Here is a 72,089-nt window from a genome sequence, read left to right as displayed (position 1 = left end):
TTCTTCTATTCACTGTTATCATTGTTACTTATAGCGCCATTACGTACTTGAATTACTTCTTTGGATTCTTGCTTCTTCACGAGGACACTTCCTTTACTTCCATTTGGTAGCTCATGAAGGTTGTAGATTTCTTGGATACTCTAATATATTGAGAAAGTATTATACGAGTACTTAAGTTTTAATTACGTGTACTCAAATTTTAGTAGACTAATATTTTAGTGAATTAAAATGTTCCAAGTGAGAATAAAACCAATTATAACTGTGATTATCGATCGGGGAAAGCTCCTCTAATCGAGTGTATATTTGTTAATTGATTTTTTATTGAAATTTTTTGTTAATATACGCACCATTCTGTATATACGGGTAATCATAGTCATGTATGCGGAACAGTTTGTCAACACGTGTGTATGTGTGTGAGGTGGGTGGGGGCTGGAAATAACATGGTGGTCACAACAACTGGCGGCCATTGATAAGACAACTTGTAAATTGGAAAATAAGTGAAGCTTTAAATGAAAAGTTTTCACCAATAGCCTACTAATTAAGGTCACAAACCCAAATAATAAAAAAAAAAGCAAGCCCACCTCTAACTGGCCAATCGGATTCAGTCCTCCCATCACGGTTAGTAATTCTGTCCTGTGGATGATTCGTGGGAGGACTTTTACATCGAAAACTGAACATATCAAATCGATTCAAGCAATTTTTCATTCTTGGTTTTTATTCCCCCACTTTTACTAACCGCAGCGCTGTTTTATAAAACACGGACAAAATGTAAATTTATCATTTCTGTTTTAAAATAATTCAACGTTTCTGATTGGTAATTTGATATTTTTCCTACTTTTTGGCTTTTTTTTTTTACTTCCTTTTGGGCTTCATTTCCCATTAATATTTATAGTTGTTAATTAGCACCAAAAATCTGGAGGAATTCTTAGCAATTCTTTACTCAGGCATCTCCTGATGGTTGCCTACACAGTTCTTATCTCTCCAAACCACTCTATCCTGGCAATCACTGTCCCGCAGTCCCCAGCCGGTCATAACCTTCTGGATGCACTGCTGCCAATCCCACCTCTGGTTCTATTAAAGGGTGGTAGCCACCTCAAACATCTCTCGGGCCATCTCCATCTCCGTTAAAGCTCTTTGATATATCCGGACTATCACGTCGTTGTCCACTTCAATGAGCCTTCAAATTTGTTTCTGACTTCCACCCGTTGTGCTCTGGAGCATCGCGTACGACCTTCTGCAGAAGTCCATTCTAGATAGCTCTAACCTTTTTCTTTTGTTTTTTCCTGAGAGTCCAGGTCTTGCTCCCATGCAGCAATATTAGAATGAAAAAAAAAGAAGAAATTAAATCGGAAATAGGTCTCATACTATTTATAGATCTACTATTACATCTTTAAAAAATACAATAGAAACAATAATATCTCAAGCTCCATTAAGTACAACCTCTTTGCGTGTGGCCACAGTTCGTGGTCCATTTAATCAGCTATTCTTGTGTAGATTAAAGAGGTGTCAAGCGATCATATAATATGACTAGTACGTAATTAATATTATTATTTTTTTTTTTTTTGCATAATACATGCTTCTTGTATTAATAAACTTTTAGTATCTACTTATTAAATAGGCCGTGTTGAAAAATAAATACAAACCGACATTTAAAGAGTTGGAACGTGTTAAAAAAAACATTTAAATAATTAAAAAATTTAACAATCTTTTGAAGGTAAAGCAATTGTCCATGAAACTGACGTAATTTATTCATTCTCTTCAATGTATTTGATTAGCCAAGTTTCTCTTTTCCTATAATTCTCTCAAATATTGTGAGCCACCTACGATTTCTCTTCTCCTAAAACAGTCCAGGAACATGTTAACCAGATCTATTAATAGGTTTTTCCATGTTAAACATAGAAAAGTGTGGTCACTGTCTTTTTATTAATTTTTTTTTTTTAAATAATTTAAAGCTTTTATTATTTTTTGAAAGAAAAATTTACTTAAAGTGAGCTTTCTAAAATTTATGGTACCATATTTAGCACATTAAAGCGCGTTAAATGTGTTGCTAAGATTTCTAAGATTTGAAGGAAATCCCGTAACCGGAAGTAAGTTCATTTACTGACAGGATTTTTCACTTTTAAGGGATTTTCCTTTTTTTAAAATTTTTTTTTGAAAATCTCTCCCATCATTTTTGCTAAACTTCTTGTGCAGCTATAGATGTAGATCTATAATTTTATTTGAAAAACAGGGCGTTTTGAGCTGGGAGAATTTAATTGTTTTAAAATTTGGGATTTAGGAGAAGTCGTGAGAGTACATGTATTGTAGTTATTGCCTATTTTTTCCAGGTAGGGCTGAACGTCCAACTACCGAATTAGGTGTCGTGGTTGGAGGCGACTAGCAAACATACTGTAAATTTCTCATGTTAAGCATTAAATAAAATCTAAAGCCTAGACCAGTGGTTCTTAACCTTTTCATAGACGCGGAACACAATAATATGTACATATTTTTCTCGCGGAACACTAACATTAAATAATTTGAAATTCGGTATTTAGCAAGAACTTAAAATTAAATTCAAATTAAAAAAAGGAACAATTTTTTGTTTTCGTATCTTTCCTAAGTTTCTAAATTTCAATACATTTAAAATTGAAATTTCGCGGAACACTTGGACCATATTCGCGGAACACCGGTTAAAAACCACTGCTTTATATCTTCTACATTTATAGATCTGTGCACAAAATAACTATAGTTTATAATTGAGAAAAACAAAGTGTACAAGAGAACAAAATTTCATACGAATACGTAGTTCACGGTGGGAGATATAGAACGGCCATAATTTTACAGAATTTCATGACTCAAAAAATTTTCAACCCTTTATATCTTCTACATTTATAGATCTGTGCACAAAATAACTATAGTTTATAATTGAGAAAAACAAAGTGTACAAGAGAACAAAATTTCATACGAATACGTAGTTCACGGTGGGAGATATAGAACGGCCATAATTTTACAGAATTTCATGACTCAAAAAATTTTCAACCCTTTATATCTTCTACATTTATAGATCTGTGCACAAAATAACTATAGTTTATATATGAGAAAAACAAATGTACAAGAGAACAAAATTTCATACGAATACGTGCTTCACATTGGGAGATATAGAACGGCCACAATTTTACAGAATTTCATGACCCAAAAAATTTTCAACCCTTTATATCTTCTACCTTTTTAGATCTGTGCACAAAATAACTATAGTTTATAATTGAGAAAAACAAAGTGTACAAGAGAAAAAAATTTCATACGAATACGTAGTTCACGGTGGGAGATATAGAACGGCCATAATTTTACAGAATTTCATGACTCAAAAAATTTTCAACCCTTTATATCTTCTACATTTATAGATCTGTGCACAAAATAACTATAGTTTATAATTGGGAAAAACCAAGCGTATAAGAGAATAAAATTCCATACCAATACGTGGTTCACAGTGGGAGATATAGAACGGCCATAATTTTACAGAATTTCATGACCCAAAAAATTTTCAACCCTTTATATCTGGGGTTCTTAACCTTTTCATAGGCGCGGAACACAATTATATGTATATATTTTTCTCGCGGAACACTAACATTAAATAATTTGAAATTCGGTATTTAGCAAGAACTTAAAATTAAATTCAAATTAAAAAAAAAGGAACAATTTTTTGTTTTCGTATCTTTCCTAAGCTTCTAAATTTCAATACATTTAAACACCGGAACACCGGTTAAGAACCACTGGCCTAGACCAAGGGGAATCGAACCCACTAAACCAACAATACATCTTAGCTTTGCGGGTCTAGTCTATAACCCCTAACATACTTTACTGTAAATTTCTCATATTAACCATTAAATAAAATCCAAGGCCTAGACCGGAGGGATCGAACCCACTAAACCAACAATACATCTTAGCTTTGCGGGTCTAGTCTATAACCCCTAACATACTTTACTGTAAATTTCTCATATTAACCATTAAATAAAATCCAAGGCCTAGACCGGAGGGATCGAACCCACTAAACCAACAATACATCTTAGCTTTGCGGGTCTAGTCTATAACCCCTAACATACTTTACTGTAAATTTCTCATATTAACCATTAAATAAAATCCAAGGCCTAGACCAGGGGAATCGAACCCACTAAACCAACAATACATCTTAGCTTTGCGGGTCTAGTCTATAACCCCTAACATACTTTACTGTAAATTTCTCATATTAACCATTAAATAAAATCCAAGGCCTAGACCGGAGGGATCGAACCCACTAAACCAACAATACATCTTAGCTTTGCGGGTCTAGTCTATAACCCCTAACATACTTTACTGTAAATTTCTCATATTAACCATTAAATAAAATCCAAGGCCTAGACCGGAGGGATCGAACCCACTAAACCAACAATACATCTTAGCTTTGCGGGTCTAGTCTATAACCCCTAACATACTTTACTGTAAATTTCTCATATTAACCATTAAATAAAATCTGAGGCCTAGACCGGGGGCATCGAACCCACTAAACCAGCAATACATCTTAGCATTGCGGGTCTATAATCCCCTTAGAATAATAAATACATCTACAATTGGTGGGCCCTATTTGTTTGGCCTGTATTTTAGATATTTATATACAAAAAAATAAGAAGTATTTACAAAAATAAGAATTAAAATTAAGGAAATAAATGCATTTCGGAGGAAGCTGGGTAGTATAAAGATAATTGAACAGAAGGGATTTAAAGATGGAAAGGGTAGGAGCATGACGGAGAGATGAAGGCAAGGAGTTCCAGAGAGAGGTAGCGCGAATTAAGAAAGAATTGCCAAAGGATGAAGTACGGTGTGAGGGAATATAGAGATCAGAGGAACGAGATCTAGTACTGCGAGAATGGATCGAGAATTTGAACTTGAAGAGTTGGAAAATATAAGATGGTCTTTGAGAGTGGATAACTTGGAAAAATACTGACGGCGGTAGACACAGGAAAAGCCACTTCAACTCATCGTAGTAGTGGCGAAATGCGAGCATCTCTGGGGAATGCTGAAAATAAATCGTATGTGGCGCTTGAGCTTACAGCTAATCGCTCGTCTACCGTGGCGCCTAGTAAGAGTACATGTTTACATCCGTTTTTTTTTTTTTTTAATTTAAAAATTTACATATTTTCTCGCTGTATATTCTTTAAGAATTTCCTGTTCCCTGTACGTTAGCATAACCATGTTCCTTTGGGAATAACCAAACAATAAGTGGTAAAACAAAAACAAAAAAACGGATTTACCTGTTTGTAAATAATTAACAAGAAATTATAATTTAAGTGCTAGTTATCGTACAATTACTGTTTAAAGATTTCCATCGGACAGGATCCCGGAGGCTGAGAAATTTATTCTGTAGAAAAACAGCCATTCTGTTTTTAGTGGAGGATGATGGTTGTGTACTCACACAGACAAAACAACAGACAAACGTTTACTTGTATTGTGAGTGGTGGTAGCGAGTTGTACGGAGGAGCGGACTCCTCTGTTCGCCCACCCCCGGAGGCGGTTGGAGAGAATCAATAAGGTTGATTAAGTGTTTGTATTGAGCGCTCATGCGCTGTTCTCTCTCACCCTCTTGCGTTGCCGGGGGTGGTTGGTTAGAAAGCATCTCTTCTCTCACAATCTCTCCTTCTGTGGCCGCCTCCCGGCTTCTGTTTGGCGGCGCTTCACCCATCTCCACTCCCTATCCTCTCTCACCCAACGAAACTCCCTCATCATTCCCACCATCTCTCTCAAGTTGTTGGTGGTGGGAGGGCCATTGGTTGTGAGAGACGTTGGTTATTTTCAGAATTGAAGTGGCAATGGTGGGGTGGCTGGTCTGATTTGGTGGAAAGGCGTTTGGTTAGAGGTGCCGCCTCTATGGAGACGGTATTCTTACTGTTCTCTGGAAATGTGCATCTAACCATGGTAGTAAATGTGTTTAAGGTGCATTCCGCTTTTATTCTTCGCTCTGCCTCCAGAGGCAGTAAATGATTTGCCACGGTTTTCTGCGTATTTGTTTTCTTTAAAAATTCATTTGACATCTCCAAGCTGAATTCTTTCTTTCCTCAATTTTATTGTACAACTGATTTATTACGTGCTTCTTTTGTTGTTCCCAAAATTGTTGAACCCTAAATTTTGCGACTGATCTTCAGTTCTTAGTGAAATTTTTCCACTTTAATTCAAAAGTCATTTAATAATTCTGATATGAATCATTTAATAAACTTTTCTCTCCTGCAATAGTAGACTTCCTGTAAAGTAAAGTAATCGCCTACTTTTTTCAGGCGGGGCTTAACGTCCAACTATCAATTTGGTGTCGTGGACGGAGGCGACTAGCATACGTACTTTACTATTTCTCATTTAACCATTAAATAAAATCCAAGGCCTAAAGACCGGGAATCGAGCCCAGTACCACAATGCATATTAGCTTTGCAGGTCTCGCCTCTAAACCCGCTCGGCTACCGTGGCGCCTTAGACTTCCTGTATTAACCGGAAGTGTCTATTTTTGAGTTCCCCGGAATATAAAAAAAAAAAGAGACTCGCAGAGTATTTAGAGAATTCTTCGCTGAAAGCCATTTCAGAGTAAATTTATAGTTTTAATTTTTAAAATTCTTCCAAGCTCTTCAAGGCATTACTCACTCTTCCATCTATCCTGTCCTTGCTGGTGTGCCACAGGGAAGTGTCTTAGCTTCTCTACTTTACACAATCTACACTGCCGACTTACCTTCTAACCTTAATACCTCTATTTACACCTTCGCTGACGACACTGCCATTCTCTCCACACACTCTGACCCTATCCTCGCAGTACGCTCACTACAGTCCCACCTTCACTCAACAGGAACCTTGGTTAGAAAACTGGCGAATAAAAATTAACCCAACTAAGTCTAAATAAATAGTCTTCTTACATCATACACCTATCCCACCAGCCGACCAAGTGCGGTATCTTGGAATGTACCTAGACAAGAGACTTACCTGGAACCCCCATACGAGACTTAAACGTACCTAACTAAACAAACGATACAAACTTCTAGACCAGACTACTCGACAAACGCTCAAAACTCTCACTACAGAACAAACGACGACTCTATACACCTCTTCTCACCGCCAATATGGACTTACGGACTCGAACTTTACGGAACAGCTAAAAAAATCAAACATCAATAGACTGTAAACTCTCCAATCTAAAAAAAAAAACTCCGCCGCATAGTAGACGCTCCATTCTAAGAGGGTCGTTTGAAAAGTCCGTGCAAAAATAAAAACTACTTAATTTTTTGGGGTAAACTTTTTTTATTTTTCAACATAGCCTCCTTTTAGGCTTATACACTTCATCCAACGCTGCTCTAGTTTGTTGATCCCTTCCGAATAATAGGATTTGTCCAAGTCTGAAAAATAGCCATTCGTTTCTGCAATCACTTCCTCGTTTGACTAAAATCTTTTTCCCGCCAGCCATTTCTTCATATTGGGGAACCGAGTAGTCCGAGGGAGCCAAGTCTGGAGAATAGGGGGATGTGAAACGAGTTGGAACCCTATTTCCATTAATTTTGCGACCACAACTGCTGAGGTGTGAGCTGGTGCGTTGTTGAGATGGAAAAGGACTTTTTTGTGGGCCAATCGTGGGCGTTTTTCTTGCAGCTCGGTTTTCAAACGGTCCAATAACGATGAATAATATGCACCTGTAATAGTTTTACCCTTTTCCAGCGAATCCCAAAAGACAGTCGCCATAATCTTTCCGGCCGAAGGAACGGTTTTCGCCTTTTTTGGCGCAGATTCCCCCTTGGTAACCCATTGTTTAGATTGTTCTTTGGTCTCAGGAGTGTAGTGATGTATCCATGTTTCATCCACAGTGACGAAACGACGCTTAAAGTCCTGCGGATTTTTCTGGAACAGCTGCAAACCGTCCTTGCAACACTTCACACGATTTCGTTTTTGGTCAAGCGTGAGCAATCGCGGCACCCATCTTGCGGATAGCTTTGTCATATCCAAATGTTGATGCAAAATATTATGTACCCGTTCATTCGAGATGCCCAAAGCACTAGCAATCTCACGCACCTTCACTCTTCTGTCATCCATCACCATATCATGGATTTTATCAATGATTTCTGGAGTAGTAACCTGAACAGGGCGTCCAGAACGTTCAGCATCACTTGTGCCCATATGGCCACTCCGAAAATTTTGAAACCACTAATAAACTGTTCTAATCGAAGGTGCATAGTCACCATAATGTTTATCAAGCTTCTCTTTAGTCTCCTGAGGCGTTTTGCCTTTCATAAAGTAGTGTTTAATCAACACACGAAATTCTTTTTCGCCCATTTTTTTTTGAAAATCACTCGACTTCCTCGATTCAAACGAATGCCAAACACAAAGAAATAGACCGATCTGGCTGAAACTTGGTGTGTGTTCTTCCAAGAGATGCTACTAACTAAACATAACCTCGATACGCGCCAGTGGTGCTATCTCTCTGACTTTGCACGGACTTTTCTAACGACCCTCGTATATGTTAGCAACCACACACAATACATACAGCTCTCCAAATTCCATTCATCTCCGAGAACTTGACACAATTCGATATAAAAATTTTCACCAAAAACTCTCACTTCATCACAACCCTTTAGCTGCAAACTTATCTTCAACTACGGCTACCCTCCAAGACTCCTCGAAGACGGCTGAGGCGCCGTAGGCCCGGTGACCGTCGTGACTGGATGACCGTCATTCACGTCTGACACATGTGTAAATTTCATTAAAAGGATAAATAAATAAAAAAAATTAAAATACAGGAAGATTGTAGTCACAGGAAATTCTAGTCACTCTGTTCACATGATAATTTTTCATTGAAAAAATTTTTCTAAAAATTTAATTAACTTTCCTATTTTATTTTATATTTATTTTTATCAATGAACATATCAGCTGATGATGGTAGCAATGAGGGGGGGGCTCAGTAATTGTGGAAATAATTATAGGTACTCGTACAATATATCTTTTCTGCTAAAAATTTTAATTGCAGACGGGTTGCAACTGTTTTTTAAAAATTTTGTTGGACAACAAATTAAAGAGTTGGCAATTAGGTGCTCATTAAATTTAGGTAACCAATTATCGTCTCCAAATGATAATACATACTCACAAACTGATAAATAAAAAAATAATTAACTGGCCCAAAAAAAACAGTAATAATACACTGAGACAGTATACAGGTGGGTGTTGGTGTACTTATTATTTTAATGACTGTCTGCCACTTGAATTTAATGACTAAATTGAAATCAATTAATAAATAATTTAGTTTTTTAAGATATTTTTTTCGTTTCCCTCTTGAGTTTTTTTAATTTTAATTTTTTTGTTTGTTTAAAATTTTAAATTTTCAAAATTGTGTAATAACCGGAAATGATGACACCCATTTCTGGCCTGTCTAATTAATATCGACTTTAGGCGTCATATTAATAGTTACCTAAGGCGACGCTGGGGCCGCGTGAACATTTGAACTTTGCTAACCAAAGTTAGGCATTATCTAACGCCTTAAGGGGAGCCTAATAATGGCTGTTATCACTTGGATGGCGGCCGCTGTTCACGAAGTCAAGCCATTGTAGGACAAGAACAAGTACTGTAAATGCCGTTTTTGCCCAATTTCAGCAACAGTATCTCTATTCAAATCTATGTTGTTGCAAAAAAAACACACACAGTTATAAAGGAGGATTTGCCCTATATTTTAAAGAAAATTTGGGAATTTTATCTTTTATAGAAAAAGAGAAAAAAATTGTCAAAGTTGTGGTGTTTTTGAACGTTACGCTTTTTCTGGTGCAGCTCTTGACGTGCACCAACCGGATAGTTTTAATATGTACGCTGGTGCTAAGCAAACTTACTTATTGTTTGTGTTCTGTACAGTTGTTTGGTAGTAGAAGGAGCTGTTTTCGAAAACACAAAAAGATAAAAGAAAAGCTGAAAATTCTCTTTAACAAAGTAGATGCTTCCGTTTGCTGATTTTAGCCTGATTTCATCAATAGTAGAACGGAAACTCGTATCTCAAATGTGAAGTTTTCACGTTTGGTTTCTTCGTCTCTCGTGACTACAAAATGACTGTGACTAACAAACTCCTCTATTGCAAAGGTGGCCATTCAGGCCGATGTTGCTCACTATCCACGACGTACGAGTACTAGAATTGACTCACTCCACGAGACTGACTGCGTCCATTATTCCCTCGGTACACTCCTTTATCCAAAATCGTCTGCTCAAACTCCTTTCCATCCTAGACTGCCATCCTAATCCACTATGCTGCGACATAGCCTCCTACAGATCCTTCTACAACATACAGACACAGAAGACTAAAACATATCCTACTCTAACTCTCTACACTAGCTGCAGGTTTTTCCTCTCCTTTTTTCCCTGCATTCCAATCCTCCTCACCTAACTTTTCTCTTACTTCACTTAGTTAAGAAGGTTGAAATGTATTATATATTATACACTTCTATATTTACTTTATGTATATAATAAATAAAAATTTATTCTATTTCTATTTCTACTCTACTCTGTTTTCTTCGTTTTTTGCAGTCTTTTTCGCAGATCAATTCATACAAAACGCTTCTATTGTCTTAAGGGATCTTATAACGGATATGTACAATGAAAATTCAATTTGGAAAACTTTGAAGATCGTAATACTTAATCCCCAGTATAGAGGAAATTATTTTCCAAATTTTTCGCAACAAAGTTCTATTAATAGTTTTCATATCGTTTGAAAAAATGACTAGTGGAATAAAAGTTCACACCTTGAGAATATATAATATCGTAATAGGATTAACTAGGCACATGCGCGCGCTTATTATAGTATAGTCACTATGATAGTTGAGTGTTAACATTAAATAATATAATGAGAAACCACTCATACTTTATATAATCTCATTCATGCTTCAATCATATCCTTATAAATACACAGAACTACAGGATACACATACATACTCGTACAAACGAACACGATAAGCTGTATACTAATACGCATCTTTACACATATAATAACCTTTAACAGTAAGCTGCTCTGTTTCGTAATCAGCGACCTTCTTCCGCTTCTATTTCAGTTTTTAAAGATCCGACAACTATGACAAGAACTGACCAAACCCACCGGATATTAACTTTTACACTTTTAAACGGTTTTAATTACTAAACATAATTATCAAAGTTTTATCATCTCGCTTATCTTCTTTATCAAGAAAAAAAAAAAAAAGAGATAAAATTAGATGTAATTAAAAAAAGACTTATAATACGAAGTTTTCTTCTTTTTATTTTATTTTCTCTTATATAAAGGGGATATTACGATCGTTTCCGATTTTGGAAAAAATTTCCGGAAGTTTTCACGTCTCCTTAATCCCTCTCTCATTCGAATTAAGCTTTTACAAATTTTTCATTAAAGAATTAGCCAAAAATATTTAGTTTGAAATCAGTGAACTTAATTCCTGTGGTCCTTCCTCTTTCAGCAATTCAACTGAAACCGGAAGTCCATTATATTCAATGTTACGTTGGATTATTTAAATAGCTGTATTTTTTTTTTAAAACAAAATATGGTTTAAGGCGCGTCAACATCTTGAGGTTATTGGCGCCCGGAGCTTTTTTCAGAGTACTGTCAAGCCTCCAGACAGCGTTCTCTCGTTACGGACAATACTGTCCCATCACCGGCCAATGGAGTTATAAGAAGCTCCTAGAAAGGGCTATTCAACTGTAACCGGAAGTCCATTAAATTCAATGTTACGTTGGATTATTTAGATAGCTGTATTTAAAAAAAAAAATGATTTAAGGCGCGTCAACATCTTGAGGTTATTGGCGCCCCGAAGCTTTTATCAGTGCACTGTCAGGCCTCCGGACAGTGTTCTCTCGTTACGGACAATACTGTCCCATCACCGGCCAATGGAGTTGTAAGAAGCTCCTAGAAAGGGCTATTTAACTGTAACCGGAAGTCCATTATATTCAATGTTACGTTGGATTATTTAGATAGCTGTATTTTAAAAAAAAAATGATTTAAGGCGCGTCAACACCTTAGGTTATTGGCGCCCCGAAGCTTTTATCAGTGCACTGTCAGGCCTCCGGACAGTGTTCTCTCGTTACGGACAATACTGTCCCATCACCGGCCAATGGAGTTGTAAGAAGCTCCTAGAAAGGGCTATTCAACTGTAACCGGAAGTCCATTAAATTCAATGTTACGTTGGATTATTTACCATTGTTCGAAACCGTGCTGGAAGTCTTTTTCTGTGAGCTTCCCTGCATGACGCGTGCCGCTTTTTCTTTCACAGCTTTACAACGGACTGAAATCGTGTTCTTTTTAATGCAGATTTGACTTTGGGAAACAGATCAAAAGTCACACGGGGCCGCCAGGTCAGGCTAATAAGGCGGATGGCCTAAAGAACTGGGATGTTGTACTTGGCTAGTAACGTCTTGACCAGACAATGCAGTGTGAGCCGGCGCATTGTCTTGATGGTGAACCCCGTGACTTGTTCTTCCATAAATCGGGGTCGTTTTTTCCTTACTCTTTCATAGAGTTGAGCAAGCACTTCACGGTAGTAATGTTGAGTAATTATAATCGATATTTCCATCCGTTTTGGATGTGGAAGTGGGCGACCCGGGCGGTCATCATCTCCGACGTCTTCTCGGCCATCTTGGAAACGCTTGTACCACTCAAAAACTTGCGCACGTGATACAACATTAGATAGCTGTATTTTTTAAAAATATGATTTAAGGCGCGTCAACATCTTGAGGTTATTGGCGCCCCGAAGCTTTTATCAGTGCACTGCCAGGCCTCCGGACAGTGTTCTCTCGTTACGGACATCACTATCCGTCACCGGAGCTGTAAGAAGTTCCTAGGAAGAGAAAAATCTAAAGGGCCAGTTACTGTATTCGAACCCTGGGGTCCTTCGCGTGGGTATCCAATACGCTAACCTATAGCAATATATTAAAAATATACAAGAACTGTAAATAGGGAAATTTAGAATTACTACGCGGTTAAATTAAAGAAATAAAGTCACCATTTTTTGAACTTCTCATTTCCTTCCTTACGCTGCAATTAAAGATAAATAAAATAAAATAATATTTTTACTAATTAGAATACAATAATATATAAATGAAACAATAATTGGTTGCTCATTTAAAAAAAAGAAAAAATTGTCACAATATATAAATTAATTATGTATTATATTAATTATGTATTCCAAAACAACATTTGATCTCAATTTCCTTTTGATGACCTTGTTTGTATTTAAATTAATTATAATTTCAAATTAAATAATTCTACTTAGAACTATTCTTTTGTATCCTATTTTATTATTAATATATATATGTGGTTTTTAAATTATTATTATTATTATTATTTTTCAATTTAAGGCGCGTCAACAGCTGGGGGGTCGTTGGCGCCTGGAATGTTTTTTCCAGTATGGTGTGGCTATTAAATAACGAGACTATTACTGTAAAACATTTCATTTTAAATTTATACGAGGGTCGTTTGAAAAGTCCGTGCAAAAATAAAAACTACTTAATTTTTTGGGGTAAACCTTTTTTATTTTTCAACATAGTCTCCTTTTAGGCTTATACACTTCGTCCAACGCTGCTCTAGTTTGTTGATCCCTTCCGAATAATAGGATTTGTCCAAGCTCTGAAAAATAGCCATTCGTTTCTGCAATCACCTCCTCGATTGAATGAAATCTTTTTCCCGCCAGCCATTTCTTCATATTGGGGAACAAATAGTAGTCCGAGGGAGACAAGTCTGGAGAATAGGGGGGGATGTGAAACGAGTTGGAACCCTATTTCCATTAATTTTGCGACCACAACTGCTGAGGTGTGAGCTGGTGCGTTGTCGTGATGGAAAAGGACTTTTTTGTGGGCCAATCGTGGGCGTTTTTCTTGCAGCTCGGTTCTCAAACGGTCCAATAACGATGAATAATATGCACCTGTAATAGTTTTACCCTTTTCCAGATAGTCGATGAGGATTATTCCTAGCGAATCCCAAAAGACAGTCGCCATAATCTTTCCGGGGTATTGCAGTACCTCCGGGGAACGGCCCACTTTTATAGGCACCACGGTAGCCGAGTGGTTAGAGGCGAGACCTGCAAAGCTAATACGTATTGTGGTACTGAGTTCGATTCACCGGTCTTAGGCCTTGGATTTTATTTAGTGGTTAATATGAGAAATTTTCAGTAAAGTATGTTTGCTAGTTGCCTCCATCCAGGACACCACCTAATTGGTAGTTGGACGTTAAGCCCCTCCTGAAAATAATAGGCGTTTACTTTACTGTAATAATGTGAGTGTTTATGGTATCAGCGGGTTGTTTGTGTTGTCAATCTGGAATATCCGCCAAGATGATAAGATCCCTGAATAAATGGCTAGTCCAACTATAGGAATCTTTAAACGGAAGTAAATTTAATAAATTTTTAAAGGCGACAACTAATTCGGTATAAGAAAAAACTTCTTACATAAATTAAAAAGGGAAGAGATTGGCTTAGAGGTTATGAACTCGATTCCTACTTGGAGACCCCAGGTTTCGAATCCCAGCTTAGCTTCTCTCTTGCTAGCAGCTTCATTCGGTGATCGACAGTGTTGCCTTTAACGAGACAGTGTATTGAAAATAGCTCCAGACGTGTGTGACCTTAGATGTGCTCGCTCCTTAAAATTATACTATGAATATTATAACAATTTAAAAGCAAAAAACCAAAGTATTAGATAAAATAACTATTAACTAGTATTAGTGAGAAGACCTCCAAGTCGATATCATATGTACACTCTAATTGAGCAATAACTAACTAATACTGAGTACATACATGTTCCCTTATTAAAAGGTTCTTATTTTATATTAGAAACACATGCGGTGGCTCAGTGTTTAAGTGACAAGCCTCTCCCAGTGGATCACAAAGCCTCTCACTCATTCCCATCCTCTCTCCGACTTCCCACTTTTATTTCCAAGTGAATGTTGTCGTCTTTGGATTTATTATCTAATGCAGGCAGTGCACCAGAAAATTATTTCATTTTATATTTATCGTGAGATTATTACAACGTAGGAGATCCTTAAATAAATACAATCAAGACCCCGCTCCGGGACTTCAATCTCTTCATTGTCTCCACTGAACTGAAGTTTTAATTGTAAAAGTTGTCTTTATTTGTTTACATTATATTAAAGACCAAAAAAAATGCTTTGACGGAAGTAAAGTCACAAAAAAAACAACTTACATTGTTTTATTAAGAAATATAGGTTCTTCGCACGACCTTCTTATTTAATTTCTTAACCTTCATTTTAATGTCTCTCCAAAAACCGGATGTATAAATTTCAAAACCATTAATATAATATAAATATACATTACATATAGTTCCAATACAGGTGGCTGTGTAATGCTAAATAATCTAAAAAACAACTTTTTTATTTTATTTTAATAAATTAATTTATACTAAAACAGGTGTTACGTTCGGATCATTCAAAAGTTCTGGAATTAAGCAATAACTTTGTTTAACAAGTGAATTAAAGGGAACGAACGAGGATAGTGTATTTCCGGTTCTTATAAAATTTGTAATTAATTAATCGTTCACAAAACATGTCGGTGGCCAATGGTATTCTCTCTTTTTATCTCTAAATTGTGACAAATTTGTTGTTGTTGTTGATGATTTTTCATCCTGAAATACATGTTTACGTGGTTTCCGGAGTCTAAAACTTTGATTGCACATGCTTGGATTTACAATTTTTTTTGGGGGGGAATATTTATTTTGGATAATTCGATCTAAGAGCATTTTTAGACTACGGAAATTCATATGGATCATTTGTCGTGTACATTTTTTGATCAGTCGATAAAATAAGTTCATGTAGCTTAAATCGAGTGGGGTGGTTTCATGTGTAGAAGCGTTTGTCGATGTAGAGTCCCAGATTTGTGGCCCATAAACTGGTAGTGATTATGGCAGCGAAAAAAAATCTACTTTCAGATCGGAGTACGTTTATGGTCCAATGTCAAGAGCCGCGGCACCCATCTTGCGGATAATTTTTTCATTCCCAATTCTTCGGTTAAAATTGTGATACATCCCTGTTCAGATGACATCCCTACAGCTTCAGCAATCTCTCGCACTTTCAGTCGACGATCCTCCATGACCTTTTTATGCACTTTAGGCGATAAATTCTGGGGTCGTAGCACTTTTTGGCCGTCCACTACGCGGATCATCATCTTAAGCTCTCCCGACTAAATTTAAACTCGCTGGTCCACTTGGCAACAGTTGAATATGAAGGAGCAGAGTCCCCACTCAGAGTGTGTTCTGAAAGTCGGCATGAATTTCCTTTGCTTTCACATACCTTTCTTTACAAAGTGCTTAATCACTGCTCGAATCTCAGTTTTTTTTTCCATTGTCACAAATCACTACGCGGGAACAACAATAAAGAGTCGTCACTATCACTCTCCTGCAGCAAGAGCACTGACGCGCCACGTGTTCACTCACAAAGGATGTGCGATTATTGCGCGGGAACCTCGTTGCTCTATCACAGACATCTAGCGGTGATTCCGAGAACTTTTCAAACCACCCTCCTACGAATAGTTAGGTCTGTCAGTCAAATAGTCTGGAGTATTAGTTAGATGCCACTAAATATTTCATTGCAATTTTTTTTTTGGAGTCGACAGATATAATCTTGTCTGAATTTCACACTGCGATTTTTGTAAATTCAAATCAGTTTTATTAGATCCCGTAATTTGGTTATTTAAACCAGTTTTGAGGTGTGTCTTACAAATAGGCAATAAAGCATTTTGACTTCCTATCGTGATCAATTCTTGTGGTTTTCAATGGTAAACTTACATCCTGATGTACACTCCGAAGTTGTGTACCTTGTCATTGCAGCAAAGTACAGTCCAGTTAAGATAAAATAAGAAAACTAAATGTGAAAAGTTTACTAAAAACAATGTCATTCAATTAAAAAAGCGAAAACAATTATTCAAGAATGTAAAACATAAAATTGAACTGCAATTTGTATTCAATCAATAGTAGAGAATGAAGAATAAAATTTATGAATTTCAAATTGGTCTTATCGTGAGAATATAGTGTGACATTCGAACCTTTTTGTTTTAGTTATTGTTTTAATTTAATTATTAATTGTTTTTAAATACAGTGTACCATAAAATTTCATAACCTTATCATAAAAATATCCGCTTAGAAATGTTTTTTTAAAACGTTTTTTATAAAGAGAACATTTTGGAACGTCATTCGACCAATTTAGAGCGATATTGATCATGGTTCTTGATGTATTCATCCAGTTTTCGAACTTTAGAAAATGATTTAGGTGCTCTTTTTAGTTTACAGAAAACCCTACAGAGAAGTTGTATTTGGTCTTCAAGGTTTAACTAGTGATTTGTGATTCTTACTTTAAATTCTTTGATTTTTTTTTTTGTTTAATCCTTACGTTCGACTCTAATTATTTTTTCCAACTTATCTTCTGACTATATTGCCTAGAAGATGTGGCTGACAAATGAAATCCATTGCGACTAAAAATATCTATTGCAGTTTCCCTAAATGTTAATGTGTGTTAATAAATGCAGATCATATGTGAAGAGTATAGGGCAGGGATGGTGAACCTTTTTGAGACGTGGGTCAAATTTTGTTCATTTTTTTTTTTCCAGTACTAGCTCTTGGATCACTAATGCCCATTTGCACAAGAGTTAAGTTTAGAAAATTTTAAACTGAATATTTTCAAAACTAAACATCTTTAAAATTCAGTTGGCTTAACGGGGTAAAACGGGGACGAAACAAGTGGCTATGGAAGTCACTTTTTACAAACATAACCTGAACAAAACCTGAACAAAAGTGTGTGTTTTATCTGAAGAAAAATCTAAATATGGTTATTTGCTTTGGGTTGTCGACTTTTTGTTAACAAACAAAATATGAGTAAATTATACATTTTATTTGATATTTTGTAAACACTTTTGCTTTATTTCAAATACTACAAAAAGCATTTGTCGTCATTTACGTTTTAGAACTGTAATGATCAAACTAAAGGATGTAGATAGCATTTAAATTGCTCTGTATTGAAAAAATACAGATAGAATATAAATTATCCACACAATTAGAAAATCTAAATCAACCCGCGTAAACAAACAAACGGTTGCCTAGCAATTGTGGGTCAGTGAAAAAGCGGGTCATAGGTTCACCATCACTGGTATAGGGCGTAAGAGTGAGTTACTGTGAGTAAGTGGGACGAACTGGAGTTTAACTGGAGGGGGGTTCGCTAAACCCAAATAGTTGCGAAATTCCTGTTCTAGTTGCGATCTAGGCACAATCTGTGACTGTTGGAGGACGGGGGGGACTTCATTTTAGAAGTTAACTTGGGATATCCAGATAGACCTTTACATGGTGTCAATGATATCAACGTATAAACAATTCTTCTCAATTTTTTTTTGAGAAAAATTAGTGAAAGATCACTAATTCTTGGACCATAAGAGACTGCGTAAGAAACCAATCTCACAATTTATATTTACAAGTCATCATCTAAATTGTATTTCCTGTTTTCCTGTCATGCTCACCATGGCCACGCATTTGTAAAGATAAAACCCCTTTTTTCCCCCCCGGTTTAAGAAACCTCCAAAACCTGTTTTTCCGGATGAATAGAATACTTCCTCTAGAGAGATAACACTATCGGAAAATTAGGAATAAATAGTAATTACATCCGTTATTTAGAACTTTTAAGAGTTTTCTACTCACTTCCGTTTCAAACTATCACCTTTATCTTTTAAAAATTCAGTAATTAATATTTTTTGTAATTTTTTTTTTAAACTAATTTAAATTAAATGTTAAAAAAATAATTAAAAGTTATAATTACAGTATAATCTATTTGAGATAATTTGACAGTTTGAAAATTAACAAATAATTATTGTATAATTAACCAAACGTTGGTCATTGACCAAAAGTATGAAAATAATAAATTTGTTTTTCAATAATTGCAAAATAAAGTTAATTGATTGTGATAAAAGTTAAGTATTATTGATTAATGATTAAGTGAAAAAAAAGCAATAATAAAGTAGCAAATTGTTTATATTTAATATTATTCAAGTACGCAATCAAATTATAATTGATAAAAAAACAAACCAAAAAAATCGAATAATATTTGATAATAATTTTATTACGATCTTCCACCTATGGGTATTTTTAATTGCTCTTATCGATAAGGAAATTTCGATTTATTTTTTTTTTGAATACACTTGTTGATACTTTGGAAAAATCAGTTCGTATATTTGCCTAGGCATTTAATATTTGACAAGAGAATTAGGCTATTCTCAATTCCCTAAATTCGTAGTCCTGATACAAGTAGATATGGTGATGGTCAGAGGTGACAGACAGAAATCACAAATTAGTGACTCTCCAAAAATGAATATTTCATTACTGACCTCCATGGCCATCGTCGATTCAGATGTAAGAATAGGATTGTTTAAGAGAATTAAGTTATGAGAGCTGTGATGGATCAAATGGATTTAGGATGACGAGTGTGAAGAGAATATGAAACTCATTGGGTTTAAATGAAACGATGAATGAAATTGTTAAGATCATTATAGATCTTCATGAAGCATTAGTTATTCGGTGAAAAAAATTTTGTAGACTAAAAATGTTCGGAGGCGGTAGATAGTGGAATGTTTTTTTGCCGACTCTCCCCCCTACCCCAGACTTCGTCCGCACTTTCAGTCGTGACGTTGTACTCGTATATCTCCATATTTTGTTGGCCACTGTTAGTTTTGATCATCTATTGAAGTAATCGCGCTAGTAAGTGAAATAAGTTTCTTTGGGGATTACTGCCCTTTGAGTACCTTAAGTGAGAAAGAGAAAGTTTAATTACGTGAACTATATACAAGGTGATAAGAAAGTTATGTCGTCACAGATTTATTCTACAAACTAAGTCGCCATTTTTAATCGAGCGGTTGTAGGCTAGACCCGCAAAACTGAAATGTATTGTTGGTTTAGTCGGTTCGATTCCCGGTGTAGGCCTTGGATTTTATTTAATGGTTAATATGAGAAATTTATAGTAAAGTATGTTAGGCTAGACCAGCAAAGCTAAGATGTATTGTTGGTTTAGTGGGTTCAATTCCCCCGGTCTAGGCCTCAGATTTTATTTAATGCTTAATATGAGAAATTTATAGTAATGTATGTTAGGCGGTTATAGACTAGACCCGCAAAGCTAAGGTGTATTGTTGGTTAGTGGGTTCGATTCCCGGTCTAGGTCTTGGATTTTATTTAATGGTTAATATGAGAAATTTATAGTAAAGTATGTTAGGCTAGACCAGCAAAGCTAAGATGTATTGTTGGTTTAGTGGGTTCAATTCCCCCGGTCTAGGCCTCAGATTTTATTTAATGCTTAATATGAGAAATTTATAGTAATGTATGTTAGGCGGTTATAGGCTAGACCCGCAATGCTAAGATGTATTGTTGGTTTAGTGGGTTCGATGCCCCCGGTCTAGGCCTCAGATTTTATTTAATGCTTAATATGAGAAATTTATAGTAAAATAAGTTAGGCGGTTATATGCTAGACCCGCAAAGCTAAGATGTATTGTTGGTTTAGTGGGTTCGATGCTCCCCGTCAAGTCACCTCTGTACGCGACACTTATTTTAGTAGTTGGACGTAAAGTCTACCTAAAAAATTACCCATTACTTTATTTTTTAATTCTACAAAATATAATAATTTATTATTTTCCAGAACCAATAATAAATTATTAAAAGAAAAGATGAGTAAATTTATTTTTACTCAGTTTTAGCAAATAGTAATAGATAAATTATTTAAAAAATGTAATAAATAAATGAAATAGGTTTTAATAAATTACCATATTCTAATCACACGATACAAGGAGTAGCACGTTACATTTTCTAATATAGTCATCTCACTGACCGACCGACGGAACATTCTCTCTCTCTCTGTCTCTCTCCTATTCTCTTCTCCTAGTCTTCATCTTTTGTCTCTTTTTCTTTCTACAAAAACTTGTAGATATATCTTTTAGTTAGTGGGTATAAAATGCAAATTTGCATTCTAACAACATCCACATGCATAATTTATCCTAATGGTTATGTTATTACTATTTTACTATGTAAGTGTATGTGCACGGCAATATGCAACCAGTTAGATGCCCCTTATTGTTAGTATAATGCATTGAAAATGTCAACATTGTAATTATTTTATATTTTATCCATACACTTATATAGTTTTTATTAAAAAAAACAAAAAAAATACTGCGGTTATGTTTTGTAATATTTATTAACTTAAAAACGTTGGATACTTACTTTTGAAACTTATACGAAGACTCACCAGTGAGAGTTGTTGATAATATTAATGTATGCAAATATGCTGAGCTGCAATCTGTAGAAAAAGAAAATAGTTATATCCACTATGAGGAGACTGACATCCTGGCCGAGAAAGCGAGCTTGATCTCTCCTTTCTTAGGCAACAGGCTTCACCAACAGAAGTATTGACTAGCTAAGCTCTGGGGTTGTCCTTTTTATTTACTGAGACAGTCGCAGAACTGTAAGAGCAATTATAATCGGAAGCAAACTGAGATCCACCTCGTTCTGAGTCTTCCCACTGGAGCACAGCCAAACTCGGGGGGGGGGTACCTAAAGAAACTGAGCCTAAGATATGAGCATAACCACTAAGAAACTACGCAATCGTTCATCGGAGATTTGAATGCTTGGGTGATGCAGGAGGAAAGGAAACCTTCATAGAATCTTCTCTGATATGACGGGGACTTCTTAGATATAAACATACTTACAACGGTACTTACCTCATTTTTCCTGCTACCCCCAAAACTCAGATGACATAACAAGTTCTATATTTTGATGTTTTTCTTGTAGAAACGGATTTCAATGCCCATTTTTACACAAATAACTCTCAAAATTTCAAAGGAAATGGTGCTGAAAGTGGATGTTAACTTCTTGAACCAACTTCTTCTGTCCCATCTGTTTTGCTATACATACTTATACAACAGATCGTCACGCTCTCTTGAAGGCATTTTTATTAACTGTCTTAAAAAGAACTCGTCCACTGTTTAGCTAATATAAATGGGCTTCTAGTTTTACAACTTTATTGTAATAGTTGGCAGATAGAATCTATTATAACTAATAGTAACCAAACAGTATAATATACTCACTTCAAAACACTATTGTTGTACCAAGTCTATTAAACTGTAAAAAAGACCACATACTGGGCATTTGTACCTTATGTAAGATTCACAATAAATCGTCTATCTATCTTTACAATTCTTTTACAATTGTAAGCGTTGAAATTTATGGGAGAAACATTTTTCAATACTTATTGTGATTTTTTGATATATTACCAAAATACTGTTTTTCATTTTTGTCTACATTTCTGTATTGAAAGTGGTAGAAGAATAGGATAATAATTTAAAAAAGAAATCTTTACTATTTCTGAAAAATTGATCTATTTTTTTGATTTATTAGTTCTTGCCAACGTTTGTCTCTAAGTTTCATGCAAATAAATACATAAATAATAATTACAGGGCACCCACACACACATAGATCGAGAACTTTTATTTATCAGATTATTTATATCTTGTATTTACAACTGTAACAATTGTAACAAGTGAATGTGGTGTATGATATTGATAACACAATGTCAGGAGTATTTGAGTGGAGAAGACACCTAGAGAAGTCAATCCATTATCGTGAACACTTAATTATACATTGTCCAGGTAGGACTGTTGTATAAGGGTTTATCCTCAAAAACTGCATGGAAAAAGCGTAACGTTGGAAAACACCCAACTTTAACAATTTTTTTCTCTTTTTCTATAGAAGATAAAATTCCCAAATTTTCTTTAAAATATCGGGCAAATCCTCCTTTTTAACAGTAATTTTTTTTTTTTTTTGCAACAATATAGATGCAATAGATTTCCGGGAAAAAAGTTGCCGAAAATGAGCAATAACGGCATTTTCAGGAATTCTTTATTGTTGTTCTTCTTCTTGTTGCTATCTTTTTTGTAAGCAACGTAGCGCCTAAACGCGTAAACCGATTTTCATGAATGAGGTGCCATTCGATTCGGAATTTCATGTAGATGTGCCCTTTGGGGGGGGGGCTTGACGCTGTACATTGAATGGGAAAGGAGTTAGCCCCATATATGTGAGGCCTCCTCCAAAATTATGTGACTATTATACACTGCTCTAACGATCGCTTGGCCATCTTTTCTAAAGGAACTCCTTGGAGGATTAGCTGGTATTATGGTAGAAGATAGGTGTTCGATTTGAGGGTTAAGATGTGCTGCTGTAGAGGAATAAAATTTCACTTTATTTGGGATTTTGAGTCCATTGATACGTAAAATAGAGCCTTAAGAACGTTTCTGAGATATTTTGTGAACGTAATGCCTGGATGCTCAGAGAATTGAAACGTTTAGTCGATTCACCCATACTTCTAGGCCGTATGACCCAAATAGATCGCAGTAATTAGCTTGAGTTATGATAGTTTGTCAAGTTTTTGTAGTTTTATAGTGCTGGTTAGTTTCTTGTCTATTCCAGACTAGTATGAATATTCCATGTCAACCGTTTGTACCCTGGGTTCAGTCCAAGTTAACGGTGAAATATTAAGGATTCAAATTGGCGAGGAATTGGTCCAAATAAAAAAACAACAACTCGTCTTTTTTTGCCAACGTTTCTGTCAAATATATTGCCTTCTTCAGGGCCTGGATATTACAAATAAAACAATACAATTATTTGGATATTTGTTATATCTAGGCCTTGAAGAAGACAATATATTTGCCAGAAACTTTGGCAAAAATGCGAGTAGTAGTATTTTGTTTGGACTAATTCCATGCCAATTTGAATGCTTAATATTTATAATAATTTTAGGGTCACTAAAACCAATATAAATTCATATTAGCGGAGAAATTCTGTCTGAATAATTGTAGTTTAAGCAAACTATAAGCTATAAGGCATTCTGAGGACGCTACAAGTTCAGCCTAAATTGTATTTTCTTTGGTGTAATGTATAGTTTAATTATCCAGATAAAGTTATGGATTCAAATTTGGGATTTAAAGAAAAGTTATAATCTCAAGGACAGTAGTTAGAGGAAGTCTTATGAGTGGTCACCTAACATTTTTACCCAGACAAATTCACGTTGCATATATGTTATACAATATACTCGTAAAGTTTCCTTTTTATACTTTGGTGACAGGATGTTATTAATAGACTGCCAAACTGATTCATAACTTCTAAGGTCACATGAATGGACATTATATACTACTGCCTCTCTACTTGGGGGTTGAGAGGAGGAATTGTTACCATGACGACCTATGGTTAACCATTAATGGGAATTTAGTTAAGCCAAGAGAAAATGTTTTTTCCTCTCTCTCTCTTTCTCTCAAAGAAGAACTGTTGTCCTGTTACGAGTGTTGAATAGTAAAAGTTAGAAAAAAAAAAGTTAATAGGCGGGGGTGGAAACCAGGTATGCAAGTCTGTATGTGTGCGTGTGTATGTGCGAGTGGTTAGTGGAGTGCAGGTAAATTTAGATGGCATGGGTGTCGTAGCGTGTAAATGGTCGATGACATGAGCCTGCCACGCTCTCGTATGAAATATCATGTCGTGCTTAAGAACTAAGCAAAAACATTTCTAGATTTACCTCTATAAGAATACGATTCTTTAATCTTTTTCGTATTATTTAAAATTATTTTGTAGCCATTTTTTTTTTATATTTTCTACTTAAATTAACGCCTAGCTCAGTGTTTGCAAAGTATTTGCTTTAAACGTACGCGCACATATCCGGGAATTTTACAATGGGACTCCCACAAAAAAAATGGCAGTTCAACGTCATTCTTATAAGACGTAAGAACAGCTTATTGTGATCACAGCTGACTAAATCAGCCAAACCGGAAGCCTGCCACTTCACTAAATCGATTATTAAGTTTTACTTCCTCTTAGCTGTACTAAGCAAGAGGAAATATTGTATCATGCTACAATAAACCGGAAATATCCATTACGGGGGGGCCCCCCGCTTTAATGTTCATTTGAAATTCTGATTTCCCCCAAAAAAAAGGGTTTCTTTTTTCAAAATTATACTATAAAGATACTTTGAGGGGGTTTTTCCTTTTTTTAAATGTGGGTGTGTTTCCCTTTTTCCCTGTGATTATCCAATAGCAACATTTTGGATTTTGACAGTCCAGCCATTCGTCCAATAATATTTAAGAAAAGCGATTCTTTTTAAGAAATTTGTTTGGGTTTAGAGGAACCACAAGCAAAACCCCTCGGGTCTTTTTTTACTTACGCCTACACACAGCACACGCTACCAATGACTACACTGACACTAGAAAGAGTGGCAATAGATTGTGCTAGTTATGGGCTTTGTAGCCACTCCCTAAACAGCTGTATTATACTTTTCTATTTTGCTTATACATTAAAGGACAGTAGAATTCTCTTTCAATTTTTAAATTTATTAACTTATTTAAAAATTTATAATAGTTTTAGAATAGATATTCTATTAATATTTAAGTTATTGCAGCCAAGGCTTTTCATTGACCGCAATAATTTCAAAATGAATTTGCATTCTATATTATTGAATGAAGTATTAAATTATTTGGGTCGATCATAAAATATATTCTGTTTGGTGGGTTCCTTGGCTTCCTGGCTTGCTGTGGTAGCTCACAGAGTTGTGCCACATAATTTTTGGTCATCTAATCCTGAGCCTGTTCTAGCTCGTCCAGATTCTCTTTATCTAAGTGCTAAGGGTAATTTAAGTGCTTAAATAAAAAGTATTGACTCATTCTTTCGTTTTACATGACATAAAAACAAATTATGTGGAAAAATTTGTGAATAATCTTCCTCAACTACTTAGCTCTTTTAGATTAAGATCTCTTATGAAGATTCGGTAAAGATGTGAACCCACAAAATTTTGGCCTTAAAAATGATCTAACCAGTAGCCTTTCTTTTGATCAATAGACCTTTTTTTTTAACTTTTTTGGTTACTCCCCAATTCCTAATTTGGGGGTGCCACTTTTTGGAATAACTGGAGCGGAAAGAGCTAGCCAAGACTCCAAGACTAATTCCTTAGAAGCAATTTATACTCTTCTACTTCGCCATTACTAGTGGCTTCCTTTGTTATTATGTCTGTAACGACCCATGGCTTAAACGACCCATGGCTTAAACTGTTGGACGTTTCAACGCCCAGCCTTAGGAACTGGTTCTTGTCATATATTCTCAATGACATGAGGACGTTTTTTTTTTTTTTCTTCCTCAGCTTAGAGTAACCACTATTCACCGGACGCTGAGGGTTCAAAAATAAAAGAAGCTTTTTTCATAATAATGAGGTATAATGACGTACTCGACTTTTTCTAAGATCTGGGTGTTAGGTTAAATGAACTGTACACCAATCTCTCTAACTCGGAATCAGAGTAGCTCTGGAGAAAAACAGATCATTCTCCACTTAGTGTCTTGAAATCTTACCAGGTAGTGGTGACAGTTTCTTTTAACCAGACCTTACTTCACATTTATCCCCCAGAGAGTCTTTGCATCTGTCTTACATGCGGGAGGTTGGTCCAGAGCATAGTTATCTTCTTTTTATCTCCACCTTTTAAATCTCTCAACTTCCTAATTTAATTGATTGAATAATCTATAGAGGGCGTTGCGAGAAGAGCTGGGCTAGAACTCTAGTGAGTGACTGTTACGTTACTAGTACGTTTCTTGAGAATCTAGTTCCTTCCTAAAGGAAACAATTCTCAAGAGTATGTGGAAAATTGTTGTGGTACTAGTTTAATGGCCCGACTCGCTACACTATCACTAAAAGAGAGTAGACTCTTCTTATGATTCTCTTGTGGGAGCTATCCTCAGAACATTTAGAGAGATGTAGGAGAAAAGATGAGTTGACTCCCAGGGAATGGTTATTCCTAAACTGCCTTTTCTCCTAGAACCAGAGAAACAAACTTACGGTAATCAGACCCACAGTAATTCTTTACACTGTAATTCTTATTTGATTCCTGATTAAGCCAGTCTAGCGTGAACTTTTGGCGTGGCACTCATATACGGACGTGAAGAACTCTCTTCGCCTGCCCTTTACCCGGTTATAATAGCTCTCAAACAAGAATTAATGTCTGATTCAGTCACAGCTTTCTAGCTTAGTTTCGGGACCATGAAATCCATTTCCTCTTAGCCCACAAAACCTGCTTACTCTCTATAGATATAGAGAGCTTACTGCGGGCTCACTCCTCAGATCTCATCCCTTCCTCCTTGAGGATAACTGTACGCACCATGGGCTCTGTTTTCTGATGACGTTTATAAAACAGGTTGTAAATAAATAAGTTTTTTTTTTTTAAAGAATTATGACGTTTAATAATATACATTGACGTATCACATCTATACAATCGAAGATATATTTATATATATTTGTATTTATATATTTATATATATATATATATAATACTCACTATATTTTTTAAATAAATTTGTTCAATATTTACACTACATCACATCGAGTTGCTATTTACATTTTACAGTTCATATAGAAATTTGATTTTTTGTTCATTTTGATAATTTGGGTGGTCTCGGTCAGTCTATACAAAAAGAGAAAAGGTCATTATGGTGGTGACAAGATTGATAATTGATCAATTAGCAAAAGAAATTGATCTTTAAACGATGGCGTAAGGTAGAAAAATTATACATTTTTTTTTTGTGAAAAAAAATCGAATTCATCAATCGATTCTCTTTCTTAAGTTCCATTCACTGTTTCTTTACGAGAAACAATGTTTTTTTGTCGCCCTCTCACGCCTGAGAAAATTTACATTTCTGTTTTATTTTATTTTTTTTTTTCCGGCCATCACCAATTTAAGGACTAGGTAAGTGAAGGCGGAGGCGGTGAATGTTGTTGTTGTTGTTGGCTTTGCGACTGTTGTTGCGATTGTGGCGGTGTCGGCGGTGGTGGTACTAATACTGCATGCCTGCCGGCTAGAAGGGTTGTCAACGGATGTGGTGGCTGTAATAACGGGTCAGCCGATGGATGGCCAGGGAAATATTGATGTAGATGATGCGCACCAGGACCATAAAGTGGATGATGCGGCCTGGCCGCTGCTACGGCTGCCATTTTGATTTTCTCGATTTCCGCTTCTTGTAAACGTTTCGCTTTTGCTCGTCGATTTTGAAACCAGATTTTCACCTAAAACAATAAGGAAAGTAGACAATTTTTTTAATAGTTTCTTTAAATAGAAAAAAATCTTTGAATTTTCAGACTTACACTTTGCAATCTTCCGGCATAGTTATACAGGATTTATTTTTGATAAAAAAATTGTTTTTGGCAGTTTTGTGTGGGGGGGTAGGGTTTTAAGGTGTTTGCTATCGTCTGAAATGCCTTTTCAGTACAATGTTTTAAGTTTTACAAATTATTTATTATTTTTATTAACAGAGATTTTGAATTATTACTGAAAAATGGCATTTTTTTTTAATTTCATTTATTTAATATTAAAGCTAGAATATTTCTTTTTGCTTTTATTCCATTACTTCTTTGAGCTTAATTTTTATCAAAACATGAATAAAGGGCACATAATCAGCCCTTCTATTGTCGGCCCTACATTCTTTAATACAATAATTAAATGACATGCGTAGCAGATTGATTTACGGTCGTTTCACACGCAATCATCAAGTACCAACTTAATTGGTACACACTTAGCAAAATACTTTGGTAATTATTGTAGAGAGCTGGCCAGACGTTAAACACTTGTACAATACTATTGTATAAGTATATACAGGGTGTTCAGCATAAGACTACGGTAACTTCGGGAGGCGATTCTGGGCATCATTTGCAACAAAAAATTCCATATAAACTATGGCTCCATTCGGCTCCGTTTTATAGATATTTTTAATTTTATGTTTTTTCAAGGTGTTACTACTTTTTAGCAAAAAGTTGTCTATATTTCTCAAACTATTAAAGCCACAGCTATTTTAATAAGCTCATTAGAAAGAAGGTTAAATTTCCTTTTAAATAAGCTAATTAGTATTCCAAAATAATAATATTAAGTATTTTACTTTGTGGCCCAAACATAAGAAATAGCAAGTTTCTAATTTTTTCCAAAAACTTTGACTTCATTTTTCTCAAAAACATTTTATACGTAAAACCCGTGCACTATTCAGGAGAAACATCTACATACAATCATCTTTCGAACGGTATACAATAATTGGGGTTATGTTAAAATTTGATGCAGAAATCTTGTGATTAATTGCAAAAAAAAGTAGGCCTCAAAACAGCGACAGCATTATGAAAGGAATTCACCTACCATAAGAATATAACTGATCAGAATCATCAAATCCAGTACGATTTTTTGCAAACGTGTAATTTAATAAGCGTTCAGAACACCCTATCAGGAAAACATCTAGAATATTCCCACCTAGCTTCTCCACTATTCCAATCTACGAAACCGTACATGTATAACATATCGCGATATTCAATATTCGAATACGTTGGCATATTGATAGCAAAATGACAACTAAATATCTAATGAAAATGTAGACTTTAAAATCTTTTCTGCTTGTTGTATTTATTTGTTTTTATAAGCCGTATTAGGATAAAACATGTCAGTTTTTAACTTGGAGATTAGAGCGATAAGCAAGTTCTCGGTTTATTCATTAGCTCTTCACAACCTGTTAATTCCAAAAGTTTATTGAGTAGTTCAAGAAAATCTGTGATTTGTTCACATTATTTGGCATATTTCTTTAATTAACTAAAGGATAACACACAGATTTAAACTCGTTAAACGAAAATCCTTTCTTTTGAAATTGGTACCTAACACTCATTTAACATCATACTCATTTTTCTTCTTTTTATTTTATTTTATTATTTATAATGTAAATTTTATATTTTTGAATATAGTCCTTAAATTAATTAATTAAGGTGATTAAGGTAGATGTTTCTCCTGAATAGTGCACGGTTTTTTCATATAAAATGTTTTTGAGAAGTCAAAGTTTTTGGAAAAAATTAGAAACTTGCTATTCCTTATGTTTGGGCCACAAAGTAAAATACTTAATATTATTATTTTGGAATATAAATTAGCTTATTTAAAAGGAAATTTAACCTTCTTTCTAATGAGCTTATTAAAATAGCTGTAGCTTTAATAGTTTGAGAAATATAGGCAACTGTTTGCTAAAAAAGTAGTTGTACCTTGAAAGAACATAAAATTAAAAATATCTATAAAACGGAGCCGAATCGAGCCATAGTTTATATGGAATTTTTTTGTTGCAAATGATGCCCAGAAACGCCTCCCGAAGTTACCGTAGTCTTATGCTGAACACCCTGTATATTGAATCTCAAGTATAGACAGATATTTGTACGATTTAAAAAACATCTAGATAGAACCTACCATTGTGTCAGTCTAACCTCGGAGTGGTTAAAATGAGATTTATATCTGTCATTTTCTCTGTTCTCTTCAAATTTTCTAGCATTCAACTTCTCGACTTAATTAATAATAACAGATCATGGCCAGATTTATGTAAACATATTTAATTAGACGATTAATTTAAAGAACATAACAATAAATACATAGATAAATTCTACGGGACATTGTCCATAATAGTAATGGTGTATTATTTACAGCAAAACGTGATTAAGTTTTTAAGAATAATGACAAGCGCATTACAATACAATTAAGTATTTACATATTTACTTAGAATGGCAATGTTAAAATAAATTACGTTTTAAATTTTTTTTTTACTGCGCGTTTATTAAATTATCTTATTTCCTGGTATAATATTTTGAAATCAAAGTAAGGTGTCAAGGTTTTTTTAGGGTGGGTTCACGTCAAATATTTCAAATATATGGGATATAGTAAGTTTTTAGTAAAAATATTAGTGAATATAAATGAAATTAGTAAATACGTTAAGGCTGTAAATAAATTCGGCAACACGCAATACACGGCAGTATTGCGGTTCAAGTATATACTCGTTATTGTGTTTAAAAGTGTGCTTTTAGCAAAGTTATGTGATAATTTCACGTACCCAATTTTTGAGACAATCATATTTTTAAGGGATCAGCGTCAACTATTTGGTTGAGCCACCCCTCAGGAAAATTTGTAAAAATATTTTCCTTTATTATAGATGTTTAACCAGTTTAAGCGTGTTTAAACATGTCAAACCAAATCTTTTGTTACGGTGCGTTCGACGTGTATACTCGTTATGAAAAAAATATATAATTGCCATTAACTATAAAAACTCGAAATTTTAATAAAATACAATAAGAATATTATTTGGTGGGATGTTTCCTTTATCTTAACAATAGAACTGCCAAGTATTTTATACGGAGGGGGTTGGTGGGAGTCAGCCAAATGATAAGTGGTTGGTACATGTTTGGTCTCCGCATTAGAGATTGGGGAATTACCACACAAATAAAAGCTCTCAACTTCTTGTGCAATGCCCGTTTTTACCTTTTAGATAGAGATTCAGACCTCACAGTACGAGCATGATTTCATTTTGCGCGGAATTCAAAGCTCTTTTCTATTCCTTGTAAAAGCTCTTGCGTCCCATAGTTAACTGCGTGAAGAAGTGGTGCAAGATTTTGGAATGAGCACAGAATGCTCTCTGTAATGCTCAAGCCCCAGGAGAGATTGCAGAAAAAGTCTCTAGCAGTGACTATTACGACTATTGTAAACTTTTGGTTGTTTTGCCCTGCGTTTGATGTCCACGTCATTGTCAGATTTTAATTCCGCCCATTGTGGGGGTGGTTTTAAACATTAAATTCCACGCTTAACTGGTTAATACGAATGTTATTTTTTCTTTTTAAAATAGTCATTCCCTTACTTCTTAGTAAAAGAAAGAATTGAGATGGTGCCAAATTTTTGGAAAGTTTGGAATTTTTACCGCCGTCTACCTTGGGCTCCTCATAGAAAAAGCGCCTTATTTGGGGGGATCACGCTCAGGACTTTGTTAAAGACAAAGCAATGGACAAAACAGACTAACTTAGACGACGTCCCCTAAATTGTCTATTACGTCAGTTTCTTTCCATTTATTAGTAGGCGCAACATTTACTTATATTTACCTATATGCATATTGCAATTTGTAAAATAAATTCATGATAAAAAAAAGGGTGTTTTACCGGAAGTATATGTATAAATGTGTGTGTGTGTGTGTGTTTAAAAAAAAAAAAATTAAGAACTAAGCTCGCAAAAACTTCAAACTTGATATTCTGGTTTGGTTATACTTTCGCTTCTAACACTTATATGGTGGTAATCTATCTTGGAGTTTTACCGTCTCTACTAAGAGCCGAACATCATGCATGTAGTTTTAAGCTGATGACTTCATCGGGCTAACGATGTAACCGGGTCAGAAGATGATTGGATGAATTTGCTAAATGGAGTCAGATAAGTTGGATGGTCTCTGCATAGATGGATTATTGGCGTGACAAAGGATATGCAAAGTTTGATCATAGTCTGGAACTAGATAACTACTACACTACATTAAGGGAACGGGAGAATGCTGGATTTAAGAGCTAGAACTCAGTAATTTGGGCGTTCTCCTATCAATTTTAATAGAAGCAGTCAATAAGTGAATTCCAGCAAGAGATTAACTTAAGATATGATAAATCTCATCAGAAATTCTTTGAGTTAATTTGTGATTTTTTGTGTGTTCTCGGCGTTATTTATCTAATAAAAGAGCCCATAAAGCGGAAGTTGACTTATCATTACTTTAGAAATGTTGCGATAAAATATAAAAAGTGTAACCTAAGGCACAACCGAAAAAGGAGTTGATTTTTTCAACAAATTTGGTTTAATAAATCCACGAAAAAATAATCTCCTAATCTTCTTTTGGCCATTTATTTAGTCATTTTCCCCTAAAGGAAATCACTTTTATTGGGAAATTGGAATCGATAATCGAATGATAGATCGATAATCGCATATTTGAACGAGATTATGAGATTATCTGCTTTATAAATTCACTGCCTTTTTTTTTTTTTTGTTTTCTTTTTTTGGCATTGGCTTCCGCCATACAGCCAGCATCGTCTAGGTGCTTATCACTAGAATATCACTCACTCTCCATTCTTACCTACAAGTACATTCGCTTCACACATTCATCATTCTACTATATACCGCTATTTACATAAACTACTGCTAATGGATGGAGCAGCACTCTGTGCTCCTGCCATCCTTATAGCTTAACCAAAATTAAAATCACGTAATCCTTCTCTAAGCATTTTGTTCCATTCATTCTAATTCGGCTATAGCTTCTAAATACATTCATATTTCATTGCTAGCTCTGCTATCGACTTAAGCACATAACTGTTGGTGGAGAATATAATGTCTTCGTAGCGAAATGGTGCATCTAAATACCTGTATATATCGTCAAACATTCGTTTCCTTTCTACCACTGCCCTTAAATTCATCTACAGGTTTTTTGGACATTTTCTTTTACAAGACTAATTTTTTGTTTTTCTTTACAGATTGATCCAGACCTTGTGTTGTGTGGTAAGTCGAAAACATTATTCATTGATATATTTATGAATACTAAATAATTTTCTATTGAATTAAAATAGTTTTATTTGCCTCACCATATTATACTATAATAATTAATCTCAGCTGCGGCTTCCAAATAGACAAGATTATAGAAATGGTTACGTCATTTTCAAAAAAAAAAAGAAGGCGTGGAAATGGGCGGAGATAAAGGGGAGGTTTTGTTTTCTTTGTAAAGGCTATAATTAGCTAATTTAAGAGGCAGTGGCGGATCTACTGTGAAGCTAAATGTAATCTGTTAGATGGATCAGCGAAGCTAGTTAACTGTTCATATACGCATTTACAGTTGATATGTCACTGATAATATTTTAAATACAAAATATTAAGCGAGTGTCACTAATTTTTACTGCAGTTTTTTTTTTTTTTTTGTAAAAAGTGATAATTTTCTTTTAACTGTAAGTATCATCTTACAACAGTAAGAGAAAACATTTAATTCTTAAATTTATTTAAAAAAAAAAAAATCCAAAAATACATACCTGTGTTTCCGTAAGGTGTAACGAACTGGAAAATTCCGCTCTTTCCGCAATACTTAAATATTGTTTCTCTCGGAATTTCTTTTCCAAACTAAGTAATTGTTGCGTAGTAAAAGGCGTCCTTGGTTTCCGGTTAGGCTTATGTTTCCTTAGATTACATTTCAATTTTGGTGGTTCACCATTCGTCGGCTCTGCAAACCAGCAACCACTCTTAATGCCAACTTGAAATTAACAATACAAAATTTTTGAAGTAATAATAATAATAAAAAAAAAAATGTTAACATAAGTATTATCTTTTGACTTATTTTCTAAAATATTAAAATAATATCTCTCTCTCTCTCTCAAAAAAAAAATATGGGAGGGGAGAACAAAAATGGAAACCTGGTCCAAACAAAAGGAGTTATCACCATGGAAACGTCTCGTGTAAGTTAGTCGAGTACAAAGATCGTTCGGTAGCAGTAGTTACTTGGCAAGTTTTCAGTTAAGCTCAGTTGTAGGGTGTTTACAAAACCAGTAACCGTTTACATCTGGAAAAAAAAAACCCTAAATTCCTCCCTACTCTTTAAAGTAAACATTGATTGTCTTGTCGAGAAGTGAAGGGTTCGATTAAGGGTTCTTCTATTGCTCTGCCAATAAGTGTTAAGCACCATCTAATAGGGGCGTTTTGTTACACATTGAACAAAGTATTCAAGAGGGGAACGGCCATTTTGTTCTGTAAGTGGTTTTCTTTTTGTTACGTTCCACTTACGTTCTTACTTACGTACTCAAAATTACTATTTTAAATTTTTCTCCCAACTTCTTATTACGTAATAAACTTGAGATAACACTACAAATGGGTTTAAAAGAATTGAAATTCTGTAAAGGCAGTTTAGAAGTTGAACTTAGTGACAAAGATCTTAGAAAATAACTGAATTTACACGGAGAAATTTGTTAAATTATTAAGATGGCGTCCAATAGGAAATAGGAAATTCAAGAAAAATTCGTTACAAGACTTTTCGAGTAAATCGTAAAAAAAAAAAAACACTAAAAAATTGACATTCTCTTCCGGTTTAGCTGATTTTGGTCCAAAACATTATTGTGCTAACTTTTATTTCCGGTATCAAATTTTTGTATTTTTTTAAAAATTTTGCCGACCAACATATCCGCATTCAGAATACCCTTTTTTTCGTATTCAACCATAAACCTCTTATTTTTAGCAAAAATTCTAATGAATTAACAAGCAAAAGCTAATTTATATTTATAAAAATGGTAAAACGTTTTACGAGTACATTGGTCCAGTTTGATACATAAAATGGAAGCTGAATTCTGCTAATTTTTTTTTTTTTAGTTTAATAATTTAAGGTGCGCTAACATCTCAGGTTATTGATGACGCCCAGAGCTTTTTTTCAGTGCACTGCCGCGGCCTCTGGACAGTGTTCTCTCGTTACACACAACACTGTCCATCACCGGGACAGTTAGCTGTAAGAAACTCCTAGAAAGAGAAAAATCTAAGAGGCCAGCAGCTGTATTCAAACCCCGGGGAAGCTCTACGTGGGAATACAATACGCTAATCGCATTGCTAATCTGTTCCCTAACTCTGCTTATCTTCCAGAATCCCATAAAAAATATGGTGTGACTATTTCTGGCAACAGAATCTCCTCACTTCAAAACTTTAACATTTTTTTTTTTTCTTTGAATTCTGAATTTTGGCGAACACTTTTCTAAATTGTTGATTGATAGAATTGTTAAAAAATGTGTTAATTTGAATTTAATGATAATTAGAAGAATTTGGAAGGTATTAGACCCAGCACCCGCCCATCTAAAATTCAAAGAAAAAAAAAAATGTTTAAGTTTTAAAGTGAGGAGATTCTGTTGCCAGAAATAATCACACCATATTTTTTATGGGATTCTGGAAGATAAGCAGAGTTAGGGAACAGATTAGCAATGCGATTAGCGTATTGTATTTCCACGTAGAGCTTCCCCGGAGTTCGAATACAGCTGCTGGCCTCTTAGATTTTTCTCTTTCTAGGAGTTTCTTACAGCGTACAGGATTCTCCACGTGGGTGTGTTTCTTAGAGTTTCTCTTTCTTTAGTAGCTTCTTAACGCTATCCGGTGATGGACATTGTTTTCTGTAACAAGAGAACACTGTCCAGAAGTCGGCAGTGCACTGCAGAAAAAGCTAATATAAGCTAATAATAAGCTAATAAAAAGCTAATAATCTCCAATCAGTAGGAGATTATAAAAAATAATAATTTTCATTTTAGCGATACGAATAAAAATAAAATATTCACAAATTCGTTTTAAAAACTTTAAAAAAGAAAAAAATACATAATTCCGTTGCAAATAAAATTAAAAATAAATAATTAATAAATAAATGGCATTTTTTTTTATACAATAATTAGCAAAAAATATGTCGTTAAAATGATAATTCCTAAATAAGTGAGCAAAGTAAGTTATCACTTATCAACTTACCATTTGCGTCACTAAACAAGCGATTACTTCTTAAAGTGCTCTTCTACTAATTAAAATTTATTTTATTAAATCAAAATCATGAATTAGTCATGAATAAACAAAGTAAAACTGTGACTCGAATACTAAATATAAAAATCACTTAAATTTATCTGTCTGTCTGTCTGTCTGTAAGTAGGTGTTGCTTTAGTATTATAAATTCAATAATTTCGAGTAGGAAGAATATCATTATACTCGTACCGGAAATGCGAATTATTAGACAAGAAAACATTTGTAAAATTTATTGAGAAGGCTTTGGAAAAATAAAGGGAAGCGGTTAATGTGAGTTAATGAAGTAAAATTTCAAAAACCAGACGTCCTTAAGGATCACCAAGACCGGCTTTAGTTTTATAGCTTGTTCACAGAAGTTTTTTAATTTATTAATTTATTTTAAATACATAAATTTTGGGTTTATTTATTTAGTAATTCCAAATTGAATAAACAAAGAAGGCCTAGCTATTTTGTTGTGTCAGTATTCTTGGATTAGATTTGACAATTATTAGTGTTCTTGTTCTACCAAATAATCGAGACTTAATCTTAATCTTTTTGATTCGCTCTAACTAGTAAGCATTGCGGCTTCCTACCTAATATCTCATCAAAACGTCACAAAATGATATTTACCCAAGAGTGAAAAAGTATTCTCTCAATTTTACACGCACTATTTGCGTAAAAAATATATCTTCTTTTTTTTTACGTAACATTACACAGTACGCCATTGTTGTACCAACTTGTTGTTGTTATGTTTCTTATTGATCTGTATATTACCAGCAAAAGTCATGATTCAGGCAAGTTCCAATTGTTGCAAACTAGGTTGTTTTTTTTGGGGGGGCCAATAGCCTTGTTGATGCTAAAATACAATAACTATTTGATTGGTAGCTAGCTGTTTGCAAATTATCACCTATTGTTCTTTGTACTATCATGTAGTTTGTGGAAATATTAAGGCGTCCATTTTTAACTGTTTTTTTTTTTTTTTTTAAAGAAAGTGGTAGTTTTGTAATCGCTTTAAAGTCGACGGCTTCACCAAGGATTCGAAGAAGGGTGGTCTATTTATGTGAAATAATCTTTTAAAACTACATTTGGATCACTGACCCAATAATCTCGCTTCTCATAAATATTGGGACTTGCCTTACCTAGAGAAATGATTTCTTTGGTGGAGAATCATAATTAATTTCATTTTTAAGGGAAGGGATTAGCTATGCGGTTAGCGTATTGGATTCCCACACGGAGGTCCCCTGGGTTCGAATCCAGCTGCTGGCCCCTTAGATTTTTCTCTTCCTAGGAGCTTCTTATAGCTCACTGTCCCGGTAATGGACAGTGTTGTCTGTAACGAGAGAATACTGTCCGAAGGCCGGCAGTGCACTGAAAAAATGCTCCGGGCGCCAATAACCTAAGATGTTGATGCGCCTTAAATCATTAAATAAAGAAAAATTAAAAAAATAATTTTTAGCAAATGTTAGCGTGATATTTTCATACTTAGAAAAATATCAGTACCTTCTCAATGTTTTATCCAAATTCCTCTTCTAACCACTGCTATTTTCCGTTACCTTTTCATCGATAAAAGACCAAGTAGAACTCTCAGAACTCTACTTAAGAGGGCTAAGAAATAAGCAGAACAATACAGACCATCGTGAATGTGACTATTAGACAATAGATCAAGACTACCCACCACTAAAAAAATCAGACCACTCTTATACTAAACACTTTTTCTGAAACCAAAATTGGAATCAAAGGGAAACGAATTAGCTCAGTTTCCAAAGCGCAGATCCTGGGGCACAAATCCCAGAGATGCTGGCGTTTAGATTTTCTCTACCTAACAGCTTCTTACAGCTCCTAGAAAATGGACAGTCTGTAACGAGAGAATGGTGTCCAGAGCTGGCAATGTGCTGAAAAACAAAATAGGTCCAAATCCCTCAGATTTTGGCGCGCCTTAAATTTAAAGGGGGGAAAAAATGTCCACTAATGGGCGAATCTATCCACCATATTTATTTTTTTCTAAAAAGTGCCCTTAACCGAATTTAGTAAATGATTGCAGCCATTCTTTTTGGGGTTGGGGAAATCTTTAAACGGGAAAAATATCCTTTTTCCGGAAGTGATACCTTACCGGGTGATCAAAAATCTTATCGTGGCACCATCCGTTAGCAACTTAGATTAAAACTAAATATTAAATTTCAATTCTTGATGATTTTGTTTTTGCCTTTTTTGTATTTTACGGGTGGATACATCATTCAACAGAAAAAAAAACAAACAGAGATAGACCATTTTGCGGTAACCAATCGATTTCAGAGGACCTTAAAATCGATATTTCTAGGATAAAACTCAAAATCGATTATCTGCACAGTTACAAAATATCTTCTCTTTGTAAGAGAAAGTTATAAATAACTTCATATTTCCTCTCTCCTCTCACTTTAAATCAACAAAGTCTCATTTAATTTTATTGCTATTGACAACTCAAATGGTTGGTTATACATATTTATATAAATCTAATATATAATTTATGAAACCACTAATATCCTTATAAAGTTGAAAACTAATTACCTATCAAAACCTCCAACTAATTATGTCCCTCATATATATATATTTCTATATATAATAAAACACTCTTAACAGATTAATTGGCAATTATCTTTTAAGGAGAAAAAGTTAAAACGTTTTGGTACAATAGCAGTGAATTTTTTTTTATAAAATACTAATTGGCGGTTAGCGGGGCGTGGAACAACATAGTGGTGGCGTAGAAGTTGGCCTGAAGTCTTATTGGGCGACCCTTCATTTCTTACGGTATCTTGTTTCTTGGATTGCTTTTTATTTTTATTTTATTTATTTATTTATTTTTAATCGGTGCCTCTAATTTCTCTTATTCTTGCGTTCTTTAGAAGTTATCGGGGTATAATTAGATAACATTATATTTTTCAGCGAAATTATATAAAATGAATACTAAAATTTATTGTTTGCGTAAATACGAGGGTCGTTTGAAAAGTCCGTGCAAAAATAAAAACTACTTAATTTTTTGGGGTAAACCTTTTTTATTTTTCAACATAGTCTCCATTTAGGCTTATACACTTCGTCCAACGCTGCTCTAGTTTGTTGATCCCTTCCGAATAATAGGATTTGTCCAAGTCTGAAAAATAGCCATTCGTTTCTGCAATCACCTCCTCGTTTGAATAAAATCTTTTTCCCGCCAGCCATTTCTTCATATTGGGGAACAAATAGTAGTCCGAGGGAGCCAAGTCTGGAGAATAAGGGGGATGTGAAACGAGTTGGAACCCTATTTCCATTAATTTTGCGACCACAACTGCTGAGGTGTGAGCTGGTGCGTTGTCGTGATGGAAAAGGACTTTTTTTGTGGGCCAATCGTGGGCGTTTTTCTTGCAGCTCGGTTTTCAAACGGTCCAATAACGATGAATAATATGCACCTGTAATAGTTTTACCCTTTTCCAGATAGTCGATGAGGATTATTTCTTGCGAATCCCAAAAGACAGTCGCCATAATCTTTCCGGCCGAAGGAACGGTCTTCGCCTTTTTTGGCGCAGATTCCCCCTTGGTAACCCATTGTTTAGATTGTTCTTTGGTCTCAGGAGTGTAGTGATGTATCCATGTTTCATCCACAGTGACGAAACGACGCTTAAAGTCCTGCGGATTCTTCTGGAACAGCTGCAAACCGTCCTTGCAACACTTCACACGATTTCGTTTTTGGTCAAGCGTGAGAAAATCACTCGACTTCCTCGATTCAAACGAATGCCAAACACAAAGAAATAGACCGATCTGGCTGAAACTTGGTGTGTGTTCTTCCAAGAGATGCTACTAACTAAACATAACCTCGATACGCGCCAGTAGTGCTATCTCTCTGACTTTGCACGGACTTTTCAAACGACCTAACATTGCGAATAACATATTTCCGTTTTAGTGGGTGAAACTGAAACTAAATTTCTGTTGATTTAAATTTCAGTAATTATTATTTTCGAGCTACCTATTTTATTTCCAATTTTAGAACTTCCATTTCCTTGATTTTAGGGATGTTAGTTTACGTTTCTAGTCTAAGGTGTGTAAAAATCACCTAAATTACTGGGCTATTTGTTGGGATGTCCAGCATGATTCTATACACTCTCGGGAACTACCAGCGAAGTCTAATAGTGGAAGCTGTTTTGGAGTAGTCGAGACATCCTTGAAGCTCCTTGAAGCTTTTAGAGCTGAAAGGCTGAACATGGCCATTCAGGAGGACAGGAACTAGGTCAAAGCTCAGGCTATATTGAGTGGCCCATGCTGACATAATGCTGTATTATGCTTTTTATGCTTAGCCACTGTTTTGCGTCGTGTTCCTTTAAGGCTATTTTTTTTTTAACTTCTTTCGGTTATAACTTCGTGTCTGTCCCCTTTACGACTATTATGTGTACGTAGTTTGGGTTCAAAGCAAGAATTTGAATCTATTTAAACAATTTATGATCTCATGAAGGCTGTGATAAACTATAACAGTAGAAGAAGAAAGGTCCATGGCCTTATATCGTTTCTGATTCTGTTAAGATCGCTGGTTTACCATGTACGGCATTTGGAAGCCAGAAACTGATAGGTAAACCGAGAGGAATCTTGTAAAAAGAAACCAAAGGCTCCGCCTAACAGATCTAACTACCCAATAAGCCACATCTGGCTACTGTGCACAGGGCACCGGGATCCTTTTTAAAGGTCTAATCCAATCCGATCCTTTAAGCAAAAATTTAAGATTTTTTAATTTTTTTTTCGTGGTCTAATAATGTAATGTCTTTCTTATCATTATTTAGATAAAAATTATTGAATCTAATTGGATGAATTGTACAAAATAATATGTGTATATATTTTCCATATTAAATTCCACTTTTAAATTCAAGTGAAAGATAATCATAAAATAGTTGACGTCATTAGCAGAGCCAAACAGTCTGCTAAATCATTAAAAAATATTTAAAAAAAAAAATACCATTTCGTCGTTTTTAGATAAATAATTTTATAAAAGATAATTATAATTTGATAAACTATTTATTATTCATTAATATTATTATTATTATTTCATTTTCATTGTTTAGGTTGAGGTCATTAAAAAAAGAGGTCATTAAATAAGGTTAAAAAGAAAGGTTAATAATGATATCATTTGGGTTTTATATCGGGTTAATAATTTTGATTTGCATCTCTTACGCATTAGAATTCATTTATTTTTAACATTTCTGTACCATTATCATAATTATTATTAAATATTTATTTTTCTATCAAAATTAAAAAATATTAAACAATTTGATAAAATAATAATATTTGAACATTTATTTATTTTTTAATTTATATTTTTTTCTTTTCGAGATATTGCACCGCACAAATTATTCTGCAATGGAGTCTCGGTTATCCGTCATGACCGGGACCGGACACGTGACGGATAGTCGAATAGACGGATAATGGAGAAAAACAGGAAAATTTCCAGATTCTTTTGTTTAACGTGTATAAAACTTTGTACGAGGGTCGTTTGAAAAGTCCGTGCAAAGTCAGAGAGATAGCACGTATCGAGGTTATGTTTAGTTAGTAGCATCTCTTGGAAGAACACACACCAAGTTTCAGCCAGATCGGTCTATTTCTTTGTGTTTGGCATTCGTTTGAATCGAGGAAGTCGAGTGATTTTCAAAAAATGGACGAAAAAGAATTTCGTGTGTTGATTAAACACTACTTTATGAAAGGCAAAACGCCTGAGGAGACTAAAGAAAAGCTTGATAAACATTATGGTGACTCTGCACCTTCGATTAGAACAGTTTATAAGTGGTTTCAAAATTTTCGGAGTGGCCATATGGGCACAAGTGACGCTGAACGTTCTGGACGCCCTGTTGAGGTTACTACTCCAGAAATCATTGATAAAATCCATGATATGGTGATGGATGACAGAAGAGTGAAGGTGCGTGAGATTGCTAGTGCTGTGGGCATCTCGAATGAACGGGTACATAATATTTTGCATCAACATTTGAACATGACAAAGCTATCCACAAGATGGGTGCCGCGATTCCTCACGCTTGACCAAAAACGAAATCGTGTGAAGTGTTGCAAGGACGGTTTGCAGCTGTTCCAGAAGAATCCGCAGGACTTTAAGCGTCGTTTCGTCACTGTGGATGAAACATGGATACATCACTACACTCCTGAGACCAAAGAACAATCTAAAAGGCGAAGACCGTTCCTTCGGCCGGAAAAATTATGCCGTCTTTTGGGATTCGCAAGGAATAATCCTCATCGACTATCTGGAAAAGGGTAAAACTATTACAGGTGCATATTATTCATCGTTATTGGACCGTTTGAAAACCGAGCTGCAAGAAAAACGCCCACGATTGGCCCAAAAAAAAGTCCTTTTCCATCACGACAACGCACCAGCTCACACCTCAGCAGTTGTGGTCGCAAAATTAATGGAAATAGGGTTCCAACTCGTTTCACATCCCCCCTATTCTCCAGACTTGGCTCCCTCGGACTACTATTTGTTCCCCAATATGAAGAAAAGGCTGGCGGGAAATAGATTTTATTCAAACGAGGAGGTGATTGCAAAAACGAATGGCTATCTTTCAGACTTGGACAAATCCTATTATTCGGAAGGGATCAACAAACTAGAGCAGCGTTTGACGAAGTGTATAAGCCTAAAAGGAGACTATGTTGAAAAATAAAAAAGGTTTACCCCAATAAATTAAGTAGTTTTTATTTTTGCACGGACTTTTCATAGGACCCTCGTACATATTTTATACGTTTATACGCTTAAGCCTTAAAGATCAGTTATCTTTCATTATTCAATTCATTCTATTGTGTATTAAAATTAATGAATACAATGTCTGCGACATCTAATCGGTTTTGTGGGCGGTTTTGTTTGTAGTTGATCTTTTTTTTTGGGGGGGGGGAACCCACAAACTGTCGAATGATGGACACGAGTATGTACCTAAAAGACAAAGGAAAAAATGAGGACAGTGACAGTTAATTGGAATAGACGGAAAAAAAAAAAAAGGGGGACGGATGACCGAGACTCCACTGTACTTGCATTTTTGAGATATTCTGAGTTGTGAAAAAAAAAAAATTAATATTTTGTAATTTCATGGTGTCACCATGGTAATTGATAATATAAGCATCTGGACCAAATTACGTAACAGGAAATATCATGATCGATTTTTCAATTATTTTCTCGAAACTTGTAGCACTGAAATTTTTGAAACATTTTCCGATTAATTAATAAATAGAAATTAAATTCTTAAATAAAATAAAATATTCCAATTTTGATCAGGGTATCAGAAATTATTACGTATTAAATCTGTTCCCAAAAATATCCCCAAATTAAAAAATGGCGGACCGGATGTGCTTTCGTAGTTCTCTTTCGAGAAAAATTATTTGATTCTAATGACAAAATAATTTAAACAATTAATTTATTTTTTGGTTTCAAAAAAAATGAAATAAATAATTAATTCTAACCAAAAAAATAATTAAATTTTTAAATAAACTTTAAAGTTCCATTTGTTTATTTTAATTATTACTGTTATTAATCATTTAATTAACAGTAAACTTTTTGCTAATTCCTTTTCTTTTAATTTTTTTATTCACATCCAGAGTATTGGAGCTATGGTGGGGATAAATACGATAATTATATTGAATTAATTATAATAAAACATTTCTGCTTAATTAGCTCCAATTTAGAATTGACGGCGGTAAAAGGGGGGGAAAAAATATGTAAACTTCTGGTTTCTTTAATTAACAAGAGATATAAAATTATTATTTAAAAAAAGTAGTTATTTGAAATATAAAAATACAAATTAAATGAGAAATAAGATACAAATAAAATGAATACATAAATAAATTGATTTATGTATTATTACATTACTGGGGGGGGGGGGGGAATATTCTAAGACTTTGGCACATATTCTGTTTTTTTTTTTACTTATTAAAAATGATTTATTAACTAGATAATTATGTTTGTCTGTTTTTTGTTTATTTATTTACCGTATTTTAGTTCAATTAAATTGAGAATTTAATTGGGCTTTAATTATTTTATGTTTATTATTTTATTTATTTATTTATTTTATTTATTTTATTATATGTTTATTATTTAAAGCAGGAAAAAAATATTTTAATTAATAATTCACAGCCTCTATTTTTGTAATCACAGATCTTTTTTTTCGATTATGTTTATTTAATTTGTATTAACTGTATCACTCTTGTAAATATATTCCATAAATGTCTCCGTTTGTAGAAGGCTTTAGCCCTTAATGGCAAATAAATAATGAGTTTTAAGCGGTAGTATATATCTTATTACGTACAATAATAAATGTATTTGCTTTGTTAAATAATATGTAATATACAGGGTGTTCAGCCTAAGACTACGGTAACTTCGGGAGGCGATTCTAGGCATCATTTGCAACAAAAAATTCCATATACACTATGGCTTGATTCGGCACCGTTTTATAGATATTTTTAATTTTATGTTTTTTTCAAGGTACTACCCACTTTTTAGTATTTTTGAATATAGTTCTTAAATTAATTAATTATTAAATTACACGTTTGCAAAAAATCGTACTGGATTTGATGATTCTGATCAGTTATATTCTTATGGTAGGTGAATTCCTTTCATAATAATGCCGACGCCGTTTTGAGGCCTACTTTTTTTGCAATTAATCACAGATTTCTGCATCAATTTTTAACATAACCCCAATGTATTGTATACCTTTCGAAAGGTGATTGTATGTAGATGTTTTTCCTGAATAGTGCACGGTTTTTTCATATGAAATGTTTTTGAGAAAAATGAAGTCAAAGTTTTTGGAAAAAATTAGAAACTTGCTATTTCTTATGTTTGGGGCCACAAAGTAAAATACTTAATATTATTATTTTGGAATACAAATTAGCTTATTTAAAAGGAAATTTAACCTTCTTTCTAATGAGCTTATTGAAATAGCTGTAGCTTTAATAGTTTGAGAAATATAGACAACTTTTTGCTAAAAAGTAGTAATACCTTGAAAAAACATAAAATTAAAAATATCTACAAAACCGAGCCGAATCGAGCCATAGTTTATATGGAATTTTTTGTTGCAAATGATGCCCAGAAACGCCTCCCGAAGTTACCGTAGTCTTATGCTGAACACCCTGTATAATAACATTAAAGACATTATAAAAAGTTGTATAAGTAACATAAGTGACATAGTTATATATTACGTATTTAGATTAATTATTTTTAACATATTATGTCACAAAATTTCGGCAATAATTCAAAACGGAAACGACTATTTAACCCTATTTACCCCCCTCCTATTTGGGTATCTTGTTTGGCATGGACAGTTTCCATATTTTTTAAAGTCTTTCTAATCATGCTACGCCACTGTATAGGTTCTTTTATATTTCTTAACTTTTTATTTTTGGAACCAAAATTCTTTGATAAATTAAATCTATCAAATTAATCGCCCCTTCCAAAAAATTACTCGCAAAAAAGTAGCTGCTGAAATTCCATTTCCGTTGACCAGTTCCGAGACTATATTCAGGGTGTTAAGACGGCTAAAATACATTTCATGCTTAAAAACGGTTAATCTGAGCAAAAAAAAATGGTAGAGGAAAAATTTTGTTGCCCGTCACCTCTAGTTTCAGAATTCAGGGACTTGATTTTAGATTCCTGCCCGCATACGCGGCTGACGCGCGTCCAAAATTAAGGGTTCGCAGTTGACCCCCATTTTCATATAAATACTTTTAAAGAGTATAAAAAAGTTATGAAAGAAACCGGAAACCGCAATTCGATATCTTTAAAATTAAAGGTGCTAGGCTATTTCGAAGATCTGGATATTTAATAATCATATTTCAATTTTTTAACTTGCTATCAAAGAGAAAGAAGAGCACGCGATAGGTCATTTTTATGTATTTTTTCATCCCCTTTCTACTAAAAATATTGCCAAGGCAGTAAAGCTAGTATTTTTCTTAATATCGGGAAATAAGTCATTTTCCGAGAGATTTTTTTTTTAAAGAAAAATCAAATGTTAAGAGCTTTAGATGTTCTCAACCACACACAAAATGGCTAAAAAAATAATTTTACATCTGTTACAAACAAGAAGGTTTAATAATTATTTGGTAATTTTGGGAGAGTTGCGTTTAATTACCAAAAAAAATTTGGAAACCTCCTGCCACATAACTGTATATATTTAAGTCGCATCAACAATCTGAGGTTACTGGGCGCCCTAAGCATTTTTTCAGAGCACTGCCAGCCTCCGGGCAGTGCTCTCTCTCTCTCTCTCTCTTTACAGACAACACACTGTCCATCACCAGGACAGTGAGCTGTAATAAGCTCCTAGTAAGAAAAAAAAAAAATCTAAGAGTCTACAGCTGGATTCGAACCTGCAATCTCCGCATCAGGAATCCAGTATTCTCTAACCACTCAGCTAATCTAAGTTGAGCTCTATTTTTTTTTGTACCTCTTGTTGTTTTCTGTTGACACGGTTAAACTAAAAATCTTGAACACTAATGAATATCTACGAACGACCTTTAAAGAACCAGATTTATGAAGGAATGTACGAGGGTCGTTTGAAAAGTCCGTGCAAAGTCAGAGAGATAGCACCAATGGCGCGTATCGAGGTTATGTTTAGTTAGTAGCATCTCTTGGAAGAACACACACCAAGTTTCAGCCAGATCGGTCTATTTCTTTGTGTTTGGCATTCGTTTGAATCGAGGAAGTCGAGTGATTTTCAAAAAATTGAGTCTTGCAAGGACGGTTTGCAGCTGTTCCAGAAGAATCCGCAGGACTTTAAGCGTCGTTTCGTCACTTTGGATGAAACATGAATACATCACTACACTCCTAAGACCAAAGAACAATCTAAACAATGGGTTACCAAGGGGGAATCTGCGCCAAAAAAGGCGAAGACCGTTCCTTCGGCCGAAAAGATTATGGCGACTGTCTTTTGGGATTCGCAAGGAATAATCCTCATCGACTATCTGGAAAAGGGTAAAACTATTACAGGTGCATATTATTCATCGTTATTGGACCGTTTGAAAACCGAGCTGCAAGAAAAACGCCCACGATTGGCCCACAAAAAAGTCCTTTTCCATCACTACAACGCACCAGCTCACACCTCAGCAGTTGTGGTCGCAAAATTAATGGAAATAGGGTTCCAACTCGTTTCACATCCCCCCTATTCTCCAGACTTGGCTCCCTCGGACTACTCGGTTTCCCAATATGAAGAAATGGCTGGCGGGAAAAAGATTTTATTCAAACGAGGAGGTGATTGCAGAAACGAATGGCTATTTTTCAGACTTGGACAAATCCTCTTATTCGGAAGGGATGAACAAACTAGAGCAGCGTTGGACGAAGTGTATAAGCCTAAAAGGAGACTATGTTGAAAAATAAAAAAGGTTTACCCCAAAAAATTATGAAGTTTTTATTTTTGCACGGACTTCTCAAACGACCCTCGTATATATTTTTTTTAAATTCCTTTAATACGAATTCAGCAAAAAGAAAACAAAATTAAAGAGTGCTTCAAGATCACCCACGAATTCCTCGTTAAAAACACGAATTAAAAAAATAAAAGCCCCCCCCAAATAAAAACCGTTTATTTCAGATTAAGGTTGCAATAAGCTGTTACCAGTAGCAGCAGGTTATATAATTGGAGTGTTTTGTAACGCTCTCTCTCTCTTTGTTTTATCCTCCCTCTCCTAGCTATTCTCCAGTCTCCTCTCTCTATCTCTCTGTCATTCTATTAATCAAGCTCCTTTTATTAATTAAGTAGCACACACTTATTAAGCGCATAAACAAGGTTCGATTAATTTTGTTATCAATTAGTCTGTAAATCGACTACGCTTTTTTTTCTTTTACTGAAGGTGGTTTCTTTTTGTTTTTTACTTTGTCTTACCTTGTAAGACAATAAAGTGTTGGGTAAAATTAGTTTTTTTTTACCGTCAAACTGTATTTCTGCGGTGGTGCTAGGAAACGATGAAGCTCTCCTACAAAAAAAAAGGTGGACATTTTAGATATTGTACGGTTCTAAATTCCATAAAATATTTGATTATGTGAACTTTCAAACCAAAGTTTCCGAGCTAGAATACCGGAAGTACGACTCTTTTTTTCTGCACCCGGGCGGCCATCATCTCCGACGTCATCTTTTCGGCCATCTTGGAAACGCTTGAACCACTCAAAAACTTGCGCACGTGATTAACATCCATCGCCATAAACTTCTTTTAATGAAAAGATAAGTTTCAGTAGCGGTTTTACCAAGTTTTGATGTGAAATTTTCACGACAATTCGTTGCTCTACTAAATGTGGTAGTATCATGTTTTGCGGCAAAACGAAACTAACACCAACTTACACAAACGACGGTTCCGGTCAGACAGATTTCTCTACAAACACGGTGAGACGCCGTTGCAATCGAAAGAGAAGGCTTTACGCTGCACACAGCTGTCGGTCTTTAGGATTTGGCGCATACATAGTTCTTCTGTAGCAGCTCCAGTCTCGTTATTTAATAGCCACACCTCGTTTATCTTTTTTTTCGTCACTGGTTCATGAAAACCAAAAAGGGAGAAAGACCCAAATTTAGTCATTATTTTTTATGTATTAATTAGTCAAGCTTCCAACCTAAGGGACTCTAGGTCTTATTCAGGGTTTATACTTATTAATAATGTAACACAAATTACAGTTTTTTAATAAGTTTAAGCCCTGAAGATGACGTAGTCACTCGGTCAAAAGCTTGACATGAAAAAAAATAATAATAACGACTGAAATTTGCATTATTCTTTCTTCTCTGTAACAGTAATTTTTCTAATTTCACCGGTGAACATTTACAGTTTTGTACTTACTTCAAATTTTAAGTAATTAACCTCTTGCGCTATTAATTAATCAGCAAAAATGTGTGCCCATCCCACTGGGAAAAAAAATAAAGCAAAATATGCTTTCAATATAGAATTAAAAATGTCCGGTAGGACAGTTGTATAAGAGTTGATCGTCAAGAAGTGCACGAAAAAGCGTAACGTTGAAAAACACCCAACTTTGACAATTTTTTTCTCTTTTTCTATAAAAGATAAAATTCCCAAATTTTCTTTAAATTATAGGGCAAATCCTTCTTTGTAACTGTAATTTTTCGCAATAACCTAGATCTAATGGATTTTGAGAAAAAAGTTGCTGAAAATGAGCAAAAACGGCATTTTAAGAAATTGTTCTTTTTCTTCTTGTTACCTTTTTTGTAAACTGCGTAGCGCCTAAACGCGTGAACCGATTTTCATGAATGAGATGTCATTCGATTCGTTATTTTATGTAGATGTGCTTTATGGGGGTCACCGACGCTGTACATCGAATGGGAAAGGAGTTAGCCCCCATGTATGTGAGGTTGATTTTTTTTATACCGGAAATTCTCGAGAAATGCCATACTTTATTATTATTTGGTCCATTTTTCCACACCCAAACAGTTCCATCTTCTTCGTCTGGAATTCTAGATTCCCCCCCCCCCGAAATGAACAAACAATATCGCTAGATTCACTACCCAGTCTTCTCCATCCTCGCTTTCTTTTTGAGAGTGGTCGAATAATATCACTACCTTCACTATCATTATCCCATTTTAGGGATCTGAATAAGGATAAAACTTACTAAAAATAACAATGAAACTATTATATGTACTGGACCAGGTTTTAATTTATTATACCGCGTTATAAATTTAATATGTACGACTGAATAAAAAAGGTAGTGTTCTGTGTAATTGCACTTAATTTCACATTTGAATAACGGTGTTTAGTTAAGAGTTAAGATTATAGTATTACCAACACGAAAAATAATAAAAATGTAGCAAGTAGTACAGTAACCTGCGAAGCTAATGTGCATTGCGGTACTGGGTTCTATTCCCGGTCTTGGCCTTGGATTTTATTTAATGGTTAAATGAGAAATAGTACGAGGGTAGTTTGAAAAGTCCGTGCAAAGTCAGAGAGATAGCACTACTGGCGCGTATCGAGGTTATGTTTAGTTAGTAGCATCTCTTGGAAGAACACACACCAAGTTTCAGCCAGATCGGTCTATTTCTTTGTGTTTGGCATTCGTTTGAATCGAGGAAGTCGAGTGATTTTCAAAAAATGGACGAAAAAGAATTTCGTGTGTTGATTAAACACTACATTATGAAAGGCAAAACGCCTCAGGAGACTAAAGAGATGCTTGATAAACATTATGGTGACTCTGCACCTTCGATTAGAACAGTTTATAAGTGGTTTCAAAATTTTCGGAGTGGCCATAAGGGCACAAGTGACGCTGAACGTTCTGGACGCCCTGTTCAGGTTACTACTCCAGAAATCATTGATAAAATCCATGATATGGTGATGGATGACAAAACAGTGAAGGTGCGTGAGATTGCTAGTGCTGTGGGCTTCTCGAATGAACGGGTACATAATATTTTGCATCAACATTTGGACATGACAAAGCTATCCGCAAGATGGGTGCCGCGATTGCTCACGCTTGACCAAAAACGAAATCGTGTGAAGTGTTGCAAGGACGGTTTGCAGCTGTTCCAGAAGAATCCGCAGGACTTTAAGCGTCGTTTCGTCACTGTGGATGAAACATGGATACATCACTACACTCCTGAGACCAAAGAACAATCTAAACAATGGGTTACCAAGGGGGAATCTGCGCCAAAAAAAGGCGAAGACCGTTCCTTCGGCCGGAAAGATTATGGCGACTGTCTTTTGGAATTCGCAAAGAATAATCCTCATCGACTATCTGGAAAAGGGTAAAACTATTACAGGTGCATATTATTCATCGTTATTGGACCGTTTGAAAACCGAGCTGCAAGAAAAACGCCCACGATTGGCCCACAAAAAAAGTCCTTTTCCATCACGACAACGCACCAGCTCACACCTCAGCAGTTGTGGTCGCAAAATTAATGGAAATAGGGTTCCAACTCGTTTCACATCCCCCCCTATTCTCCAGACTTGGCTCCCTCGGACTACTATTTGTTCCCCAATATGAAGAAATGGCTGGCGGGAAAAAAGATTTTATTCAAACGAGGAGGTGATTGCAGAAACGAATGGCTATTTTTCAGACTTGGACAAATCCTATTATTCGGAAGGGATCAACAAACTAGAGCAGCGTTGGACGAAGCCTAAAAGGAGACTATGTTGAAAAATAAAAAAGGTTTACCCCAACAAAATTAAGTAGTTTTTATTTTTGCACGGACTTTTCAAACGACCCTCGTAAGTAAGTTTGCTAGTCGCCTCCGTCCACGACACCTAGTAAATGGTAGTTGGACGTTAAGCCCCGCCTGAAAAAAAATAGACGATTACTTTAAGTAGTAGGTACAGTATCTCAGAAAATTTAGTAGACGTGCGATGCAAGTTATTTTCAGTGCAGGAGAAAATTATCAAAAGACGTACATTGCGCGCCAAAATAGCGGAAGAGGTAGAATAAAATTTAAATACATTAATTGATATAAAATAGGAAGTGTTTACACCGGATTTTTTTACTCATAGGTTTTACCCAAATTTCTGGTTAATAAAAACCCTAATTTCAAACTTTTTGTACTAGAAAAAAAAGATTTAAAAATCCAGCTTTGAAAAAATTAATCCTGTGATTTTTATTTCCAAATAAACGGAAATTTATAACCAATTTACGTCACTTTTGTCTCCGTTATTACTTCTTTGGTTCCGGTTAAAAGATAGTTAACTTTAAAACAAGCATAGCTCCCCCACAATAATGATGGCTAACTAAAAAAATGTACCCAAAATTATCAGCTCCTCGTATATTAAATTAATATTAAACTACACAAATTAACCTATTTGTATTCATATTAAATGACGTAAGTCTTACAATTTACAAAACTATCTAACAATCTTATAAAAAACTGTTTGCAAATTAACTAAGTTGAATATTATTTTAAAAAAACTTTATTATGTTTATTTTTTAAAGATAAATCTATGTTATCTTATTTTTTTCCAATACTTAATTTATTCTTATTCTCTTGAATAGAAGATCAGTATACCTAAGCTGGTAATATAAAGCAAAGCATGTCTTTTTATTCAATAGTAACCATAAAATAGAATAAAAGATCAATGGCTAGTTTTTTTATTAATGTAACATGGGATTCTGTATTCAATAAAAACACTATAAATAAGAGTTGATTTAATAAAAAGAAAGAAATGGACAGATAAGACGATAAGCAAGAAAGAAGCCAAATAAAAAAGCTGATATATATATACATATATCAGCTTTAGACAGATAATTATATCTGGCAAGTTCAGTAAATGTGATTTATCTCCCCGTCTTTCGAAGTCCCCAATCCATTTGTATTATTGTTTTATAATTAGTGACGACCGTTACTGTTTTCGCGGTCTTTTAAATTTTTGTTTTTTTCCGTTTATTTTCACATCTTACTCTTATAATAATTCTCCAAATTCTTAATTACGCATTTCTATTTAAAATTTAACAGTTTTAAAACAATAAATAATAATTGATTGGGATTGGTTCAGTGTTTTACGTGGTGATCATTGTATCCAGCTGCTGAAACTTAGATTTTTATTTTTCCTAGGAGCTTCTTACAACTTCTTAAGAGAGAAAACACTGTCTGAAGGACCGGAAGTGCCCTGCAAAAAAAAAAAAGCTCTGGGCACCAGTGAACTCAGATGTTGATGCGGCCTTAAATTTAGAAAATAATAATAATACGTAATAATGAAAACTAGTGCGAACTCACAAATCTTTTTCTCTTTCAGTGGAAAAGCCATTTCCTCATAAGTGATTCTCTTCAAATTTGGGAGTTTTTACTTAAATTTAGAAATCTTATGAATTAATTTAGAATTAATGAACAAGAAAGCCCCAAAAGTTGTACCTTCTAGCCTGACTATCTGCACACAAATGCAAACTTCTTATGCCGCAGATTAGCTCATCCGAAACACAACAGAGGGAATAGTCTAAATCTCGTTTGGATAACGAGGGTCCACTTCCCAAGGGACATCATCTAGTCTCGAAATAGTAGTCCTCCGCTTCAGTTCCAATTCTGGAATTGTCCAAGTTACATTGGTAATAACTGAACAGCTAACAGATGGTACCATTGTTAAACAGTCCTCGCCAATCTTACACCCTGAGGAGTGGTTAGAAGTGAAAGTTTTTACCACTCCATCAAAAGGAAGTCCATCCTCCAGAGATTTCCAACAACACTCCGCAAAATAACTCTTTCTTGTACCCGCTACCCCGAACTATTCATCGTTAAAGACTTACAACTTAAAAGATAGAACCCTAAATAAAGGACTTTAATGACTAAGAAATGACTTCAGCCCCATCGTCTTAGAAAAAAAAAAGAAGACTTTTACAGAAAAACTATTACGCATAACAAATCTTCTGCTTTTATCCGTCGTTAGCACGCATGTTTCCTTGTACCCTTAACCGACTTCGGTCTTTCAATTGCACCATCAGAGGTAGATTAAATCTTTGCTTAAGACTTTCATCAATTTGAAGAGATTTCGGCTTCTCTTTACTTTACCGGCCACGGACTTCACTTCCTACCTAATCTAAAGTTGACTAGTGGGACGATAACCTAAGCGATCTCAAAATCTCTGCACCAACAAAAGTGATTAATCCATTCCTAATGAAAAATTAAAGCCCCAAAATCTGTCAGGTATGCAATAAACATTCATGCTAAGACGGAAGAGTCGAAGACATTCAGAGCACTTGCGGAGCTACACTTTGGTACAAATCGATTTCAACCAATATTAGATTTAAGATTTCTCTTTAAAATAATTCCAAATATACTTCTTAAGAATTCACAGCATAATTAATGCCGTATTGCTAATGCAATTTGAATCTGTAATCATTTGGTAATGTCTTTACAGTACTAGAGTATGATTTAACCATTCCAATAGGAGTTATAACCAGTAACAATTTGTCCGAACAAAAAAATACTTTTACACATTCTTACAATGACTTTTTAAACTGTCAAACTATTTCTTATTATTAGACAAAATACCTAAGCCCTAAATACAAAGAGAGAGAAAAAAAAAGGTACAGACCTAATACTTAGAAACATATTACCTACTTAGGTCTACCTGAGTGGAAGAGACTAACAAAATAAGGAATAGAATTTTGGTAACCTTTTTAACATGTCAATATTTAATTATCTTTGCTTAGTATCTTCTTAACTTTACTTTGAACATTAGTCGATGAAATTAGAACATTATCTAAGGATACGAATAAATAATTAGGTATACCAAAATATTATCTAACAGCGTCTAAAAAGTATAATCGAGCAATCTAAGAAGATAATATTAAGAACGCGTATATGATTTTTTAGGGTTTGTTTGAAGGTATACGAGGGTCGTTTGAAAAGTCCGTAAAAATAAAAACTACTTAATTTTTTGGGGTAAACCTTTTTTATTTTTCAACATAGTCTCCTTTTAGGCTTATACACTTCGTCCAACGCTGCTCTAGTTTGTTGATCCCTTCCGAATAATAGGATTTGTCCAAGTCTGAAAAATAGCCATTCGTTTCTGCAATCACCTCCCCATTTGAATAAAGTCTTTTTCCCGCCAGCCATTTCTTCATATTGGGGAACAAATAGTAGTCCGAGGGAGCCAAGTCTTGAGAATAGGGGGGATGTGAAACGAGTTGGAACCCTATTTCCATTAATTTTTGCGACCACAACTGCTGAGGTGTGAGCTGGTGCGTTGTCGTGATGGAAAAGGACTTTTTTGTGGGCCAATCGTGGGCGTTTTTGTTGCAGCTCGGTTTTCAAACGGTCCAATAACGATGAATAATATGCACCAGTAATAGTTTTACCCTTTTCCAGATAGTCGATGAGGATTATTCCTTGCGAATCCCAAAAGACAGTCGCCATAATCTTTCCGGCCGAAGGAACGGTCTTCACCTTTTTTGGCGCAGATTCCCCCTTTGTAACCCATTGTTTAGATTGTTCTTTGGTCGCAGGAGTGTAGTGATGTATCCATGTTTCATCCACAGTGACGAAACGACGCTTAAAGTCCTGCGGATTCTTCTGGAACAGCTGCAAACCGTCCTTGCAACACTTCACACGATTTCGTTTTTGGTCAAGCGTGAGCAATCGCGGCACCCATCTTGCGGATAGCTTCGTCATGTCCAAATGTTGATGCAAAATATTATGTACCCGTTCATTCGAGATGCCCACAGCACTAGCAATCTCACGCACCTTCACTCTTCTCCATCCATATCATGGATTTTATCAATGATTTCTGGAGTAGTAACCTCAACAGGGCGTCCAGAACGTTCAGCGTCACTTGTGCCCATATGGCCACTCCGAAAATTTTGAAACCACTTATAAACTGTTCTAATCGAAGGTGGCATAGTCACCATAAATGTTTATCAAGCTTCTCTTTAGTCTCCTGAAGCGTTTTGCCTTTCATAAAGTAGTGTTTAATCAACACACGAAATTCTTTTTCGTCCATTTTTTTTTGAAAATCACTCGACTTCCTCGTTTCAAACGAATGCCAAACACAAAGAAATAGACCGATCTGGCTGAAACTTGGTGTGTGTTCTTCCAAGAGATGCTACTAACTAAACATAACCTCGATACGCGCCAGTGGTGCTATCTCTCTGACTTTGCACGGACTTTTCAAACGACCCTCGTAAAATGGTTTTCAGTTTTACTAATAATTTGGTTTAAATTATGATTGCTGGAATAAAATTTTTTTGCACCAATAAAAATTAGCAGTTTTTATATGTGTCTGTGAATAAGGTGAGCAAAAAAAAAAATTTTGTTGAGCGTATTTTACGCTAAAAAAAACAAAACAAAAATCCTCCAATAAAATAAGCGTAATATGCTGATATTAGCTCAGAAAAAAAACAAAAAAAAACAAGCTACTTTGAAAAAATTATTTCCGTTATATAATTGTGACAACCAATGAAAATGTTTAAACTTTGGTTTTAATTTAAAAGAGATTTAAATGAGTTTTTTTTTTTAAATTTCTGAAAATGAAGGAAATGACGTCATAATTTTTTGTTTTAATTGCTGATAATTTCGTCAAAAATTAATTCTGGTCAAAAAAAAATACATCGCGTTCTTCCGGACTAATATATGTATATGTGTAGAGCTTCCTAATGTATGGTTAGAAGTGTTTTTTTTTTTGGAGGGGAGGCTATTTATATTTAAGTAAATAAAATAATGAACAGTAAAGAGCTAAAAAAGATAAATGAAAGCAAGAAATAGGATAATAGGTAGACAATTAACTCAATTTACCTACAGGGAAGACTGTTTACATTTTTGCCCTTAACTTTTTAGTTACTACCTGTACATCCTTTAAACATAATGTTTTTAATACGGTCCGTTTATAGTTGCGAGGTGCGTTTGTGTGTAGTTGTCGCACAGACTCACACATGGACAGAACAGACAAACTTACTCAGGGAAGTGTGAGTGAAGCGAGAGGAACTTATAGAGAAGTTTAGGTGGTTATATATCTCTCTTTTTCGGGTGTTTTTTTCTTTCTAAAAATAGATCGTACAAGATGAGTTAAGAACAAGAAATAGGGGGAGGCGCTGAATAAGATCCTCTCCCGTCTTCTTCAAGGCAGAAGTGGGAGCGCTCTCAACTCCCCTTTACACCACGCTCTTGTGAGTTTCGGGGAGTTAATAGTGCTAAATGAGTTAGTTAATGATGTCTTAAAGTGTATTAGCTCTCTACCGACTTTCTAGACTGACAATGAAATATTAGTTTGGCTCCTATCTACTTCTAGGAGAGTGGGAGTAAGTCTCTTTGTGAGAGAGGAGCCTATTAATTCTTCGGATTTCTCTTGCTTTGCTGCGTGAGATTTCTCTTCTCTAATTCGTTCTCAATTCTCCACAATTAGTACTACGATTGTTACGAATTTTCGTTAGTGAATGTCCGCCGGAAATACACGAGTTGAGGTTACCCGAGTCACCAGATACATATATGTATATTTTGTAATATTCTTCTCTACAGGATGACCAGAGTTATATGCTCCATCCACTTTTTTTTTTAACGGCGGGAAATTTCGAAAAAATAAAAAACACGTATTAAATCATTTTTAGTCTAGTTTATTTTCAGTGATTGACCCATTTTTTTAAACCCTTGTAGCTCGAGATACAGCATCCAACTTTTGTTTTTCAAATGGAACGTTATATTTTTTTTTGCATATTTTTATAGTATTTGAGCTCCTAAAAAAAACAAAAAACATTTTTTTGAAATCGGTTAGGTTTTTCAAAAGTTATGGTAATTTAAAATATGAAAAACAAATTTCACTTCATTGTCAAAATTACGTAATTTTTTTTTAAAGAATCTGTTCAAACTGGGTATAATCAAACGGATAGGCCAAAACTCTAGACTCCCACGCTTTGCTCATAGCAGCAATTATGGTGGCGAAGTCAAGATCTAGACAGGCTAGGAGTCATTCGACGTTCAGGTTGTTTTTTTCTACAAACGTTTGGTGTGGAGTTTTAGGAAATCAACTAATCGGACCCATACTTCTACAGAGAGAACTTAACTGGTGCAAGGTATCTAACTTTTTTTAAGAGACATTTTGCCAGTTCTGCTTGAAGATGTTCCGCTACAACGTCAGCTAAACATGTATTTTCAACAAGATGGTTGTCCGGCACATTATGCGAGAGTGGTTCGAGGTTACCTGGACAGATATTTTCATGAAAAGTGCTTAGGGACTCATTGTCCCATCCAATGGCCACCTCGATCTCTGGACCTAACCCCAAAGGACTGTTTTTTTTTTTGTGGAGATATCTAAAAAATAGAGTGTACAGTAACGTTAATCCCTTAGCTTCAGTCGATGATCTGAAACGTCGAATAACTCTAGCCTGCCTAGATCTTGACTTCGCCACCATAAGTGCTGCTACAAGCAAAGCGTGGGAGTCCAGTGTTTTGGCCTGCCTATCCGTTGATTATACCCAGTTTGGACAGATTATTTTTAAAAAAATTACGTAATTTTGACAGTAAACTGAAATTTGTTTTATATATTTTAAATTACCATAACTTTTGAAAAAACCTAACCGATTTCAAAAAAATTTTTTTTGTTGTTTTTAGGAGCTCAAATACTACAAAAATATGGAACAAAAAATATAACGTTCTATTTGAAAAACAAAAGTTGGATGCTGTATCTCGAGATACAAGGGTTTAAAAAAATGGGTCAATCACTGAAAATAAACTAGACTAAAAATGATTAAATACGTGTTTTTTATTTTTTCGAAATTTCCCGCCGTTAAAAAAAAAAGTGGGTGGAGCATATAACTCTGGTCACCCTGTATATGAGAACACGTAAGCTTGAAAACAAAACCCAGAAACCAGAATCCGGATATAAGCTGTAACTTATCCATCTTCCAACCGGACATATCTTAATTGTATACAATTTTCTACCAATAAGGGCCATTATTTTTTAGAAAACCTGATTAGCCTGGTTTATACCAGATATCAATTGAATAGGACCACTGTCCTTGTTTTAAGCATCTATAGGGCGAACCAGTAAGTATTGTCCATAGGCCTACTGTGTGTAGTACTTCTAAAGTTGAGTTCAATGACGTATTGGCCAACTTCATATTTTCCTCTGTTCTTGAGTGACGTCACTTTAATTTTTTTTTCTAAAATCATTACTTTTTTCCAATAAAAATGTTATTACTCAGAAAGTTTTAGTCCGAATTCGATTCTGACGATACGGTTAGAAAGACAGATAAATTTTCTAAAAATTGATACCATTTCGAAGCATAAGTTATTCTTCCAAACAGCCTCAATCTTCCCTCTTGGATACTGGGAAAAATAAAAGTAATCGAAATTTTTTGAAGAAAACTCATTAGGTTTCCTTGTCTAATGCGGGCTTTCTAACGGTATATCATTTGCTCAGGATTCCTTTTATCTCAGTATGAAAAATTACGTTTGTTTTTGCAAGAAAACGTTTTCACAAGCATACAACAGTTGCTAGTTTATTAAGTTGATTAATTCATTGAAAACTCCTTTTAGATGGAACAATTAGTCAATTTTTAAAGTAGACTGTCTTAAAATAAGGAAGTCAAAGATTACAAATTGCACTTTAAACATTCACTTTTGATCTCTCTGAAATATTTGAGAAAATGTTAGGAAATATTTTAAACAAGTACTATTTTTTATAAAAAAATACCCTGTACAAAGACCAAATTTCAAGCGATTTTTTTGCGATCAAGGGCAGACTAGATCACAAACTGAATGACCTAATGCTTTAATTTTGGAGTCAAACATGGCAATTTTTCACTGAAATTTCCATTACTGCAATTACTGCAGGATGACGTTTTAACATCGCGAAGTAGCCAGAGATATTTGGCTTCCTGCTGCCAGATGAGATTATATAGCCACAAAAATCTAGTAGAATAGATCCTAGAGACCTTGAAAAGAGATATGGATTTAACTGTTAGCCATCCTCAGGAATTTGAAAATAAGATTCTGTGGGCACAAGTAACTTGGAGGAACCAAAAAACCTTTTTTGAGATAGTAATTTTAGAATTAGGTACCTCTAAAGTAACCATCCAATGAATTTTTATAGCTTTACCATTTGTATAAAAACTGGCTAAAAATCGTAGTTATAAGGAAAAGCACTAGACCAGAAGTAAGAACGATAGTTTTTGACTGCTATCTAGTTTAAGCAACTTTTTCAATAATGCGTTTTTACTAGCAATATCATTTGGTTTCTTGTAAGTCCCTTGAGTTTGAATATTTTGTTTGAATACTTCCATTGAGACTCGCTTTAATAACTTAGCGATGAAAAACTTCGTTATCCAAGAAAAGTACCATTTTACTTAATTTTGTAACGTCACCAACGATTTGCTTTGAACTTAGTATACATCTCGTTTCGGTAAACATGGATCTAAAACTTTTATTGGGATAATTTTTATTTATGGGAAAATTTCTTTTCAAGATTTTTCCAAATTGTTGAAAGTTAATAAGAAATGAGAATTGTAGTAAAGGAAAGGGTATATCAACTGTTACTTAACGTTACTTAGACGGAAAAACATTAACTCGTAAGAAGGGACATTTAATTTTCACCAGGTCTTTTTGAAAACCACTGAGCAGGGAAAATAGTTTTCAAAACCATCATTAGAAAATTAAAAAAAAATCATTAGCTCAATATTTAAATAATATGATTGGTAAAACTGTCTTTGTTTTTTTTTGTATATTTCAGTTTTTCTGACACAATTGGTCAACCTGTTATTTTATTTATATTTCTCTCAATTTTTCACATTTTACTCAACATAATGGACCAAAAAATTCCATTTTGTACCTAGAAAGTATGATTTCTCAAATTAGGACACAAAGCTTTTCTTATTTTTTTCATTTTTCTCTTGTTAAAAGTGCAAGCATTATAATAAGTGTAAATTTTTTTTCAATTTTCAAGTCAACCACAAAACTCAAACGGCAGAAAAATCACTGAATTCAAAATATATAAAGTTTAGGGTATCAATCACGTGTACCCATCACAGTAACACTTTGGTCTATAACAGCCAAACCGGATGTGACACTTGAATTCAATCAGTAATTGCATACCCACAGGAAGTTATATATAAATATTATTTTAAAAATATTTACCCAGAAAGGAAAAAAAATAAATCTGATTAAAAGCCACAGTTCCTGGATAGAAAGAGGTTAGGCATCCCTCCAAATTTTGATTTTAGTTTTTTTTGTGACGTATACAATATATGACGTAACAAGTTTTTGGATAAATAAAACTGATGATGGATGAAAAAACTACAACCGTTTAGAATTAAAAAAATAAATAAATAAATGTTATCCAGTATTTTTTAACAGAACCATGTCATCAAGTCTTAAATATTGTAGATATTTGATTAATTATTCTAAAAAAAATAATTTTTGCGAATATGCTGAAGGGAATGGTTACCTTTAAGGGGTTATAGGCAGTCAGAAATTTGAAAAAATCGATTTTTTTTTTTTACATTTAAGTATAGTATCTCAGGAATGTTGTCCTAAAATTTCAAGTCGATCCGTGCAAAATTGTAAGAGTGAAAGTGTATACAAGCCCCGACCGTTCGAATTACCATCGCTGAGCACAGAGCTCAACTTGCTACGCGGGAGGCAAGAATCCTACGCAGACAACAGAAATCGGAAAACTTGCGACATTTTCGAAGACATGGAGGACTTATTTTATGGGCCTGGAATCGATGACACTGTGTAAGTTGAAAAAAAAAAAATTATCCAGGTTTTATTCGCAAACCTTTAACCGCTGAAAACTTTAAACGCGTTTTTCTCAAAACTACGTTTTCAAAGTCGGTGGACACGATATCTCAAAATCTACTGCACCGATCTTTTTGAAATTTTACGTATTTCTTTTACACATATTAAAATCGTACTTGGACGAAGGATTTTTTTTTTTCAATGAATAGAACTTGTTTTACAAACATAAAATAGGCAATTTTTTTTAGTGAAAATCGTGAATCAAACTTTAAAGTTGTCCCAAAAATTAAAAATTCAATTTTTTTTCTAAATCCTTCGGTCAAGTACGAGATAAAGTCATCTACTAACGAAATCTTTTCGAAATTTTGATTTCAGATGACCCAGTCTCAAGATATCATGTCCACGAGAGGGTTGCATTTTTTTGACGTGTTGCATTAAAATATTCGCCATTAGTACAATTATTATTAATTTGTAACGAAAAATTTACACTAAGTTCTTTAAACATGGACTGATATGACGCAAAAGTTCCCGAATAAAAAAGTAAACACGTTTTTCCCCCCCAAAAAAATTGAAAAAATGACTTTTTTGGCGCTTCTGACTGCCTATAACCCCGTAAGTTGCTTACGAGACGGCCCGGAAATTTTATTTAATTAAATTTATGTGGGAGGAAGAGGAAATTTTATCCCTTCCCCGATTTTTCTAATTAATTAAGGGTAAATCTTTCTATTAATTCAAAAACAATTTTGAGAAATCCACGATTTTAACATTAAATTAAAATTCTAATATGAAAAGGTGCTAAAACTCATTTAGGCCTAAGCCCCTTTTAAAGTTCAACTATAATTACAGGTCAACTGTAATTATGGATATGTGAACAAAATAATAATTAATTAATTAAAAAAAACTGTTGCAATAAATCATCTAAACAAGAATTAATGCAATGCAATAATTAATTTAAGCTGATTAATTAAAAATAAAATTATTTAGGTATTGATTTTTTTTGTTGACCATAATTGGTTTTTTGATTAATTAAAAAAATAATTCATAAAATTCAAAAATAGTCTTAATTAAAAATGTATATTATATGGTATTACCTCAATTAAAACCTGTTAATTAATTCTAGTATCGATAATTTATAATAATTCATAGGGGCAAATCGGGTATCATTTCATCGGCCCGCGGCACTTTCATTATATTTGTGCGGATGAAATACGCGTAGCATTTTTAGTAGAATGTTTCTTTTCTTTCTAAACCGGAAATAATAAAAATTTGTGGTGGCCTAGGTATAAAAAAAAAAAAAAAAAACTTGGACTTATTAGCGAATATTTTGTGCATACCGGGTTAAAGTGCCGGTTCAAAATTAAGACCGGCCGTTATTTAATTATTCTTTTCCTTATATTCTGCGGGTATCTTAGCTCTAAAAAAATAAAAAAACAGGGATACAAACTTGAACCACAGTTGAACTTGTAGTTTGGCAACACTGAATTTGTTTACACTTTGAAAGATAACTATTTATACTTGATAATTATATTCTAATTAAAAAACGCACTCGTGTGTAAATAAATTTATAATTTTGGTTTTAAGTTTGCAAAGAATTTAATCAAAATTTAAATTTTATTAAAATAAAAAGCCGATATAATTGGGATCAATTATTAAGAATGGTAATAGTAAAAAATTATCACCCGTAAAACCGTACGAATTTATAAAACATTTACGATAATCGATAAGTGAACAATTTAATGCTTGTTCCAAAAAAAACTAAGTCTAAAAGTCTAGAGTTAAGTAAAAGAAGTCCCTAGTTTAGCTCTATTAGGAATTATGACGTAATAATTAATAACAGTAAAAGCCATGAATTTTAAAGGAAAATGTTTTTCTTTTTGGTTCACATTTAAATTCAATGGAAATTACTCTTTATTATATTTATTTGCAACAATTATCGGGTTCATTATCGGCAAAATTTTTAGAGAGCACCTAAATCCTAAACAATACTTTATGCTAAATGTTTAGGCATAACCCCAGTTTGTTTTGACCGAATTATTCTTCACATTTCCGTCAGCTCTAAATTGCCGCTGTACTTTGGAAAAGAAAATTTTGACAAATTTGCCAACATAAGCAAATCCTTGGTCATGCGTTTTAAGCTGGGTTCATTTAAGGTGTGATTTTTCTTATTTTGCAGTTCAGGGATTGCAACTGCAGCGGTACATTAAGTTTTATATTATCGGCAACTCTCCGATATTATATCAAGAATCAACTAACAACAGGAACAAAACTTTTCTGTTTTGCATTAACATAGTGTACACTTAAATGTCGTTTTAATTGGTTATCTTTAGACCAAATTTAAGTTTTAACTTTAGGTACCAAAGTTACAATTTATAGTCTTAATTTAGAAGATTGCAAACTCCTTCGGGATCAATTTTTCCCAAGCTGGGACTTACTTTGTAGAACGATTATCGGACACAAAAAGAACTTAAAACAGGAAATATTAATTTTTAAAAAATACGATTTGGAAGAGGCTTAACATTAAAAGTGTTTAACGCCTTTTTTTTTTAAATCATCAGATAAGGAATTTAGTTTTTAGGCTTTAAAAAATTAATTAGGTCGAATTATGAGGGCGATTAGAACACCGTGTTTTTGACATGATTATCAAGATTGTTTTTATTGGATGAATATTCAGTTTTCTTTAATAAATCAAAAATAATTAATAAGAGATTAAGTTTCTTTGATGGAAGTAAAACGCTTGGTTTTTCAAAGAGAGTTTTTTTGAGCGTTAAGTACTATGTTCAGTCGGTTCAGCCTATGTCTTGTCGGCAAGGTTTAATCACAGGGTTTGGAAGATTAATAAAGCAATTAATTTATAGAACAGGTTAATAGTTATGAAGATATATTTTTTTTTTTTGTATTACCTGGTGACGAGGATAGCGGTCCATGAAAGGTGGGGAACACGGGCGCTCCGGGAAACGGGTGCACTCCCCATGGGGTAGAGTGTGGTGGCAATCCTGCAGCTGAATAAGCTGCGGCTGCTGCAGCAGCAGCTGCAAACGCTGTAAACGGTGTCGGCCTTATCGGACCGCCAGGAGTAGCTGATGGAGGACTTTGTCCAAGCATCAGCCGGGCGGCCATCAGCGATTGTTGATGTTGATGTACGGCCGTTGATTGTGGGCTATAACTTGGCGGCGGTGGGCTTTTCTCCTCTTCAACGTCCACATCTTCCTCCGTGGACTCTTCGATTTCCTCTTCAACTTCCTCGTCCGTATGATCGTCCACAATTGGTGGCGGTGGTGGCGATATGGTTGTCTTGATCGTGGTCTGTGTGGTTGTACTTGTAGGACTTTTGGTGGCCGGCCGAGGCGGCCTCGTGTCGGCCAACAGTGCGGCTACACTAAAACTGATGCCCGTCTTTGGAGAACTCCTCTCCGGGCTCTTCCGCTCGTCCATCCTGGTGATCTTTAGCACTGTCATACTTGGTGAAGAGGATGCCAGCATCTACGCTCTGAAACTCTTCATATCACAACACTACCTATCTCTGTAAAGCTACGAACTGGACTGAAACGTGCACACTGTCCCACTGTGGAACATTCCCCGCCGCCGAGAGTTGCCCGTCCGCCACTCCCCCCCCTTAAAGCTAAAGCACATTCCCCACCCACTTGGCAGTTTGGCCACGCCCCCTATCTCCACTTGCGCTATATATCAACTAACTATTCTGGTCTCCCACTACAGTACGAAGTAAAACATTTTTGAACCACGCCCCTTACTGAGAGAGCAAATCTCCACTTTTGCTTCCACTCACAGGACCCAGAAGGGGGAGCACTGTTTCCCCTGGGTTTTTCCCCCAACCCTGCTCCTTTTAAACTCTCTCTCCACTCTTCTCTTCCTGTATAAATTTCCTTCTTTTTCACCCTTAATTATCGAGATGTCTTTGTTGGCTGTTTAAATTGACGTCTGGTTAGGGGGCTTTGTTAGTTGTAATGAGGCACTTCTTCTTCATCTACCAGCCCCGTTCTTCACCGAGCCGAGCTGCCACTATTTTAATAATATTGTCACTGTTCCAGCAGCACACCCAACTGTATAAACTCTTCCAGAGCTAAGGCTGCTGCTTGCGCCTCTGGAAGACAGCCAGTTATCTATCTTATTGATAACCTTACTACATGAATGTAACCACACTATTCATTCCTCCGCCTTCTCCAACCCTACCTATAAGCCACACAAATACTTCTTAACTAGTCTCATCCCCTTTAAGCCCCTATTAAACTAACAAACGCACGCATACAAGCAAAAAAAATCCAAACACCAATTACTGTACATCTATCCAGTTCACATGAACTCAACCTTTCACAACATTATATATTTCTTCTTCTTGTCATTTTTATTCGTCTCTTGGATAGAATAAATATGGCCAAGTTTTAAAATTATTTGGCCTAACCTGTATAGCTATAAACTAAAACTATTATCACTAATTACTTCCTTCCTGAAACGTAATATTTATTATTAAAAATTTCCTAATTCTTTTTAAAAATTACGAAAAAACCGGATATGGACACAGGCTAGTTCTAATTCTATTCCTCTTGTTCAGAATTCTTAAGATTCAAAGATTCCAAATTCCATAGATTATAAACATATTTTAAATGCCAGAAAAGATATCCCACTTGAAGTCACTTCATGTCTTACTTCGGATTTCTGCAATTTAGTTTCAGTCGTCTGATTGGAGTACGATTTGGTTAATACTGGGTCCCTCAAATTATGACTTAAGGATTAGGAAATATGGCGCCGGATATCTTTGATTTTCGTCAGTAATCCTGGATGACTTTTACTAGACCTTTTTAAAAATTTTTATTGCAAACGGAAATGACGCCTTTTTTTAGGGGAAGCATCGCCTATCTCTTGCGCATAACTGCTTATAAATAAACAAACGAGTTTTTTTCAAACTTCAACATATAAAAAAACCCTCAATAGCTTTAACTTTTGTAGACGCAGTTTATTTGACTTTACAGTCACTTCCGGCACAAATTTAATCTTCCTGGACCGGAGAAACGCCCAAAAAACAACAATTTTTCTAATTTTCAATTTTCCTGATAGTTCAAAAAAAAAAAAATTATCTCTATAATAATTCACTGCTTGCCAACTTAGGCTGGAAACATAGTGGAGCGGCGAGCAAAGCGGCGATTATAGCGAAGAGCAAAGCGGCGAAATCAAACACAAGTAAACATATGGGACCGCGCATAGTGGCGAGCAAAGCAAAGATAGAGCAACGCTATCTATAAAGAGTAGAGCGAAGCGTTATGACATGTTTGATTTCTTCGCTCTCATCGCGCTCAATTTGTAAAGGTTATTTTTCAAAGGTTATGGATATTGATACATTATTAGTTGTTTGTTTAAAGAAACCTCTGTGGGGCCATAGTATTTGTGAAGCTACAATAGTTTTTAATAATTAATAGTTTAAATTAATTAACAATTAGTAGTTAATGGAGAATTCAGGTAATTTTTGCTACATTTAATTTGGTTCTCAATCCCTTAATGCTAACTTTCATCTAAATACTAGGCAAAATTAAATTACATTTTCACGTCCTACTACTTCTGATCAGGACGAATTCTCCAATCCTTCTTCTGTAGCGTCGTACTACTCCAGTTTTTCAGATGAACAACATTAATTTATGACAAATCATGGTGTAGTGATTTAATAAAATTATTGTGTTTTTTTAATTGACTAATTTCTTTTTATCGGCATATATTTCTATTTTATTTTTATTTATTTTGATTTTCTTATCTTAAAGTAACTGCTAGGATTAATGGGGTTACACAGATTTGTATTTAGTAAATAACCTAAATAGTTAATTTTTCTATATTGTGCCTAACTCATGTTATGAGCTGTATTACTCAAAAACAATAAAATTTGATTTTGATTAATGGGGTTACACTGGGCTAATATGTAATCAAATGTTGATATAGGCATTCGAAAATACGCATGAAACTTGCCAGGATGCTCCCGAAGTTGTTGGTACAAGTGATGAAATTCACCAAGTTCATTTCTAGACTTATTTATGTCATGTACACTGCAGCTCCTACTACTAAGCTGCTGCAAATACCAAAGTTTCAACGAAGAATTTTCATATAAAAATAGTTCCTCCATCTTGTTTTGTCAAAAGGAGAACGCGACTAAGCTCGTCACTATGTGCATGCGAATCTTTGCTCGCTGCTCGTCGCTCTCTTTGATCTGAAGTAGCTATCATCGCCGCTTTGCCCACCGCTCCACTATGTTTCCAGCCTTAGACGAAAAAGGGGAAGACAGTAATTTAAGTAATAGTTATCTTTATTTTGATAAAAATTTTTTTTTTTTTTTTTTTTTAATTTTTATTTGCCATTTACTATCTACAAAACAAACAATGCAATCAGCAAATCCGATGAATGATGCTATGGACGTGATTGGCTGGAGGAGAGAAGCTACCCACTGGCAACACTCCCGCTTGAGTTGGTTATCAATCCATGAGATGGTCGCGGGGCCAGCAACGCCTCAGCCGCCGTGGGGGGGTTGTCCGGAATAGCTATGGAGGCGAGATTTTGGATTAGAGGATTAGAGCATAGAGAGTTATGGAATTTTCGGTATTTAGTTTTAGCTGTTTCAGTCACGTAGGGTATGTTGAGATCTTTAGGAAGAGAAGAGATTGGAACGTAGAATGGAGCATCTGTAATTTGACGGAGAATTTTTGATTGAAAGGCCTGGATTTTTTGTGAGTTTGAGCGTTTGGTTGAACCCCACAGTTCGAGTCCATAAGTCCACATTGGTTTAAGTATGGTGTTGTATAATAGTCGTTTATGTTCTATTGGAAGTTTCGACCGTCTGCCGATTAGTCTTAGTAACAGTTTATTCCGTTTGTTGAGTTCCAGTCTTTTTAGTTTAGTATGTGGGCACACAATTTTTTGTTTTTTACCAAAATTTTACGTTTTTAATTAGTTTACCTTCTTTTTTTTTTTTTTTTTGAAATGATGAAAAAACTAAATGAGTTTATAAGATAAGTTAAATTTGTCTAACAATTAAATATTTCATTCAGAAAAACGGTTTGCAAAAAATACACATGTCTAAACATGCAAAACTCTGCTCTGCAAACAATTGTTTCACGTTTCGGTTCAAAAAAAATTATTTTTTTTTGCTTTTGAATTATTATTTATTTTTCTTTTTAACAAAAATAAAGACAGCTCGTCCTTAACATAAAACTCTATATTAGTAACCTACAATTATAGAATTGTGCTAATTTCCGTTTAATAAGACCATGGCTTCAATTAATTGATATAATTAAATGTGTCCCAAAATGTTTTTGGTCTTTTATTTTTTTATATAAATAAAACACCTTGACAATTTCATTCATTGAAACTTCTAATTGTTTTGGCCATCATTTAATTGTGGACTAGTTTTTTTGGGGGGGGGGGGTTTCAATATTTAATTAACAATTTGGAATTATATTAAATATTATTAATGGCAGGGTTTTTTTTTTTTTATAAAAAAGAATTTTAGGTTGACATTCTAATTTGTGACGGTAATTGATACTTTAATAATAGAAATTAGAACCGACCGTTTTTTTAATCATTAAAAAAAAATGTTAATTGTACGGGTGCTGTGAATTAATTTCAAAATAACTTCTTCCGCCAGCATCATTTGTAATTCTAAGATATAGAAGGAAAGACCCGCAGGTATCCTTGGCTCCCTGACCTTCCAGTGACCTTGTTCAACCATGTGGTTTGCTAATTGAAACATTGACTATAGGATAGTTTCGATATCTTCTGCATCTAAAAATAATTTTCCAACATCCAGAATACGTATTTCCGGTCGCTACGTCACGAAAAAAATAATCTTTTGTGAAACACTCGAGGACTTCAAATAAAAATTTAATATCTCATAATTCATTTTATCCATTTTAAAGTGTTAAAATAAGGAGGTTTTCCTTGCCTGAAAAAACAACAACTTCACAAAGACAAATACCACTACATACTTACACCACACTTAAAATCAGAAGCGTAGAATCGAAATATTTGCATGAATGAATTTTTCGAGGGAGTGGCTAAGTGAATGGAATTTAACGAAAACCACCGCTTTAACTCTTTCTATGGCCGATACTTTCAAGAATTTAAAGAACTCCCTTTTGAAGACGGCTACACTTTCAAAAAAGTGTTCTTAGACAGCTTCTTGTACTTAAGATCACTTGTCGCTGTTGATTAATGACGTTTCAAGCGAGGTCTACAGCATAATTCTAACCATAATTTATTTATTTACAATTTAATTTTTATATACAATAGCGGATATGTACACGTTTGGGTCGCCGAGTTAGCCTAGAGCAGTGATGGCGAACCTATGACCCGCGCAAGCTTTTTCACTGACCCACACAATTGCTAGGCAACCATTTCTTTGTTTACGCGGGTTGATTTAGATTTTCTAATTGTGGTGGATAATTTATATTCTATCTGTATTTTTTTTTCAATCACGCATTGACACAAAAGCAATTTAAATGCCTATCTATAACCTTTAGTTTGGATCATTACAGTTCTAAAACGCAAATAACGACAAATGCTTTTTGTAGTATTTGAAATAAAGCAAAAGTGTTTACAAAATATCAAATAAAATGTATAATTTTACCCATATTTTGTATGTTAACAAAATTCGACAACCCAAAGCACAAATAACCATATTTAGATTTTTCTTCAGATAAAACACACACTTTTGTTCAGGTTTTGTTCAGTTATGTTTGTAAAAAAAAGAGACTTCCATAGCCACTTGTTTCGTCCCGTTTTACCACGTTAAGCCAACTGAATTTTAAAGATGTTTAGTTTTTTGAAAATATTCAGTTTAAAATTTTTAAATTTAACCTAGACCTACAACGGAAGGACCCATCGTTGTAGAGAAACCAGCCAGTGCTGCCACTCTCTAGGTTGCAGGAAGCGAAGAAGATCGCGGGGTTCTTCGTCGTCTTCGTTGTTTTTAACAAAGACGTGGAGGGATTTCCGTTTTTGACTTATGCTACTCACATACATACATCTCTCTCCCTAACACATAACGTGGCCCAAAGCCATATACAGACTCATAAACATATAACAGTTATGTTTAAACCTGGATCTTAAAGTGGATATTTCTGGTTATAATGCGGAAATCGAAAACCTAAAATTAATATTTTTTATTACTATTAGAGATAGAGAGAGAAAGGTTAGAGTGAGAGAGTATAACTAAATTAAAATTACCGCCAAAATATGTTCACGCTAATTGGGCCCAAAAAAAGAAGAGAAATTGCCTACCACTTTCTAAGTGCCAATCAAGATAAACACCTTGAATTTCTTAACGAGAGAGAGAGAGAGAGAAAAGCGGAAGTTAGTTCTAAGCTCACGAAATCACGAAAGAATTATTTTCAGTTTTTTTTTACCCGGATGGTACCATAATTTCCTAATAGAGTTATTTGTTTTTATGGTTGGGCGACGACCCAGTGGACTTCCTTTTTAAACACGCGACAGACAAATGTACTTAAAAGAATAAAAGAAAAAAAAAAGTCCGAACAAAATTATGTATAATCATATGTTTAATCGTTGATTGCCACGGCCCACGCAATAGATATACTTGGGTGTTTCATTCCATAGGTAAGGCAGTGGAAAATGGATTAACACGTAAGCAGTACGCTCTTAATGAATTACTAATAATTTAATTCTCTATTTTTAGACTATTTAGCAGGAAAGGCCCTCATATTGGTTTCGAAATTCGTGCTTTTTTCCACTTATTTCACTGAAATCGCGAATCAGTGCAAGTATGGGAAATTCAGTACTCCAAGTCTCAACTCAGCTCTTGTCCAATGGTCCTATTCTTTTGTGCGAAATCACTCCTGACAGAATGTCGCTTACCAAATAGTAGTTCATCCTTTTTTTTTTTTTTAGCAACATCTTCCATCTTAGGAATAGATCTCATCAATTATGTCACACTCTTCCGGCAGCTGTTAGAGATTAGATCCAATGATTCTAGGTTTCTCTTATTCCAAACAACCAAAGGAAATATTGTAGTGGTTATGTAAGACTCCAGTCTCCACCCTAGAGACTAGTATTGCTATATTTTTTCTAGCCACCTCTTCTAGTTCATGCGACCAATTTATATTTTAATGTAGGTCATTTATGATAATATACGTAGAACTTGGCAAATCTAGGATTTATGTCACGATATTCAGTTTCAAGATGCCAGTACATGTTCCCTGATTTCAACTACCCTCTACACAAGGAGTTTTGAAAGAGTTGTTCATCTTTTTAGCCTGGTCCACTTCCGGGGTCTTTAAGTTCTCTGAAGAACTGTCCAGAGAGATACTTTTATTCCTTTTTTTTCTTTCATTGGCACTGCAACAAAGTCTGTAGGGTCTTAGCCTCCTTGATCTTATATTCTGCTAGACGCCTCTTTGTATTTTATACGCCATCCAGTTTCTAAGGCGATTAGCTGTACGACTCTTTTCACATAATAGTATATTAGCTGAAGATAAATAATTTTAAGGGAGAGGGAAAAGTGAACAAAACAGTCTCCTCACTTATACACGCACACTACAATAATCGCACCACTACACTAATAATTTTACGAATTTTAGAGGAAGTTATCTTCTAAATATCACGAAAACCG

The 72,089-nt window shown here is 34.6% G+C and overlaps 1 protein-coding gene across 2 annotated transcripts; it reads right to left on the bottom strand.

Annotated features, from left to right (window-relative positions):
- Positions 1-27,613: 27,613 nt before the first annotated feature.
- Dr (muscle segmentation homeobox protein Drop) lies at positions 27,614-65,154 on the bottom strand. Of its 2 annotated transcripts, none has more exons than XM_074114929.1 (3): positions 64,372-65,154; positions 33,899-34,116; positions 27,614-28,090 (listed from the first exon to the last, which is right to left on the bottom strand). In XM_074114929.1, the coding sequence occupies exons 1-3, from the start codon at positions 64,949-64,951 to the stop codon at positions 27,770-27,772; spliced, it is 1,119 nt and encodes a 372-aa protein (XP_073971030.1). In that variant the 5' UTR covers positions 64,952-65,154; the 3' UTR covers positions 27,614-27,769. The 2 variants fall into 2 exon arrangements, with proteins under 2 accessions (XP_073971030.1, XP_073971031.1); XM_074114930.1 differs by having other exon boundaries at positions 33,899-34,086; positions 64,372-65,059.
- Positions 65,155-72,089: the final 6,935 nt, after the last annotated feature.

The sequence above is a fragment of the Rhodnius prolixus genome, unplaced genomic scaffold (genome assembly GCF_049639745.1).
Source record: "Rhodnius prolixus isolate KJV_2025 unplaced genomic scaffold, Rpr scaffold_7, whole genome shotgun sequence".
In the NCBI taxonomy this organism is placed as follows: domain Eukaryota; kingdom Metazoa; phylum Arthropoda; class Insecta; order Hemiptera; family Reduviidae; genus Rhodnius; species Rhodnius prolixus.
Note: the sequence above shows the minus strand (reverse complement) of the source record. Positions and strands in the feature narration are given on the sequence as shown.

Coding starts and splice junctions, on each gene's coding strand:
- Dr (XM_074114929.1), bottom strand. CDS start 64,951: ATGCTGGCATCCTCTTCACCAAGTATGACAGTGCTAAAGATCACCAGG. Junction 34,117..64,371: donor ACCGCTATCCTCGTCACCAG/GTAATACAAAAA, acceptor GTTAATTTCAAG/TTGGCATTAAGAGTGGTTGC. Junction 28,091..33,898: donor TACACCTTACGGAAACACAG/GTATGTATTTTT, acceptor TTATTGTTTTAG/GTGAAAATCTGGTTTCAAAA.